The sequence below is a fragment of the Nicotiana tomentosiformis genome, chromosome 12 (assembly GCF_000390325.3).
Source record: "Nicotiana tomentosiformis chromosome 12, ASM39032v3, whole genome shotgun sequence".
Taxonomy (NCBI): Eukaryota; Viridiplantae; Streptophyta; class Magnoliopsida; order Solanales; family Solanaceae; genus Nicotiana; species Nicotiana tomentosiformis.
The window spans coordinates 110,853,829-110,925,917 of record NC_090823.1 but is presented as its reverse complement, the minus strand read 5'-3'; the positions used below and the strand labels follow the sequence as shown (position 1 = coordinate 110,925,917).

Below are 72,089 nucleotides of genomic sequence, written 5' to 3'. Positions count from 1 at the left end.
GAAGAAGACCCAGAAATGCCTTTGAGGATTTGGATTGTTGGCTACTCTTTGCTTTGCCTGCTTCATATTGTTTGTGTTTTTTTGGAGTATCGGAGAAGAGGATATGGTCAATCGGCGGAGGAGGCATTTGGGAGCTCTGCTGAGGGTTCGAGGGGGTCTAGTGGTTATGTTACTTTGGCTGAATTAACCCCCGAAAGATCAAGGTATATTCTCAAAGAATTTGGAACTTCTACTTGATTTTCTTAAATATCTTTGTACTGTATGGAATACCAAATACTCCCTCTGTATCAATTTGTGGGCGAAGATATTTGACTGAGCCCGAAGTTTAAGAAAGAACGGTACACTTTTGAAAGTTGTGGTCTAAAACATGATAGACATCCCTGTAGGACAATTTTGAACTGTTTAACGTTAAATAATTATAAAAAGATGTTAATTTTATTTTGGACGGGCTAAAAAGGAATGTGTGTCAATAGTTTGGGACAGAAGAAGTATTCTAAATTTCAGTTTAATTCGTAAATGATAGGTAAATTATGTTATTACCTGTGGGATTTATATATGAATTGTCCTTGGACTTTGGTTCAATGGCGAAGGTAGTACAGCGCATGATGTATGAGGCGGACGCAGGTTACGAGTTGAAATCCTAGCTGGTGAACTAAGCATGATATTTAAGTAGAATTAGTTCTGTTACAGTTGGAAGCTAAAGTCAATTTCTGTACAATGCAGTGTTGCTTCTTTTTTTTTTCCATTTCCCTTTTGTTCCCTCATAGATGGTAGGATTATTTTTCACTTAAGCAGAGACAGTGCAATGGCTCTTAAATATGCTATGCTGGTGTGTGTTACATGTTTTTGTTCGAAAGATTTTACAGTAACATGGCGAAGTATATGGATTCTGCAAATACAATGTTATCATTCCTCTGGTGGATCATTGGATTTTATTGGGTATGTATTGGTGGGCAGCGGATGGTACAAGAATCCCCTCAATTATACTGGTACGGGTGGAAAACTTTCTTCATTTGAGCAAAATGTATGACCTTTATTTTTAGTTTATTTTTCAAATTAAAGCTGTCATCATTTGGTAACTTTATCTGAATGCAGGCTTTGCATTGTTTTCTTGGCTTTTGATGTATTCTTTGTGGTCTTCTTAATTACGTTGGCTTGTGCTGTTGGTCTCGGAATCTGCTGTTGCCTTCCATGTATTATTGCTGTTCTATATGCTGTAGCTGATCAGGTAATTCTCTCATGATTTTTCTAGTTTCTTTAACTTTATTTACGTATCCTTTTTTCATAAGGAACTTTGTCTTTCTCGGGGAATCTATATTAGGAGCTGGTTCTCTGTCATAGAAGTATCATAAGATGAATGATACTTTTATAGCAAGAAAACTCATGTGAAATTGCTCTTCCTTTGCACCTAGATATCTTAGATGGATATCAATGGAATTTCGTGTTCGTTCATAGATTGATTGCATTTTATTATGCCCTTAATGCATTTAAGAGCTAGACGGATGAAACAGAAGACATAGTCTGGCAATAAAGTAAGATTTGCGAGAGTAACCTTTGTAAATAGACTGGGTTAATATCATGAAATGTAGATTTGAGTAGTTGCTGCTATTGATATTTGAGATGAGGCTTCGTTAAGTTGAGTTGAGCTGCTCAAGTTCTTAATTCAGCTGATTTCTGTGTTTAAACTATTAAGCTACCTTGGTGGACAGCAAAATTACAGAATGTAATATTTTCTTTAGGAGTATAGAGGTAGTGGCCGATACATACTTTCATTTCCCTGAAGATATATGCTTTCCCTTCTCTGAAAGAAGGATGCTTGGGTGCTCTTTCCACGAGAAAACGGCATGAATTTTTTGTTAACCAAGGTAATTGGTAATATCAATTAAGTGCTGGTCTTCATTCTTGGTGTCAATAGCGGCAATATATTGGGTAAATGAGTTGATATTGAATTTTGGAACAAGATCATTCTACTTCTATTCCAAGAACATGATTTTGCAAGAAAAACTATATGTACCCCATTGTTCCAATGTAGTAGGTATTGTAAACGTTTAAAATCAGCTCAGGGTTCTCTTATTGAGATTCTCTTCAAGGCATATGTTAATTGTGGAATAAGAAATTTCCAATTTACATACTAAAACTTCAGTGATGTTTGTGCGTCATGTTTATCATGTTTTTGCTATATAATTCTTTCAATACTTTCTACAGAAAGGAGCTAACAAAGAAGATATTGAACAACTGTCAAAGTACATTTTCCGACACAATGGCGTTAATGAGAATCGGACTGGTGAGATCCAAGGGACATTTGCTGGATTCATGACCCAGTGCGGGACAGATACACCCAAGGAGCACTCACTTTCCACAGATGATGCTGTACGTAACCTTGCTTTTCTATCATTTTACCTTGTTTTACTCTAGTGTGTTATCTGTTTCATGAAACGTGCTCATAGTATGTCCATATATTGTTAATAGGCATGTTCCATATGTCTCTCTACTTATGATGATGGAGAAGAACTCCGAGAACTTCCCTGTGGTCACCATTTTCACTGTGCTTGTATTGACAAATGGCTATATATGAGTGCAACCTGTCCCCTTTGCAAGCGCAGCATCGTTGGGACTAGCTGTTGCAGTGAAGAAGTTTAGAAGAGGGTCATTGACAAGAATGCAGGTGTTTGTTGCGAGTTTTTACACATGCTGCTATTTCAATACAGAGTCATAGCTATGTTTTTTCTGCCTGCTATTGTTTGTGCAGCTGTATTCTTCTCTTAGACCACCAACCTCGAGTATGTACATATAAACAGATAACTCTTTGCCACTATCTATATAAATATATACATATGCTAAATTGCTAATGCAGATAAATACACATACTTGCGCTGGAAACAGAAGCTCAGGACAGAGGATATTATTCGAGAACTCAGTTATCCAGTCAGATGCCTTTCCACACGTAAGCCAAAACCATCAATCTTTGAAGGGCATGATTCCCAGACTCCCAGCTGTGGTAAATGCTAAAATAAAGAAGAATTAAAAATTTGAGTTAATATACATTTAGGAAAATGCGACAAAACGTGAATGAAAAGCTACTTATGATGACAAAGAAAAAGTAGAAAATTCGACTAGTGCATGAATTCACTATATTTATAATTTTATATCTATCTATATTATATTAAAAGCAAAAGCCAAATATCGTTCGCGTTTTTTTACTCTTTAAAAATAGAGTTTACATTGGATAAAATAATAATTTAGTTATTTTCCTAATATATAGGAATACTCATTTAATTATTTTCCTAATATGTAGGAATATTCATTTAATTATTTTCCTAATATTTAGGACTATAAAATCAACTAAATTTTATATATTACATTCTTCCTTATTTGGATTACGTTAAAAAAAATTAATATTTAGAACTTCAAAAATATTAATATTTTATTTTATATAATGTTTTACACTTAAATTATATATGAATGGCAAGAAAAGCAAAGAATTAAAAAGACTAACCAAATCGGGCGTAACCACTTGGTATTTAGAAGTTTACTACCCAAAAGGATATGCCCTTCAAATTAATATAAAATACATGTGCTCAATTATTTTTTACGTGTGAACCAGTTTCTTCAAAAAATTATATGACGAACCTCTTTATTTCAAATCTCTAAAAAAATATAAATATTTTTATTGATGGCCTTTCGAAGAATCATAATAAAATATATAATAAATACCGAAATTTAATTACTAAAAACATATATATCAACCATTTTATATTCAATATCATGTTACAGATATTACTACAATTTTCGTAAGATTTTTTTAAAAGATATGCCCTTCAAATTAAGATTATATACGTGTTCTCCAATACGAAATGTGTATTGATCATTTTAACTTTTAAAAATAAATTTTAGAATTGTTATAAAACTACTTATTTTCAAATATAACGACAAATTGAGTTAATCAATATTAAAATTATTTAAATACTAATTCCACTTGAATAATGATATGTCGAAACTAAATATACTCTTCAAATATAATTTTGAGTCATTCTCCGGAGTAAATATGGGTGTGTTTGGTATGAAGGACAATATTTTTCGGAAAATATTTTTCAATTTTTTCATGTTTGGTTGGCTTAAATGTTTTGGAAAATATTTTTCTCATGAACTCATTTTTCTCAAATTGGTGGGAAATGTTTTCCCTTATTTTAGGGAAAACATTTTCAAAACTCTTTTTCAACCTTCTCCACCATATTCCCTATCCCCCACCAACCCACCCTACCCCAAACCACCCCTACCCCAGCACACTCACCTCACCCCCACCCACCCAACCTCGCCCACCACCCACCCTAAATACAACTATTATTAAGAGTACATTCTTTTCACGTTGTAGATAGAGTACTTTTTTCCTAACAAAATAAGTATATTCTTTTTATGTTTTAGTCAAAGTATTTTCTTACATTTCAACAAAACATGTACTTTTTTCATGATGTATAAAAAGTATTTTCTTTCATTTCAACAAAACGAGTACTTTCTTTTCATAATGTAGAAAAGGTATTTTCTTTTATTTCAACAAAATGAGTATTTTCTTTTCCTGAAATAGAAAAAAAAATTCAACTAACGAGTACTTTCTTTTCATGATGTATAAAAAATATTTTTTTTATTTCAACAAAACGAGTACTTTTTTCATGATATAGAAAAAGTATTTTATTTCATTTCAACAAACTAAGATCCCGTTTGGACATGAAAATATTCACTTTTTTCGAAAAAAAATCACTTTTTTCTGAAATCAGTGTTTGCTATAAAAATTTTAATTTTCATTTGAAGACAATTTTAAAAAATTTCAAAAATTTAAAAAACTCAAAAAAAAACTGTTTTTTAAAAATTTCAACTCATATCACTCACAAAAATTCAAATACCATTTTCACTTGAAATTATTTTTTACATTTTTCCAGAATTTTATAATTCTTATGTCCAAACGCCCACTAAGTATTTTCTTTTCCTGAAATAGAAAAATTATTTTTTACCAACAAAACGAGTACTTTCTTTTCATGATGTAAAAAAAATTTATTTTAACAAAACGAGTACTTTCTTTTTATGATGTAGAAAAAGTATTTTTTTTTATTTCAACAAACTGTGTATTTTCTTTTCATGATGTAGAAAAAGTATGTTCTTTCATTCAACAAAATGAGTAATTTCTTTCACGTTGTAGAAAAAATACTTTCTTTTTTAACAAATAAAGTATTTTCGTTTTAGTTATCGAGTTCAAATTTCAACATTATTCTTGTGTGAAAAAGTAAAGTAGCACATTAGTTCCTTTGGGTTTGTGTGAATTTTGAAAAGAATAATTAAATTCTTGAAGAAAATGGAGCCGGAAGGGGGAGGGGGGAGGAGTACATGAAACATGAGAATTTTGGGGAGGTGGGTTGGGGAGAGTAGCTGTAATGACCCAACCGGTCATTTTGACTTTTAGAACCACGTTCCCCTAAATAAAACTCTTTATATGTGCTTTTATTAATTTATGACTTGCGGGGATGGTTGGCTCGGGATTTAGAAGTGTTCGAGTTGAAATCGAAACACTCGGTTCCTTAAGTTGGCCTTAAAATGCTAAGTTTGACTTCAGTCAACATTTTGAGATGGCTTGAAATGGCTAAAACAAAAATTTAAGTTTGGAAGTTTGACCGGGGAGTTGACTTTTTGATATCGGGGTTGAAATCCAGTTCCGAAAATTTTTATAGCTCTGTTATGTCATTTATGACTTGTGTGCAAAATTTGAGATCAATCGGACTTGATTTGATAGGTTTTGGCATCGAATGTAGAAGTTAGAAATTTTAAGTTTCAATAAGCTTGAATTGAAGTATGATTCGTGGTTTTAGTGTTGTTGGATATGATTTGAAGGCTCGACTAAGTTCGTATGATGTTTTAGGACTTGTTGGTATATTTGGTTGAGGTTCCGAGGAGCTCGGGTGAGTTTCGGACGGCTAACGGATCATTTTTAGCCTTTGGGGGATTGCTGATAGCTGCTGGTATTTTTCTTCTGATTTCCTTATACGCGATCGCGTAAGTTCGTCTGCGATCGCGTAAAGTAATTTGGGCAGAGGTGACTTTGTTCTACGCGATCGCGTGAATGGGGTTGCGATTGCGTAGGCTTAATTTGGAAGCTGGAAAATTTGTTCTATACGATCGCGTGGGAACGTCCGCGATCACGTAGGTTTGAGCGAGCTGTGCTATTCGAACGCGTGACTAAGGACGCATTCGCGAAGGAACGGAGGGAGGAGCTAGGCCACGCGCGCTTAATGCTTCGCGATCGCGTGAGAAGGTTCGCGATCTCGTAGTTTTGCGGAGTCACTGCTTCGCGATCGCATGGGACTATCCGCGATCGCGTATAGTTAATCTTGGCAGTGTTGAAATTGTGCTTCGCGATCGCGTGAGGAAGTTCGTGATCGCGTAGAAGAAATCACTAGGCAGAGTTTCCATTTTTTACCGATTTGGAGCTCGGATTGAGACGATGTTTGGGAGATTTTGAGTTAAAACAACGGGGTAAGTGTTCTTAACTCAATATTGGTTAAATTACCCTAATCCATCACTGTTTTTATCATTTAATTGGTGAATTGTTGGAAACGTTTAAAAAAATCTTTGGATAGATTTGAGGATTTGAGGGCCGAATTATTATCAGAATTTAGTAATTTTGGTATGTGTAGACTCGTGGTTGAGTGAGCGTTCATATTTCGTAACTTTCACCAGATTCCGAGACGTTGGGCCCTACAGACGATTTTTGAGTTAATTTCGGATTTTTATTGAAAAATGCAGTATTTTCTTATGAAATTGATTCCTATAATTTTTAGTGATTGTATGAATTATTTTGGCTAGATTCAAGCCATACACGGTTGGATAATCGAGGAAAAGGCCTACTAGTAGATTAAATTGGAGCAAGTTGAGGTAAGTCTCTTGTCTAATCTTGTGAGGGGGAAATTATCCCATAAGTAATTAAATTAAAAATTATTGTTAATTGTGGGGGCTACGTATGCACGAGGTGACGAGAGTTCGTGCGCAGCTACTATTAATGATAAAGTCCAGGTAGTTTAGGACTCAAATCATGAATTACTTGTGTAAATTGTATCCTTTATTTAGTTAAATTATTTGATATATATATTATAAATTGTTAGGAAAAGATAGTAAAAGATGGAAATCTCATACGCCTAATTTTCTTTTTTTATTAATTAAGTATTAAAAAAAATTGTTCATACTCTCGAATTAATCTTATAACAAATATACTCTCATTCCGGAGGTACATAAGAAAATGTCCTCCTTACTTGTGGAGCGGGCCGAACGCCTCGGCAAGATAGATGCATCTATGGATCACGCCGCACATCCCTCGGCAGTGTACACGACACTCTGGAACGGGCCGTACGAACTCGGCAAAAATCGTGCCTAATAATAATAATAATTACACGATACCTTGATGTTTTAATTGCCGCTTGTGAATTTAATTAATAGATGGGAAATTATTGTATTTGAAGGAATTTAATTAACTATGTTGGTTAGATTAATTATTGTAAATTCTGTGAATCATGTTGATTTAAATATTCTATTTTGTTATTTCAATTATTACTATTGACCCTTAGTGAGTGTCAATGTCGACCTCTCGTCTCTACCTCTTCGAGATTAGGCTTGATACTTATTAGGTAAACGTTGTTTACGTACTCATGCTACACTTGCTGCACTTTTTATGAAGGATCTGAGACAGGCACTAGTGGAGGACCTATCATTGCATACTCATGTTATCCTTAGGCTTAGTGGTGAGCTGCTTTTCTGAGCCGTTCTGCAGCTACCAGTGCCTCTTCTTATATTTGTATTCTGTCTATTTTATTTCAGACATTATTTGAAGTTTTGAATAATCTACTAGATGCTCATACACTTGTGACACCGGGTCTTGGCACACACATTGGTAGAATTGGGAGTTGGTTATTTTTCTTGGATTTAAATTAATCAGTATCTTTTCTATTTTCTTTTATTAGAACATTATTTAAAATGATTGATGTATGTTTAATTTACTGGTTTGGCTGACCTAACCGTGACGTTGGGTGCCATCACGACTTTTAGGTGAAATTGGGTCGTGCCAACATGGTATCAGAGCACTAGGTTCGCGTAGGTCTCACAAGTTATGAGCAGGCCTAATAGAGTCTTGCGGATCGGTACGAAGACGTCTGTACTTATCTTCGAGAGGCTAGAGGGCGTTAGGAAACTACCTTTTTTCATCTTCCATCGTGCAATTGATGTAGTACTAAATATCATTTCTCTTACTCTCTCACAGATGGTGAGAACGCGCTCTAATGAGGATTCAGACTAGGGAAGAGCTACTCCCCCAGTTGCTAGCGGCCGGGGGAGGGCTCCATTCCGTGGTAGGGGACGAGGACTTCCAAGATTATTCCAATTATGTCGCCAATGGATCCAGCAGAGGATCTCGTTATTGAGGAACAAGGCGAGGTGCCTGTGGCAGAGCCAACTCCGGTGGATTTTACATCTGCACTGGGATTCGAGGATGTCATGGGTCGTATGTTGTGGTTCATGGACACTATGACCTAGGCCAGTTTATTTCCGGCAGACCCAGCCATATCTCAGGCCGGCGGGAGAGCACAGACCCTTACCGCACAGGCTCATGGGTAGGCAGCTGCTGTATATCAGACCCAGGGTGCACTACCCGTGGGTGGAGCCCAGCCAGTGGAAGCAGCTACACTTGAGTCCAAGCCAGCTGCAGCCGCTGATCCGCAGAAACTATTGAACTGCTGGACTAGACTACATCCTCCTGTCTTTGGGGGTGAGTGAAATGAGGATCGCCTAGACTTCATTGATCGGTACAGGGATAGACTGTACAACATGAGGATATTGGAGTCTCATGGGGTTGACTTTGCTACTTTTCAGCTAGAGGGAAGGGCCCATAGATGGTGGAAGTCTTATCTTCTTGGCAGACCAGCAGATTCTCCTCCCATGAGTTGGTACAGGTTCACCCGTATTTTTCTGGACAGGTATATTCCACCCTCTCATAGGGAAGAGTTGAGGTTTCAGTTTGAGCAGTTCCAACAGGGTCAGATGTCCGTGACCGATTATGAGGCGAGGTTTTCTGAGTTATCTCGCCATGCACTTATGATACTCCCTACTAAGGCGGAGAGAGTGCAGAGGTTTATTGCGGGTTTACATACTGGCATTCAGGCCACTATGGCCCGAGAGGTTGAGATAGGTACTTCTTATGAGCTAGTCGTAGAGATAGCCCGGAGGATTGAGGGTGTGTGTCAGCGGAGCCGAGAACAGGTTATGAAAGATAAGCGGTTTAGGCATTCTGGAGAGTTCAGGGGTGCTCCGTCTGGGGGCATAGGTCAGTTCGTGAGAGGGCAGGCTAGTAGGTCCCCATATCCAGCACCACCGCCTCCTCGGGGTCCTCCAGCGCGACCTTATTTCAGTACTATACCAGAGAGTTCTTACCGCCCACCGGCTATTCAGGGTTCTTCCAGTGGGTATTCAGGTCACCAGGGCCAGACTTCTAGTCAGCAGCTTATCGCACCAGTTGTTACGAGTGCGGGGATCCCAGTCACATACGGAGATTCTTCCCCAGGCTGCGGGGTAGACCAGTGAAGTAGGGTCAGTAGCCTATGATTACCGCACCAGTTGTCCGACCACCAAGAGGTGGAGGATAGGTGGGTAGAGGCCATCCTAGAGGTGGAGGTCAGCCAAGTGGAGGCTAGCCAGTTGGCGCTCCAGCTCGGTTCTATGTTTTTTCGGCCAGACCAGATGTAGAGGCCTCAGATGACATGATTACATGTATTATTTCTGTTTGCGGCAAATATGCCTCAGTATTATTTGATCCAGGATCTACATATTCATATGTGTCATCTATATTTGCTCATTTCCTGGGTGTTTCTCGTGAGTCCTTGAGTACTCCTATTTATGTGTCCACTCCTATGGGCGATTCTATTATTGTGAATCGGATATACCGGTCCTGTATTATTACATTCTGTGGTTATGAAACTAGAGCAGATCTTCTACTGTCACACCTTTTTTTTCCCGAGGGGATAGGGAAGTTTTTCCAATTAAAGTGACATTATTCGAAATGGGATTATTTAAATTAGAGTCGCCACTTGGAATATTTGTTACGGTGTCCCAAGTCACTGGTTTACTTTAAAATTCCAAATCGAGGAAATTGACTCTTATTTATGATCTACCAGGTAAGGAATTCTGTTAACCCGGGAGAAAGTGTTAGGCATTCCCGGATTCCGTGATTTTAATACGGTCGCTTCAATCATATCTGGCTTAATTGTTAATTACATGTTTAAGAACCTATGTGCGTTTGGTCTTTTACCGCTTTTAAATTATGGCGTTATGGATTTATCTTTGAAACGGATCATGTATGCGTGAATCCATTTTATTTAGGGCGCTAAAATCATGTCACGCGTACATGTACACGATTAATCACTCTTTATTATTCTTAAGGATTGTTTGGCCAAAATCGCGCGAACGTGTACCTTGATTTATTTTGGGAATCATAATTATGTCACGCGAACGTGTACACAATCACGATAGTAAATTAAAAGCCCGCCTAAGTATTCTACGAATGTTTCATGAGTTGATTATTTTCCTAAGATTTTAGATTATTGGGAAAGTCCAAGAATTATGGAATTATTGATGAAAAATGTAGTAAATTAGTTATAAAAAGGCGGGCTAGCTTATTCAATTATTTAAGGAAAAGGGCTATAATTGTTATACTGGGTCGGATGAAGTTCAGCTTATTGAGGCCCAAATTCTTCTCTTTCATTATAGTCTGAAACTAAACTATCATATGTCAATCAATCCCAACTAATCGCCAAATCTTCACGGTCCAAGACATATTTACAAACAAATCACATGGCCTAATTTATTAACTAATTAACCAAATATAAACTCTAAAATATAATCAGCAAAATAATCAAAACTCATTGCAAATCATGATATGAACCAATGAAAATTCTTCAACAAATACCACAAGCAAACACATAAACAGAGATTCATGAACAAACATAATGAAAAGATCGACTAAAAAAGATAAATCGAAAGAGGCTAGAACAGACGTCAGTCAACCGCAATTTTCATTTAAAATGTGAGCTCTCAAATCCAAGTACAATGAAGAGATTCGACTTAATACTTATGCTATAGATCTGAACCAAGATTGGAGGCTTCTAAAGGCGACATCGCCGGAACCTCGAGCCGGCAAACTCGAACATCACCTCACTTTAACAATGGTTTCAGAACTGATTTTGGACTGATTTTGAAGTTGTTTTTGAGCTATTTCGCAGCTGGTTTTGCTGCTCCTTTTTGGCTAGATTTTTCGAAAGAAAGAGGAAGATAGAGTGACACGAGTAGAAACTCCCTTAGCATAGAAGAAAAAAAAAATTCTCTCAATTCCCTCCTCTCTTTTTTTCTTCTCTTTCTCTCTCTTCACATATCTCTTCTATTTATAGAAAGAATTTCGGAATTTTTTCAGATTTTTTTATTTTTAGTTAAAAAATAAATCCCACTTCCCATTTTTCTTTTTCTTTTTAAAAATAAATTCCCCACTTTTCTTTACTTTTATTTTTTAATTTTCCACTTTTTTTACTTTTTTTTTTTTATTTTCCACTTTTTTTACTTGTCTTTTTTAAATTTTCACTTATTTTACTTTTCTATTTTTAAATTTTTACTTTTCTTTTTTAATTCCAACTTTCTTTTTCTTTTCATTTTTAAAATTTACACATTCTTTTACTTTCATTTTTAAAATATTTTACTTTCTTTTACTTTTTTATTAAATAATTTTCACCTACTTTTACTTTTACTTTTTTATTCTATACTTTTAATTTTCTATTATTTTATTCTCATCCGAAAAATTTAAAAAAAAATATTTAATTTTTTGACTTTTGTTTTAAATTTATTTTATGTTAAAATAAAGATAAAAAAATAAAAATAATACTAATAGTAATAATTTTACCTTTTAAATTATTTTTAATTTTTACCCTATATAAAATAATGTAACAAAGCTAAATAAATATATATATTAAATTTCTAAAAGTATTTACATAGTAGAATGTGGTAAAAATTTAAATATAGTAAAAAATTTGGTGTTCACATTTACTGCTTGAGATGACCTACTTTGAAATTATTCTGGGCTTGGACTGGTTATTTCCATATCATGTTATTCTAGATTGTCATGCCAAGACTGTTACCTTGGCTATTCCAGCATTGCCTAGGCTGGAGTGGAAGGGTTTGTCTGTTAGTGCATTTAATCGGGTTATTTCTTTTATGAAGGCTCAACACATGGTTGAGAAGGGTTGTTTCGCTTATCTAGCCTATGTTCGGGATACTACTATAGAGACTCCGGCTATTGATTTAGTGCTTGTAGTTCGGGAGTTCTCCGATGTATTTCCTTCAGATCATCCAAGTATGCCACCTGATCGTGATATTGATTTCTGTATTGACTTGGCTCCAGATACCCAGCATATATCTATCCCACTGTATCGTATGGCTCCGAAAGAATTGAAAGAATTGAAAGAACAGCTTGAGGAGTTACTAGCCAAAGGGTTCGTCAGACCGAGTGTATCGCCTTGGGGTGCACCGGTATTATTTGTGAAGAAGAACGATGGAACAATGCGAATGTGTATTGATTATCGTCAATTGAACAAAATCACTATTAAGAACAAGTACCTGTTGTCGCGTATTGATGATCTATTTGACCAGTTGCAGGGTGCTAGGGTGTTCTCTAAGATCGACTTGAGGTCGGGGTACCATCGGTTGAATATTCGGGATTCGGATGTTTCGAAGACTGCTTTTCGGACTAGATTTGGTCATTATGAGTTTCTAGTGATGTCCTTCGGTTTAACTAATGCCCCGACAGTGTTTATGGATTTGATGAACAGGGTATTCATGCCATATATTAATTTTTTTGTCATTGTCTTCATTGATGACATTTTAATTTACTCGCGCAGTAAGGAGGAGCACGAGCAACATACTAAGTTCTCCAAATGTGAGTTCTGGCTAGAGTCTGTAGCATTTTGGGGGGCATATTGCATCAGGCGAGGGCATTAAGGTTGATCCCAAAAAGATTGAGGCAGTTCAGAATTGGCATCGTCCCACTTCGGCGACTGAGATCAGGAGTTTCCTATGTTTAGCAGGTTATTATCGTCGGTTCGTGGAGGGTTTTTCATCTATTGCTGCACCTTTGACCAAATTAACACATAAGGGTGCTCCGTTCCGATGGTCCGATGATTGTGAGGTGAGCTTTCAGAAGCTCAAGGCAGCATTGACTACAACACCAGTATTAGTGTTGTCTTCCAGTTCGGGGATGTATATAGTGTATTGTGATGCTTCACGTGTTAGCTTGGGTTGTGTATTGATGCAGGAAGGTTGAGTTATTGCATATGCTTCACGTCAGCTGAAACCCGACGAGAAGAATTATCCGGTGCATGATTTGGAGTTAGTTGCGATTGTTCACGCTCTTAATATTTGGAGGCATTATACTTATGTGGTGTCTTGTGAGGCTTACACTGACCATCGCAATTTGCAGCATTTAATCAAGCAGATGGACCTAAATTTGAGACAACACAGATGGCTTGAGTTGCTAAAAGATTATAATATTACTATCCTGTATCATCTGGGCAAAGCAAATGTGGTTGCAGACGCCTTGAGTAGAAAGGCGGAGAGTATGGGTAGTTTTTCTTTCATTTCAGCAGAGGAGAGGCCATTAGCTTTGGATATTCAGTCCTTGGCTAACAGACTTGTGAGGTTGGATATTTCAGAGCTCGGCCGAATTCTTGCATGTGTTGTGGCCTAGTCTTCACTATTTGAGCAGATCAAGGCTCGCTAGTGTGATGATCCACACTTAATGGTTCTTCGAGAAGCGGTACTACGGGGTGGTGCCAAGGAAGTTACTATTGGCGCAGATGGTGTTCTGTGACTCCAGGATCATCTATGTGTTCCTAATGTGGATGAACTGAGGAAAAAGATCCTAGAAGAGGCACACAGTTCTCGGTATTCTATTCATCCAGGTGCTACAAAAATGTATCGTCACTTGAGGCAGCATTATTGGTGGCGGTGAATGAAAAATGATATAGTTGAGTATGTAGCTAGGTGTCTAAATTTCCAGCAAGTTAAATATGAGCACCAGAGGCCAGGTGGCCTACTTCAGCAGATGACGATACTAGAGTGAAAATGGGAACGCATTACTATGGACTTTGTAGTTGGTTTGCCGCAGACCTTGCGAAAGTTTGATGTAGTTTGGGTCATTATCGACAGGTTGACCAAGTCGGCACACTTTATTCCTGTTGTGACTACGTATACTTCAGAGAGGTTGGCCTAGATTTATATTCAAGAGATAGTTCGGTTGCACGGTGTGCCAATTTCGATCATATCAGACAGAGACCCTCAGTTTACTTCACATTTCTGGAGAGCAGTACATAGTGAATTGGGGACTCGTGTAGAGCTCAACACAACCTTTCATCCGCAGACCGACGGGGAGTCAGAGCGGACAATTCAGATTTTGGAGGATATGCTCAGGGCATGTGTGATTGACTTTGGAGGTCAGTGGGATCGTTTCTTGCCTTTGGCCGAGTTTGCTTATAATAACAATTACCAATCCAGCATCGATATGGCTCCATTTGAGGCTTTATATGGTCGGCGATGTCGTTCGCCCATCGGATGGTTTGAGCCCAGTGAGGCTAAGTTATATGGTACTGATTTGGTGAAAGATGTCTTGGAAAAGATAAAGTTGATTCAGGAGCGACTTCGTACAACACAATACAGACATAAGAGTTACGCAGATCAGAAAGCGCATGATTTATCATTTATGGTGGGTGAAAAAGTTCTCTTGAAAGTTTCGCCGATGAAGGGAATCAAGAGATTTGGGAAAAAAGGGAAATTGAGCCCAAGGTTTATAGGCCCATTTGAGGTGTTGAGACGAGTTGGGGAGGTTACTTATAAGCTTGCCTTGCCTCCCAGTCTATCGGGAGTTCATCTGGTTTTCCACGTATCTATGCTCCAGAAGTATCATGCCGACCTGTCACGTGTGCTAGACTTCAACACAATTCAGCTAGATAATAGCTTGGGTTATGAAGATGAGCCAGTTGCCATTGTTGATAAACATGATCGCCAGTTGAGGTCCAAGAGGATTTCTACAGTAAAAGTCCAGTGGAGGGGCCAACCAGTCGAGGAAGCGACTAGGAGGCCGAGGAAAACATGCGGAGCAGATATCCACACTTATTCAGCACTCCAGGTACAATTCTAACCCCGTTCTAGGCGAACGTTTATTTAAGAGGTGGAGAATGTAATGACCCAACCGGTCATTTTAACTTTTAGAACCCCGTTCTCCTAAATAAAACTCCATGTATGTGCTTTTATTAATTTATGACTTACGGGGATGGTTGGTTCCGGATTTGGAAGTGTTCGAGTTGAAATCGGAACACTTGGTTCCTTAAGTTGGCCTTAAAATGCTAAGTTTGATTTCGGTCAACATTTTGAGAAAACGACCCCGAAATCGGGATTTGACGGTTTTAATAGTTCCGTATGGTAATTTTGGACTTAGGAGTGTGTTCGGAATTTTATTTGGAAGTCTATAGTTAAATTAGGCTTGAAATGGCTAAAACAAGAATTTAAGTTTGGAAGTTTGACCGAGGAGTTGACTTTTTGATATCGGGTCGAATCCAATTCCGAAAGTTTTCATAGCTCTATTATGTCATTTATGACTTGTGTGAAAAATTTGAGATCAATCGAACTTGATTTAATGTAGAAGTTGGAAGCTTTAAGTTTCATTAAGCTTGAATTGAAGTATGATTCGTGGTTTTAGTGTTGTTGGATGTGATTTGAAGGCTCGACTAAGTTCGTATGATATTTTAAGACTTGTTGGTATATTTGGTTGAGGTCCCGAGGGGCTCGGGTGAGTTTCAGACGTCTAACGGATCATTTTTAGCCTTTGGGGGATTGCTGATAACTGCTAGTATTTTTCTTCTGATTTCCTTATACGCGATCGCGTAAGTTCATCTGCGATTGCGTAGGGTAATTTGGGCAGAGGTGACTTTGTTCTACGCGATCGCGTGAATGGGGTTGCGATCATGTAGGCTTAATTTGGCATCTGGAACGGGCAGTGTACACGACACTCTGGAACGGGCCGTACGATCTCGGCAAAAATCGTGCCTAATAATAATAATAATTACATGATACCTTGATGTTTTAATTGCCGCTTGTGAATTTAATTAATAGATAGGAAATTATTGTATTTGAAGGAATTTAATTAATTATGTTGGTTAGTTTAATTATTGTAAATTCTGTGAATCATGTTGATTTAAATATTCTATTTTGTTATTTCAATTATTACTATTGACCCTTAGTGAGTGTCAAAATCGACCTCTCGTCTCTACCTCTTCGAGATTAGGCTTGATACTTATTGGGTAAACGTTGTTTACGTACTCATGCTACACTTGCTGCACTTTTTGTGAAGGATCTGAGACAGGCACTAGTGGAGGACCTATCATTGCACACTCATGTTATCCTTAGGCTTAGTGGTGAGCTGCTTTTCTGAGCCGTTCTGCAGCTACCAGTGCCTCTTCTTGTATTTGTATTCTGTCTATTTTATTTCAGACATTATTTGGAGTTTTGAATAATCTACTAGATGCTCATACACTTGTGACACCGGGTCTTGGCACACACATTGGTAGAATTGGGAGTTGGTTATTTTTCTTGGATTTAAATTAATCAGTATCTTTTCTATTTTCTTTTATTAGAACATTATTAAAAATGATTGATGTATGTTTAATTTACTGGTTTGGCTGGCCTAACCGTGACGTTGGGCGCCATCACGACCTTTAGGTGAAATTGGGTCGTGACAGTAGCATAAAAAATTATTTTTCTAAAAGTATTTTATACTCTCTAACCAAATACTAGAAAATATTTTTCACTCACCAACCAAACAAGTAAAAATAAGTGATAAAATCACTCATTTTCATGGAAAATATTTTCCTTCATACCAAACACACCCTATATTTTGGATAAGTCATCTTTCAATTGTATTTTACTACCTTACTTTAGTATTCTTTTTGAATGTCTTTTCCCATTTTCAGGACACTTTGATTTTGGGTTAACTGAAATTCATGGCTTATTAACTGTTTGATATATGTGTGTGTGTGTGTGAAGTTCTATCTACTATTTATGTTTTCAATGACTATGTGTACTACAAAAACTAAAAAGGAGGCATGCTAACTTTATTTATTAAAAAAGTGGCATAAATTTTAAGTTGAATTATTAATTGATGATTGAGGATTTCTATGAGACGTTTTTTTTCTTAATTGAGTTAGTTATACGTACAATGTCAATATTAATGATTATTGTCAGGAACTTATACTTTTATTTCATAACTCAAACACTCATTGAGATAGGATACATGCGTGATGCACATATCCTAAACATTTTTTTCATTATATTGAACGTAAAATTCTTATTGGATAAAAATTATAATTACAATTAAATATTTAAAACTTGGGATGAGCTAATATTAGGATTTGAGTCACCAAAAAAAAATTCTCTTTAACGTTAAGACAATCCTAATTAACCAAAAAAAGTCTTTGATTTAACTAATTTGTGAAAAATCCAAGTCATTCTTTTCGAAATTTATAATAAAATAGATTATAATATAGTAGTAAGAGACATAATATTAAAAATGCAAACATTAAAAATAATAAGAATGAAAAATTAGAAGACAAAATATATTCTAAGTTAGTTGCCATTAATTAATTTTCTTTCTAGCATTCACTCAAATAAATAAGAACTCCCTATAACTATGTACAAGGTTACTTATTTTAAAATATTAACTGGATGTAAACATTTTAAAACTTAGCATTTGATAACTTGATTTACATGTTTTTCATATACACATATTTTGCTGATTGACGCTAACCATACGTACACTAAAGCTAGTTAACTTAAAATTAAGAAACCAGCACAAATATTTACTCTAACAGTCAATTACATAGCAAAATTCTTTGAATATTGTAAATACTATGTACCAATAATATAAACTTTTAAGATTTTGAATATGATTTCAGGATTGCTAATGATGTTATTAGATTAGGGATTGTAAAATGTTGAAGTGTTAGCTTACGTTGTTGTATAGTGATTACAAAAAGTAATTGATTAAAATAAAGTGAACATTTTTTTCCCGAAAAATAAAGAGAATAAAGAAAGGAAGATTTTTAATATAAAGTAGAAAAATGACTATGTATGATTCTACCATTTTTCACAAAGAAATTGTTTGAGTGGTGATTCTTTTTTCTTTTAAAAATGATTTTTAAGGAGACAACAACGTTTGGCTAATCACTAATACCTCCCGCCAAACAATCTCTTAGTGTATGTGGTAAATATTTTTTTCAATGAAATTTCAGTTAGGTGCTAAATGAATGTGTTAGAGCTTTCGCCAAAAGTATATCTACAATCTAAATTACATCCTTTAAGTAAAGAATCCTTGTTATTTGTCAAAGTTACAAATTATAAGGTTGAGGTTTGGAAGAGCGAAAGGTGTATTCAATTGGCTTGAATAAAAATCTTTTTACTGTTCGAATTGGGAACGTCCTGATGATTTATTTAGTTTAAATGGCTTATGTGCTTCTCCTGTCCCAATTTTGTCAAATATAGAGCCAGTTTGAACATAAAAAAATTTCCCCTTTTTTTAAAAACAAAATTATTTTTTTCGAAATCAGCGTTTATTCATAAAATTTTTAATTTTCACTTGAACATGCATTTTAAAAATTTTCGAAAATTTTAAAAATTTCAAAAAGCTATTTTTCAAAGTTTTCACTCAAATCACTCACAAAACTTCAAAAACAACCCAAAATTATATTCATGTCCAAACATAACTCTAACTTTCAAATACCATTTTCACTTGAAAAAAATTTTCCCCCTATTTTGGAATTTTACAATTCTTATGTCCAAACGCCCACATAATATTGCCGGGTGTTTTAATAAGAGAGACCAAAAGTGCTAAATTTTAGTAAACATAAGGGACTAAAACTACTCATGTATATAGTTAAAAGATCATTCTAGACAATCCTCAAAATAATGGACTATTTTGGGAGGGTTTTTTTCAAGTTGCAGAGCCGTCAATTGAATTCTTGTGGAATGGCATCATCTTCTTCATTGACATCAACTGGTCCAGATATCCCATGGGTAGAGAAGTACCGGCCGAACAAGGTAGCAGACATCGTAGGCAATGAAGATGCCGTTGCTAGGCTCCAAGTCATTGCACGCGACGGCAACATGCCCAATCTTATCTTAGCTGTAAGAAATTTCTATTTACTAACAGCTTTGAGCATCTTGTAAATTGTAATCTATCAGAGTATGTGTTTACTTCGATAACTCTGTTCAACAGATGTGGAGATACATTATACATACTGTTTTAAATGTAATTTATCTAATTTTAAGGGGTGCAGCTTATGTTATCAATTTGATTTCTTAAGATGGGTCCGCCACTGAGTATGATGGACCAATTGTACAAGGGTTCTTTGTTTGTATGGTCGAAAAGAAAAGAAGAATTGCTAATAAAACTTTTATGAGAGATCATTCAAAAGCAGTATGCCAAATTCCAATTTAGTGATAAAAAAATATCCAGAAGCTTATTGAATTTTGATCCCGATTTTATGTTTACTGAACTCTAATAAAAAGAATTTCTTTACTGAAATCTGACCGATCATCTTTATAGTGAAGATGACGATCCTCCTACCGCTTTCTTAATATTTCTCTAAACGCATTTAGAAGTACACGCTTTAGATGTAAGAGTGCATGAGTATTTTTTTTTAATTGTGAATTTAACTTTTAAAGGAGTGCAATTAGTTAAACTTAACACAACGTTATTTGCCGAATAATATGAATTCTCCCTTGATAGGAAAACATGCTCCACAAACATATAGTGAGTTTCTTCTCCATTTCTTTTCAGTAAGATCATGTGATTGATAGCGAACAATCTTAGTTGAAGATAAAAAATTTTCGTGCTACAAAGATAGGGAATCAGCTAACCTTCATTCATTGAAAATGAGTAATTCTGGATATGGAACAATTTCCTTCTGCTAATAATGTGATGCCTATACTATTAGATCATAGAGCTCTATTTGACCGAAAATTCAAACCCTTTCAAATGTAATAGTTCTATTGCTTCGCCTCATTTGATGTTTCCAATTCTAACGAGTTCTAATAGCTACTGAAAAATAGATTAAGAATCCGAATATTGTTAACTGTATTGACATCCTCTCCAACTTATTTAGTACAAAAATAATATTGATTTTAATTTCTTTTGTCAATTTTAAAGTTCTTTCTCTATCTATGCCAAATAAAATTGTGCATTGTTAAGTTTGGAGAGAATAGTTCTTTGAACTATATTCAGAACTCTCTACTTCGCATGGGGTAAATAGATCATTCCCTTTCATTCCAAGTGATAGAGGGAGTAACATAATTTTGGCTAGACTCATGTGTTGGTTCCACTAATAATTTTTGTTCTGTTTTAAATTGGTAAATTATAAACTGCCCATTTAAGTTGTCTTCAACGACAAGACAGACACCTCAACTGACCATTTATCATTTTGACACTTCAAATGGTTATCAAGTGTACCTCGTGAACACCTGAGTTCGGTAGTTCATATGTGTGAGTTACGCTCGCCTCCAGTCTTCTTCTCGCCCCCTTTTCCTTCTTCCAAACTCCTCTTCTCCACCTACCATATGTAACAAAATTCACAATCTCTTAGTCCAAAAGACAACTTAAATACATAATTATTTGGCTTGCTTGTGGGTTATTCTGCTACTGCTTCTTTATCATTGTGCTTCATTTCTTACTAAATCGCCACCAATGGAACCAAGCAGAACAAGTGTAGCTTCGCTACTAGCTGCTAAAAGACAACTTAATTGGACCATGGAAGATTTCAGATTTTTAACCTCAGAAGGAAATTGGTTTGGAGAAGGTCAATTGCTGGAAATGGGACCGAAATTTTATGGGTGGTTAATTGATATTATTATGGTGTGGTAGCTATTATTGATTGTTTTTATTTTAAGATTGAATGAGAGGAGGTGGATTCACGTTGGAAGGTGAATAAGCTACTAATGTTGCCATGTTTAGGTCAGGAAAGTTTGGTGGTGGAGATGAATTATTTTGGGAAGAAAGTGAAATTAATGTAGGAAAAATTAAAAATATAGTGGGACTCTCAGAAAAGTTATGGTTGATCCACATAAAGTAAGGTTAAATGTTTTTTTTTAAAGAAAAAAAAAATTAATTTTGAGAGTTTCTCTTGATCATATGTGAATATAAAACACACACTTTGTTATGTCAGCGTGAGGTTTCACGAGGACGTACTTCAATTGAAAAGAATTGTCTAATTGATAATGGTATCACTTGGGGTTATTGTAGACGACTTAAACATGTTGTTTATGTATTACACCATTTGAATTTAATTTAGTTTTTATAGCATAACAAACTGTGCATAAATATTTATCTGATTAGCTCTTTAGAATCTGATTGTTCCTATATTATTATCATTTAACATATGATTGGACTGCAAGTTCATTGTAGAAACACAATGTTGTTGTTATTATCTATTGATATTGTTGAACTGACTTTTAAATAGCTAAATATTAAATCAGCATATGTTTTTTTTTTCATTCTTTCTTATTGCTTTTCACTTAACATTTTTTTTATAAGATTGTGATGTTTTAACTTTAATACCACTACAAGAGGGGATGATTCGTGTGGTGTCCAATTTTTCACGTGCACAGATTATAGAAGGGCCTGGTTCTTCTATGTGTTTCTGATACTACTGTTGCGGAATAATAAATGCAGAAATTAAAGAACACAAAGATTTTTACGTGGAAAATACCCAGATCAAAAGGTGAAAAAATCACGACCTACTTCCCAGTAGGATTTTTCCAAAACTCTTCACTAAATCACTGAGCCAAAAAACTGCATTTACAAAATACTTTTGTAAACCTAGGATTAACTCTAATCTCGTTGTGGCACACAACCTCTAACTGTTGCGACAACTTCAAGTTAACTCTAACTTGAATACTCTGAATACCTATTACAATTGCCTCTAGATAAAACTGAAAGGTACAATATGCAAACACCTACTACAATTGAACTAGAATAAAAGACAAACACTTGGAGCTGGTTCTTCTATCTGGTTCACGTAGCTTCAGGTTTGCACACTTGAATCACACACGAATTTCTTGCAAAATGCCTTGCTATTTTGCTCTCAATTCACGTTTAACTTCTGCTTTTATGCATCCCCGTTGAATGAGAACATCTTGCGATTTATAGAGTTAGTAGAGTAGAAAATAACTAGAGTCTAATGTTACTCTTCCTTGGTGGAAGAGTTCTAGTTGATCTCAACCACTAACTCCTCCCTTATCTTGGATAATGTTCTCTTTGATTAAGGATTCCTTCTCCTTATCAATTATGCAACCTTTTTCGATCAAGAGATATTAATTAGACCAAGTTAAGCTTATCTCTTTCATGTGCATCCCACGTGCTCGAATCTGTCCGTGTCTATGCACACAAGGGATGGACCTGGTTCATGCCTGAGCTTCCTTTGTCAATCTTCAAAACTAACCTTCACTTAGGCCAACAAATTCTCCCTTTTTGATGATGACAAACTCTGTGCTTTTCATAAGCTTAGGCCCTGTTTCAACTTAGCCCAACATCAACAAAATGTTAGAATATTTTTCTTTTTTATCACTTATCATCAAGGACCAGGTTCATTAGGTTATAAACATCACTATTCAAAGTGCAAAGCACAACCTTTTCCCTCCTTTTGGAATCATCGAAAAGTTGCATAAAAATGTACGATACCCAAATTTTAAAACTTACTCATGGCCACTGGAGCTACTTCAAATGCAATCATGGATTAATCACCATAGATCAAGCTAAGAATTTTAACCATCAAAGAAATATAAACAAACAGTTAGAGCAAAAACAGTGAATTTCATTGATGATTGATACGATTCTTCCACAAAGCATAAAAAGAAATAAAAATACTGAAAATATGAGCAAACAAAAAATATCCCAAACTGGGTCACTGAAGGATCTACACTAGGCTAGGAGCTTAAGGCTGGGAAGGACTAGGTGCTTGATTTTTGGCTTGGAGAAGTTTCAGCATATCTTGAAAAATGCCATCATTCTTCTCCTTTTCTCTTGCCAGCTCAGTTCTGAGAGCATCTCTCTCAGTCTCCACCTCAACCAACCTTTTCTTCAGCCTCTCAATCTCAGCATCCTTAGCCCCACTTTCTTGCACCAAGGCTCTCACCTTGCTATTCACTGGTACCTTCTTAGATGAACCAGGTTCTTTAGGAGTGGCATGGACTTCATAGTCACAAGCAGGCAGCGTATTTGCCCCAAAATGGTCCTTGCTTGTACCAACCTCCCTTTCTTATTTGGATTATAACTTTCAGTCACTCTCTTCAGTAGGTATGCAAGGGTTTCCTGTTCAGATGAAACAAGTTCATCTATATTTTTCTCAAGTTGAACCAGCCCTTCAACGGCTTCGCCAGACCCACTTTCCCCTGTTTTCTTTACACTCTCCTCTACTCCAGCAGATTTTTCTCCCTAAACAACCATTGCACCTGTGTCTTTGGTTAAACTGACAGGAGTGGGTGAAGAATTAACCACTATTTTACCCTTTTCCCTCACAGCACTCCTAACTCCATTGCTCTCTTTTTCTTATCCCTTTTCATTTTTACCACCAACTTCTCCAGACTCTGTAGTTTCAACACCTACCAGCACAAACCTATTATCCAAATTTGTAGCAACTTCAAAAAAATTTCAGGAGTAACTATAGGGCTAGAAGATACCTGTTCAATTTCAGAAGAAACAGTTTCTTCCCCCTCAGTAGCATATTTGAATGATTCATCAGATTTCTAGGTTCTTCTTCCCCCTCAGGAAGTGATTTCTTGTGGTAGTGATGAAGGGTTTTCAGGAATGTTATCCATTTCTATGCTTGAGTATGGAAGAAAAGAGAGTTGGATTATGTTTGGAAGATGAGGGAAGATGGAGAGTATTTTGAAGGCTTGAAAGATATGAAGTGAAGAAAGCAATAATGCTGATCAATTTAAAGGAGAGGCAATTAATGGGTAACAGTAGCTTTTCAGACTTTTAGAAGTCTAATCAAACTGAATTTTAATTTTGAAAAGACGATGGAGTTTATCCCTAGTATCTAGGTACTTCAATTCAGTTGGGACTCTTTTGAACGGAACTGGTTCACTTGTAATGGATAAGTCCAAAAGGAGTTTGGAATTAGGTAGGACTCTGCTCATGATCCAAATATTATTATTTCAAATTATGCAGAGTGTAGAAAACATACCGAGTAATCTTGATGAACCAGGCTCTTCACTGAGAATTCTCTTGTGTAAGTCTAAATTTGCCAAAATAGAGAAAATATCATTAGAGATTAATTAGTTATTTTAATACATGGCACAAGAGTATACTATTGAAAGTATGAGACTGAGCAAAAACTAATCTAATTATATACACAATTTCCAGATTTTCTAACCAATTTTTTATTTATTTTTATTTCTCGTTGTGAATTCTGAACTGGTCCTTTTAGGTGATATTAATCATCCCTAATTCTAACCTGTTCCTTTCAAAGTGATCTCTACTAAGGGCTTTTGTGAAGATGTCAGCTATTTGCTTGTCAGTAGCACAAAATTTCACAGTGATCAACCCCCTTTCATAGTTATCTCTTAAAAAGTGATGCCTAACATCTATGTTCTTAGTTCTCTTGTGACGAACCGGGTTCTTGGTCATACTAATTGCACTAGTGTTATCACAAAAAATGGGCATACAACCAACATCAATTTCAAAGTCCATTAATTATTGTTTGATCCACAACAATTGAGCACAACATGAAGCAACATCAACATACTCAGCTTCAGCAGTAGATAAGGCCACTGAATTTTGCTTTTTGGTGGCCCAAGACACAAGATATGAGCCAAGAAAGTGTGCCATACCTGAGGTGCTTTTTAGGTTCATCTATATCCAACTTTGTAGCTGTTGCAATAAGAGTGTCAATTTCGTTGGAATCTTCCATTTTAAACCATTTAAACAACTCTTTTACATACTTCTGCTGATGGATCATAGTTCCATTTGAATTTTATTTAATTTGTAAGCCTAAAAAGAAATTAAGGTCACACATCATGCTCATTTCAAATTCACTCCCCATTAGTTTAGCGAATTCTTTACTTAGCATATCAGTAGTTGAAAAAAAAGATTATATCATCGACATATATCTGAACTACCAAGAGATCTTTACCTTTTTCTTTCAAGAATAAAGTATTGTCAACTTTATCTCTCTTGTAGTCATACTCAAGCAAAAACTTTAATAATTTTTCATACCAAGCTCTTGGAGCCTTCTTGAGCCCATAAAGTGCTTTGTCAAGTTTGTACACATGATCAGGTCTCTCCTTACTTTCAAACCCCGGAGGTTGCTTGACAAACACTTCTTACTTTAGATAGCCATTGAGGAAGGCACTCTTGACATCCATCTAGTGAAAGGTGAATTCCATGTAAGCAGCAAAGGCTATGAGGAGTCTTATTGCTTACAACCTTGCAACTGGAGCAAAGGTTTCATCATAGTCTATGCCCTCCTCCTAGCTATATCCTTGAACCACCAATCTTGCCTTGTTCCTTGTAACAGTTCCATCTTCATCAAGTTTGTTTCTGAAGACCCATTTTATGCCAATTACTGATCTGTCCTTGGGTCTTGATACCAGATACCAAACTTGACTCTTTTCAAATTGGTTGAGTTCATCTTGCATTGTATTTACCCAGTCTGCATCCTGCAAAGCCTCAACAATATTTTTTAGGTTCAATAAGAGATAAGAAAGTATAAAAAATACAAAGATTCTTTAATGAAGATCTGATTTTGATTCCAGAGGTTGGATCAGTAATTATGTTCTCAATGGGATGGGAACTTTGATACTTGTAAGATTTTACAACCAACTGGTTTCCCTTTGATGTTCCTTCAGTGTTTTGTTATTGTGGAACAGGTTCATGGACAGGTTCCCTTGAGGTTTGAGAATCATTTCCTCTTTGTTCTATTCCCCATGTCATGTTGCCCTGGGTGGAAGAACCTGTTCCATCACCTGTTCCTTCCTCTAGTGCAGCTTCAGTCTGGTCTGTCGTTTCATTTGAGTTTCTTACCAGCCCAATTGCTTCATCATCATGTTCCTGCCTCTCAGAAAGAATGTTACTTTCATCAAAAACTACATGTATCTACACACATAGTTCTTTTGTTATAAATCTTGTAAGCTTTACTATGTGAAGAATATCCCAAGAATACTCCCTCATCACTTCTGGGATCAAACTTACCTCGGGAGTCTTTACCATTATTGTGCACAAAGCACTTGCATCGAAATGCCCTAAGATGGGATATGTTTGGTTTTCTCCCTTTAAGTAACTCATAGGGAGTCTTTTTTTATAAGAGGTCTAGTCATGCACCTATTTATGATGTAGCATGCAGTATTTACAGCTTCTGCCCAGAAGCTTTGGGGCAGTTTACTAGAAAGAAGCATAGTCCTAGCCATATCTTCAAGTGTCTTATTCTTTCTTTCAACTACTCCATTATGTTGTGGAGTCCTAGGAGAAAAAAAATTATGATCTATTCCATGCTCATCATAAAATTCAGCAAATTTAGCATTTTTAAATTCAGTGCCATGATCAGACCTAATTGATGCAAGTTGATTACCTAGTTGTTTCTGAGTTTTTCTAACAAAAGAAGTGAATATGTCAAATGCTTCATCTTTAGATGTTAAAAATAATGTCCAAGTAAACCTAGAGTAATCATCAACAAACACCATCACATATCTTTTACCACCTCTGCTTAATGTTCTTATTGGACCACAGAGATCCATATGGACCAGTTCCATCGTCCTGGTGGTGCTTACCACTTTCTTGCATTTAAAAGATGATCTTACCTGATTCTTCCTTGCACAAGCCTCGCAAACTTTGTCTTCCTTGAACTTGATGTTAGGAAACCCTATCACCAGGTCCTTGGAAACTAATTTATTGAGTTGACTCAAACTTGCATGTCCAAGTCTCTTGTGCCAAAGGAGTGGATCATTTTCCAACACACTTAAGCAAGTGAGTTCATTTTCTGAAAGTATGGATAGATCTACAATTATATATTGTTCACTCTTTTTCCCTGCAAAACAATCTTGTCAATGGTAAGATTAATCACAAAATATTTGGTTGAGGTGAATGCTACCAAGTTACCTCTATCACACAGTTATGATACACTGATTAGACTGTATTTTAAGTCATCTATAAAGTAGACATTCTCAATAGAGTGAGAATTAGTCTTACCTACCTTTCCAACCCCAATGATCTCACATTTCTTCCCATTTCCAAAGGAGACATTACCTTCTTTGAGATCCTCAAGTGAAAGGAACTGGTTTTTGTTTCATATCATGTGCTTTGAGCAGCCACTATCCATGTGCCATATTTGGCTGGTCCTCTTCACTTGGACCTTCAAAAGGAAATTAGGGGTTAGTCTTAGGAACCCAAACTAGTTTGGGTCCCTTTCTATAGGCAAAAGGATGAATCAAATTCCTTTTAGCCCAACTTGGCAGCCTATTTTTCCCTAGAACAAATTTTTTGTTCTTTTGATCTGCCTTTTCTTTTGCAGTGCAATCACTCTTGTAGTGACCAGTATTTCCACAGTGTGTACACATTTTATTCTCAGGGAGTGTTAGGTACTTATTTTTGGGATCCCATTCAGGTGCAAAGTTCCCAAAACTAAGTCCTTTTTTGTTGCTACTATGGTGTTCTTGTAGCCATGAAAGTGCATTGGAGGACCTGTTCCATTTACATGTTCTATCAAGCTCATGTTTAACCTTTGTTAAGTCCTCTTTCAAAACTCTTACATTTTCTTCCTCTTGGTATAGCTCATCTTTAACCTTCTTTAAGTCATCCTCTAGGTTGAGTTGTATATCACTTGCTATCTCTTTTCATGTCCCTAACTTTAACCTTATATTTTCATATCTAAGTTCTAAGACAGCTGTATCAAGTGCATGAACCTTGTTCTTCAAAACAATATTTTCCTTTTCAGTTTTACAAACAATTATTTCCAGGTTTATGCATTCTGCTTTTAAAAAGTTACACTCTTTTGATAACTGTTCTTTTTCAGAACTTATATTCTTATATTCATCAATTAAAGTTAGCAACAATTCTAATAGTTTATCTTTATAAAGGAGTTTAATTTTATCCTTAAGGTCTAGAAAACTTATCTCAGATTCTTCATCAGGTTCATCTTCAGATTCTCGAATTGCTATGAGAGTTCGTTCAGCATTATCATCAGTGTCCTCATCTGAACTATCTTTCCAAGTAGCAACCATTGCTTTGGATGACCTTTTGTTGTAGTTCTTCTTGTCATGAACCTATTCCTTCTTTCTGTTCTTTCTTTCAGATTTCTCCTTTCTCCACTCGACTTCCCACATAGGACAATTCTTGATCATGTGGTTCTTTTTACCACATTTGAAGCACCCATCAGTCATCTGCAAGTGATCTCTTTTCCTCTCCTTTCATAAAGAATAGTAGTGATCATTGAATAGTGGTGGCCTAGTGGTGGATTGTTCTTTACAGTTTTCAGATAGTGCACTCATCTTGATCATTTCCTAAGGTGTTAGCCTCTTCAAGGATAATCCGCTCTGATACCAATTGATGTTTTAACTTCAATACCACACAAGGGGGGGAGGGGTGATTTGTGTGGTGTCTAATTTTTCGCGTGCACAGATTATAGAAGGACATGGTTCTTCTATGTGTTCCTTATACTACTGTTGCGGAATAATAAATACAGAAATTAAAGAACACAAGGTTTTTTACGTGGAAAATACCCGGCTCAAAAGGTAAAAAAATCACGACCTACTTCCTAGTTGGATTTTCCCAAAACTCTTCACTAAATCACTGGGCCAAAAAACTGCATTTACAAAATACTTTTGTAAACCTAGGATTAACTATAATCTCGTTGTGGCACACAACCTCTAACTGTTGTGACAACTTCAAGTTAACTCTAACTTGAATATTCTAAGTACTTATTACAATTGCCTCTAGATAAAGTTGAAAGGTACAATATGAAAACACCTACTACAATTGAACTAGAATAAAAGACAGACACTTAGAGCTGGTTCTTCTATCTGGTTCATGTAGCTTCAGGTTTGCACACTTGAATCACACACGAATTTCTTGCAAAATGCCTTGCTATTTTGCTCTCAATTCACATTTAACTTTTGCTTTTGTGCATCCCCGTTAAATGAGAACATCCTGCGATTTATAAAGTTAGTAGAGTAGAAAATAACAAGAGTTCTAATGCTACTCTTCCTTGGTGGAAGAGTTCTAGTTGATCTCAACCTCTAACTCCTCCCTTATCTTGGATAGTGTTCTCTTTGATTAAGGAGTCATTCTCTTTATCAATTATGCAACCCTTTTCGATCAGGAGATATTAAGTAGACCAAGTTAAGCTTATCTCATTCACGTGCATCCCACATACTCGAATCTGTCTGTGTCTATGCACACAAGGGATGGACTTAGTTCATGCCTGAGCTTCCTTTGTCAATCTTCAAAACTAACATTCACTTAGGCCAACCGATTGCTACATTGCTTCTTTGTTAGACTTCTTCCCTCATGTAAAAATTACAAATTAAATGATTGATAAAACTTCCAACTCCGCTTGTGAGTTGCTTTTAATACAGTTAATTACTTTTGCAGGAGACTTGTGGAGCTTTTAGATTTTCCGAAGTTATGATATTCTCACACTACTCGACCTTTTCAAGAAAGTAAATACACTTAATAAGATGAAGCACCAAGAAGCATAAAATGTGGACAAAGATGTATGATGGGGTTGATTTACCTATTTGTCTGGTCTTATATATGGTTACTCAGTTATGCTGTTAGAGTAGCTACTTATCTATTGTTATTACTCATTCATGATGGACGGTCATTTTGTAATTTCAAAGGAGCAAAATTCCATTTTTCCGAACAAATTCTGAATATGTATACTCTGAGTAATAGTCACCCTTCGATGTTATCACTTTTACCAAGAATGGAACTTTGTTTCTGTGTTTGTGAAATTGTAGTTATTTAAAGTATGTAGGGATTAAATGTAATTCCAAATGTTGGGCCCGTGCAAACCTCATCTAGTAATAATAATAATAATAATAATAATAATAATAATAATAATAAGATTAATCAGTTCTCATTATCATAAAATAATTAATTCACTAAGAAATTGCATCCTCTAAAGTTAAATTAGAAAAGGACAAATCGTTTACATTAGTTTGGTATTACAACAAGGACGAAAAGATCTCTCTAGGACATTAGATATACTAAACTTGAACCATGTGTTAGCACAATTAATTGATAAAAACTTGAATCTGCTTAATATCTATGCGAAAGACCACCACTGAATGCAGATCTGTCCAATCTAACAGAAGCTGGATAAGCTTTATTGGTGAAGTTGAGATGAAAGGCAGAAACCTTTCTTGACTCGCTGTATCCATTAACTGAGTACCTCTTCATTGTTCTTGATCTCTCATACTGAGGCCTCTGTTTTGGTTCACTCATTGACCGCAGCTTAGCCTTTGCTGATTCGATGTAAGACATGTAGTTGGGATGACCCTGGTAACCATTCAAGCAATTTGTTGAAGCATTACTCTTAGTTGTAGTAAATAGTCTTCTCCACATTTAGATGAAGCTGAGGAAAATTTTGGGTTATTATCAGCTGTGCAGAAAGAGGCTTCCTCATCAGCATCTTGATTCAATTTCAGGGGGCTCAGAGATTGACTGCCACATGAAGATTGAGTAGTAACTGTTTGACGGGCTGTTGTCGGTAAGTTGTAACCGTATTGCTCTGATTTCAAGCTAATATGAGAGGATTGGAAGAAATTCCTGGGGTTGGCATATGGTTTCTCAATATCTATTTTGACGATCTTGTCACTTTTATCGACATCTATTAATATAGTTTTTGCAGAAGATCCACTGTGTTTCCTAGATCTAGCATCTATCCTGCTGCAGTCTGTATGAATCATATATAGTTCTTCTGGATCAGTTGCCTTGAAATTCGATTTTGGTGCTTGCTTCTGCAGCATTAGGTACGAGTTAATATAAATATTTACTGCATTTTTTAAGCATAAAATATCCAGCCAATACCTTGAGCATGAACGTCTCGACAAGCTTCATGTTCCTGTGACGAACAGCATGCTCAAGTTTTTCTGGAGTTGCAGGATCCTGCACATTGAAATATATATTTGATCACTAGCCCTAGGTAAAGTTGTTGGACCTCTATAATGTGAAGAGGAAACTCAGATACAAACGCACCTAGCCAGGATAAGATCTTCACAGTATATTTTACTTCCATTATTACCAATTTCTATTACTCCCTCTATTTCATTTTATATGGCGGTGGCGATGTACTAGGCAGGGAGTTTGAGAAATAAAGAAAGAATTTTGGTGCATACTGAAAGTGAGAGGAATCCTCTTCAAAATTGACTAAAATGGAGGAAAAGTGAGATTTGCTTACAAGACTTACGAGTGCTTGCGTATGCCTTAGCGTATCCTCAGTTTGCTTCCTCACAATATGACCTCTTACCACTGCCTGAAGCTTCACCAGTCCCTTTAGTGCTCGTAAAGCTCTCTTTGCCTTCAAATTACCCACATGAAAAAAATTAGCAGTCATGGTATATTTCTTGCTATAATGAATAAGGTTATTTGTCACAGATAACAATGAAGTCACAAAACTATAATTCATAAAATATAATTTACTTTAATATGAAAAAATAATTTTAAAACTACATATAATGAATTAAGTTTAGTGATTATAAGTTGTTTTCATTGTATAGTTGACCTCAACTTGATTTGAACTTAGGTATAGTAGTTGTTGTCAGTGACTACTTGAGGGACTGAGGCATAATAGTAATTGTTGTCTTTGGTGATGATACGTGAAATATTTCTGAAGTATATTACTCTTTCCGTTTCAAATTAGATGGGTTATTTTCTTTTTTAGTTTATTTCAAAATAAATGATATACTTCTAAATTTAAAAATAATTTAATTTTAAACTATTCATTTTACCTATTTTATCCTGAGAAGTTTTTATAACCACACAAATGTCATGGCTCCACAAAACTTTTAATCCTTAAACTTTTAATACCACAAATTTCAAAAGTTTCTTTTTTTTTCTTTAATACCGTGCTGAGTCAATCTATTATATCTAAATTGAAACGGCGGGAATATACAACACTATATTAACCAGATAAGCTCGGAAGTGCGACTGTATTAATATAGCGGCCCACTCTTCACGATTCCTAGAAGCTGCACCGGTTCTGCTCACGCATGTAACAGAGGAGGTAGTGTTCATGAACCTCCCGCTACTTGTCAGCTTTGCAACTACTGCTGCCGCCTGAGCAGCAGCAATAGCAGCCTCTGCAGCGACAGCGGTAGCCTCTGCTATCGCAATTGCATGCTTGGTTGGGTCAAGACCAACATCGTTTCCACCGCGAAAAGGCGTTGACAGAGTACCGTGGTATGATATATGAGCAGCATTGAGAGGTTGGTGGTCATAATGGTGTTGGTAGTAGTCTTTTTCTGATCTGTAGGATTTGATGAAGCTCCATGTTATGATCCATTGCAAGGTATGGGACTTGAGTCCCACATCGGTATTGCAATGTGCTTATGTGAGTTTTATATAGCCTTGAACTCTCCCACATCGGTTATGGATTTGTGTTTCGGGATAACGGGGAAGAAGATGCAGAGTGATCAGGACGTTTCTTGAGCCCAAGGAGTCCTCTGACACAATTTAAAGCTTTGCCCATATATTTAGCCTAGCTACGCACTGTTATTGAGCCAACGAATCAGGTTGTTGGATTAGAAAGAGCATTATCTCCCAGTGAATTGTATAGAGGAAAAAGTGCGGATGAGATGAGGGCAGTGACTTAAAAGAGAAGGAAGATAGTCAGTGTGAAAGCAGTGAAGATGATAGGAAGACAAAGTAGAAGTGAGCATGATGGAAGATTCTTTAATTGCAAAGAATGTAGTGGGATTGATGAGATCTTATATAAGTAATCAGAGTTTTCGTGTTCGAATTCTGAAAAGTGAAAAATTTCGAATAAGAAGCGTTTTTCATTAATAGGTTCGACATGGAACGAATTTGGACTAATTCAGTCAGTTTGAATCCTAAAGAGTGAAATATCCCGGAAAAGAAGCGTTTTCCCTTGTTGGGAATACTGTACAAATTTGAATTAATTCAGTTAGTGAATTTCAGATATCAGAGAGTATGATGGAAGATTCCTGAACTGATGAAGTCAAAATGTGATGTGTTAGGATGCCAACACACGGGGCGGATCCAGCTTAGTAGCTGTGGGTCCCGTAAACCTAGTAACTCGGTATATGTATTAAAAAAGTAGGAATTGAATCTCTAGTTTATCAACGGAGTATTTATTTATTGCCAACAGCTAATGTATCTTTACGCCAATGCCGGAAAATGGACGAAGAAACAAAATATAATTTTTTTGCCACTATGATATATTAAATTTTCCCCGTCTTAATAAGCCAAAAGATAATGTTATTTTTTATTCTTCTGCCGTTTGAAGAAAACAAGATATTCACTGACAGATAAATAGTAAATAAATTTTATGTATATTTACTATTTGCTATCTAGATAAATCTGTCATCTTTATTTTTTTTGGTAAACAAGAAAATTATGGAACAGATATTTTGTTAGATCTTAGATTTCTGTTACAAATTAAAATGTGTTTAGTGTTATGACTAAAAGTGTACCATTTTGTTAAAGTAAATAGACTATTAGTGCTCAATGTGGAAGAATATGTATGATTTTGAGTCTAAAATCAAATATAATATATATTTTGGGGCTTTTTTCAGTGTTATGACTAAATGTGCATCACTTTGTTAAAGTAAATGGACTATTAGTGCTGTATGTGAAAGAATATTTATGACTTTGAGTCTAAAATTAAAGATAACGTCTGGTTTTGGGCTTTTCCTCTAACTTATCTCATCTAAGACTTTAGCAAACGTATGCAAATTTATTCTAGAGGATATTGCTGAGTTGTCAATTATACAAATTGAAATTGAGATTATGTTATCGTGAAAAGCATGTTTTCTGAATTATCTTACACACAAATTTCTCATCCTTTATGTATTTTAGTTTGGCAACTCCTGTCGATTGAGATGAGATTACATTATCATGAAAAAGCATGTTTTATGAATTAATTTACATACAAATTTCTAAACCTTCTTTAGATTCTAGTTTGGCAACTCATGTCGATGATTTGGATATAAGGGTAGGCATAATACCGGTCGAACCGTGAATTTCGGTATTTCGGTTTCGATTTAATCGATTATTCGGTCGGTGAGCGATTTTTAAATTATTAAATTTCGATTTTTCGGTGCGATTTATAATTTTGATGTTTCGGATTTCGGTTAAACCGAAAAACCCGAAATTTTGGATATGAGTCCAAAACTTATTACCCATATAAACTCTGAAGCCCAATACCCCTCTGAATTCTAAAGCCCACCAAAACCGTAACAATTGGTGTAAGCTCATCTGCTTTAAGCCTTTAACCTCAGTAAGCAGAATTAATTAAAGCAACCTGTGCTTGTTGTGGACCGGACGCCTGTCCGGTGAATTAATCGAGGTTGCTTAATCTGATACACACTCCGTATTATAAAAAATTTGAACCGTTAATAACCGAAAAACTAAACCGAATCTTGAAAAAATCGCACTGAACCGTAAATACTTTGGTTTGATTTGGTTATTAATATTACAAAACCGAAAACCGATAAACCGAACCGTATTTTCATAATAACCGACCGACGTCCACCCCTATTTGGATATGTATTTGAATATAATATTGGATAACAATTAAATTTGTACGCGGTTTTAAAGATATGTGGATTGATTCAACACAAATAATCAAGAATGTTAGATAAACGATTTAAAATGAAATGAATAACCAAACCAATCGTGATGTTACGGCCGAGCTCGGATTTAAGCTGAACAATAGCTTTGTCCTCGATCGGACCCTTAACTCGGAGCCAATTGTGTATGAAGAACAACAATAAGTAAGAACTTTGCAATAACTAGAAAGCAGAAAAATGAATTTGTATTGCCTTGGTTTTCGTGTTACAATGTGTTATTGTGATGACCCAAAAGGTCATCTTATATTTCAGAACTCGAATCTTTATTCTTAAGCCTTAAAAATCTTATTTTTACCCCCCTGAATTTGCGTGCGCAGTCTGGGCAGGTTTCCTGAAAGTTTTTATGTTGAAAATTGATGAAAATAAGAATTTATGCCTTAAAAGTTAATTTTAGTTGATTTCGGTCAACCTTTTTGGTAAACGGCCCCGGATCCGTATTTTGACGGTCCCAGTGGGTTCGTATTGATTTATGGGATCTAGGCGTATGCCCGGAATCGAATTCAGATATCTCTAGCTCAAGTTATGACTTTTTGATGAAAATTAAAAGTCTGAAAATTATTTATTTTAAAGAAATGATTGATGTTTGGCATTGTTAGTACCGGGTCCGTATTTTAGTTTCGGAGCCCGGTACAGGTTCATTATGATATTTAAGACTTGTTTGTGAAATTTGGTGAGAAACAGAGTTGATTTGACGTGATTCGAACGTCTAGTTGAGAAAATAAAAATTTTAAAGTGTTCTTGAGAATTTTATTTGATTTGGTGCTAAATTCGGAGTTCTAGATGTTATTTTGGCAATTTGATCGCGCGAGCAAGTCTGTATGACATTTTTAGACTTGTGTGCATATTTGGTTTGGAGCCCCGAGGGCTCGGGTGAGTTTCGAATAGGCCACATGATGTTTTGGACTTGGGAAATATCTGGTTTTCTGCAGATTTTGGTGTTTGGCATATCCTTCTTCGGGTTCGCGAAGGTCCTCTCGCGAACGCGAAGAGTAAACTAGTGAGGCTAAGACTTCTTCTTCGTGAACGCGAAGTGATGGGGGATTTACCCTTCGCGAACGCGACTGGCTCATTGCGAACGCAAGCACTTGGGGACCTGGGGGAGGATTGGTCGTTCCTTCATCGCGAACGCGAGCAATGTCTCACGAACACGAAGGCCAGGGGGGAGTAACCACCGCGAACACGAGCAGGGTTTCGCGAACGTGAAGACTTGGTAGCCAGTACCCTTCGCGAACACGACAGTGGCCTCGCGAACGCGATGCACACTGTCGCCCCGTGCATAAGACAGAATCAAACACGGGTTTAAGCCATTTCTTCAACATTTTTCAAGAACCAAATGGGCATAGGCGATTTTCAAGAGTCATTTTCTTCCCCAAAGTGTTGATAAGTGATTCTAAATTAATTTCTTTTAATTACCCATTACATTTCTTGAATTATCAAACTAAAATCTAGAGTTTTCATGGTAGAATTAGGGGTTAGGGTAGAAACTAGAAATTTCAGAAATTTGGGGATTTAGACCTCAATTTGAGGTCGGATTCTAAAACCAATTACATATTCGGGCTCGGGGGTGAATGGGTAAATGAATTTTGGTTTGAACCTCGAGTTTTGACTAAGCGAGCCCGGGGTCGATTTTTTGACTTTTTGGAGAAAAATTTGAGAAATTTAATTTATGCAATATAATTGATTCCTTTAGCAATATTTGATATTATTGAGTCATTTTTAATAGATACGAGTGGTTTGAAGGTGAATTCCAAAGAAAAAGCTGTGATTGAGAATTAAGTGACCTTCGGAGCAAGGTAAGTATTGTGTCTAACCCTGACTTGAGGGAATTAGGAATCTTAGATTACTTGCTAAGTGAAATTCATGTGAGCGGCGTATATGTGAGGTGACGAGTACTTATGCACCGCCAATTTACCTATTTTCCATATTTCTTTATTTTTCTTATATTGTCTCATTCCTATGCCTAATTGCTACGTGTTATACTAGTGTTGTTCAATTTATTGTTCTTATCATGTTTACGGATTTTCTGGTGATAATTGAGTTTTTATTTCAAAGTTGAGATTGATATTATGGAACCAAATATTGAAGTAAGGTTTGTACTTGTTATTCTATCTCCCTGTTGTTATTTATGCATTGCATTATGGTAAGGGAGAGTGTTAATGCACGAAGGGTGATGCCGTGCCATATTGTGAGTGTTAATGCACAAAGGGTGACGCCGTGCCATATTGTGAGTGTTTATGCACGAAGGGTGATGCCGTGCCATATTGAGAGTGTTAATGCACGAAGGATGATGCCGTGCCATATTGTGAGTGTTAATGCACGAAGGGTGATGCCGTGCCATGATATGAGAGTTAATGCACGAAGGGTGATGTCGTGTCGTTTCTATTAATTTTATGGTGAGATTGAGAGTAAAAGCAAGGAGGGTGATACCGTGCATTTTTCCTTACTGTATTCACTATTCCTGTTGATTCATGGTATATTGGCTGCTCCGGTGATCATTCTGTTGTAGTCCTTTATCTTGTATTCCCCTCAGTATGTTCCCCTCCCAACATTTCTTGTTTAGTTCTTCATTTATGTTATTTGTATATACACTGTTAAATTGTACAAGTTGATTTGTAGGTGTCTTGCCTTAGCCTCGTCACTACTTTGTCGAGGTTAGGCTCGACACTTACCAGAACATGGGGTCAGTTATACTGATACTGCACTTTGCACTTTCTGTGCAGATTTTGATATCGGCTCGGGTTGATCGAGATTTTGCTATTGGTCCGCTATCCGGAGACTCAAGGTAGAGCTGTCGGCATTCACAAACGTTGAAGTTCCTGTCTATATTTTGTGTTTTACTGTTTCTTTCATTCAGACAATTGTATTTCTTTCAGACTATTACTTGTAGTAAATTTTAGAATGCTCGTGAATTGTGACTCCAGATCCGAGTAGTAGTAATTAATACAGTTTTATGATATTCCACACTTATTATATTTTATCTTAGTTAATTATTGTTAATTATTGAATGGGAATAAGGAATTGGTTTAATGATTATCTAACGTTGGCTTGTCTAGCAAGTGAAATATTAGGTGCCATCACGGTCCCGTCGGTTGGAAATTTTGGGTCGTGACAAGTTGGAATCAGAGCACTAGGTTGCCTAGGTCTCACGATTCACGAGCAAGCTTAGTAGAGTTTGGAGGATCTGTACGGAGACGTCTGTGCTTATCTTTTAGAGGCTATGAAGTTTAGGAATAAGTTTCACTTATATTCTTCTCTGTCGTGCGATTTTGCTTTCTCAATGCTGATTGAACACTTCTACTCTTATTCTCTTGCAGATGGCGAGAACACGTACCGCTTTCTCAGCTGAGCAGCACGTAGAGCCTCCAGTGGCAGCTTCTATGCGGGGCAGAGGTCTAGGCCGAGGCTGTGCCAGAGGCCGAGGCAGGGGCAGGGCTCAACCTAGAGCCCGAGCAGCAGCCCCAGCAGTGGAGCCTCAGATAGAGCTTCACGAGGAGGTTCTAGCCCAGACTGTTCCTGTCGGACCAGTTCAGGTTCCGGAAGGGTTCATTGCTACCCCCAATACTTCAGGACGCTTTGGTCCGTTTGGTGGGCCTTATAGAGAGTGTGGCCCAGACTGGCGCATTTCCCATGGCACCAGCAGTCTCTCAGGATGGAGGAGGAGCCTAGACTCCCACCACTCCCACTCCGGAGCAGATAGCTCCCCAGTATCAGGCTCCAGCAGCTCAACCAGTCGGATTAGTTCAGCCGGTTATTGCGGCACAGGTTAGAGATTGAACAGGTTTACCAAGATCTTTCCTGTTCACTTCAGTGGTGCTCCTTCAGAGGACCCCCCAGGAGTATCTTGACAGTTGTCACGAGGTTCTACGAAACATGGGTATAGTGGAGACCAATATGGTCGATTTTGCTGCATTTCAGATGACTGGTTCCGCCAAGAAGTGGTGGAGAGATTACTTGTTGACCGGACCAGCTGGGTCGCCTGCTCTTACTTGGGACCAGTTCTCTCAGCTCTTCATAGAGAAGTTTCTGCCTATCACATTGAGAGAGTAGCGTCGCCTTTAGTTTTAACGTCTCCAGTAGGGCAGTATGACTGTTACTCAATATGAGACCCGTTTTGTGGATTTGGCCAGTCATGCTATTCTTCTGCTTCCCACCGAAAGAGAGAGGGTGAGGAGGTTTATTTATGGACTTGCTTAGCCTATCAGATTGCAGATGGCTAAGGAAACTGGGAGTGAGATTTCTTTTCAGGCGGCTGCTAATGTCGCCAGACGAGTCGAAACGGTTCTTACCCAGGGAGGTCAGAGGTCTGATAAGAGACCTCGTCATTCCGATGAGTTCAGCGGTGCCTCATCTAGAGGCAGGAGTACTTTTGTTAAAGGCTATCCTCCCAGGCCGTTTCATTCAGTGCTCCAGGCATCCCACGATGCCTCAGGTGGTCGTGGCCCTCAGATGCATTATTCCGACCAGCTAGCCTACAGTGCACCACCAGCTCCTATTAGTGCACCTCCACTCCAGAGTTATCAGAGTGGTTATTCAGGTCGACAGGGTTAGTTTTAGAGTCAGCAATCATAACAGCCGAGGTTATGTTATACTTGTGGTGATCCGAGGCACATTGCTAGATTTTGCACTCGAGCAACGGGCATCTCACAGCATCAGAGTTCTCGTGGCATGGTTCCGGCACCAGTTGCTGCACCACATGTTCAGCCAGCCAGAGGCAGGGGTCAGGCAGTCAGAGGTAGAGGCCAGACTGTTAGAGGTGGAGGTCAGGCCGTTAGAGGTGGAGACGAGCCAGTTAGAGGCCATCCCAGGGACGTAGTTCAGGGTGGTGTTGCCCAGCCTCGGTGTTATGCTTTCCCAGCCAGGCCTGAGGCTGAGTCATCTCACGCTGTTATCACAGGTACTGTTTCAGTTTGCAGTAGAGATGCTTCAGCTCTATTTGATCCGGGATCTACTTACTCCTATGTGTCATCCTATTTTGCTTCCTATTTGGTTGTGCCCCGTGATTCTTTGAGTGTTCCTGTGTATGTGTCCACACCAGTGAGAGATGCTATTGTTGTAGATCGTGTTTATCGTTCGTGTGTGGTCACCATTGGGAGTCTTGAGACTCGTGTAGATCTTCTACTTCTGGACATGGTTGATTTTGATGTTATACTGTGTAACACCCCAAATTTTTACTAATATTTCACTTTCGATTGAGCATCTTCTTCATATCTATTTTAGCTATTAGTATTTTCTTCATATCTTTTTTGTATAGAGCTCTGTTTTAGGTGATCTAAGACTTTCTGGAAATCTACTTCATATATATATAACTCTTATGAAGGAACCAAAACCTGGTTTTTCGTTTATTTACTCGAAAATAGGTGATGAAGTATAGGGAGGGTGCTGCCTAGATTTTCTATTTTACAAACCCTCCCTGTACTACTGTTAGTAAGTTTAGCATAACATTTTGTACGAAATTGATATGTGGGTGATTCAAAATGTTCTGAAACTCTAAGAAACATATCTACAACTGTAAAGAAGACCACACAGTCTAGTTTGTCCTTTTGTATCTTCAAATCTGAGTCACAACACGAGGCAGTGATACTGTCCAGAATTTCTGTTTCAAACATTTTGGGTAATTTTCACCAATATCATATTTAGTTTGACATGTTAAATCACTGAGCTTATATAGATATTTTATTATGTATTTAAGGTATATATATCCTTGTAAAAGCTAAGGGTAAGTGTTTGGGGAAGTGGGCGGATTTGGTTTGTTTAGGGCGTAGACGATTCAAACGTCCTCAAGTTGTGGTTGAGCTATTTTGTGGTAAAACACCAAGGTTTGTGTATAAACTTTGTACTCTTTTTACTTGCTGAAATATTTTAAAATAACCTGATATTTTATTTTTCTTCTCTTCAATTAATAGCATTGTATTCATGTTATATAAAGTATTGCAAGATATTTGCTAAATCGCCCGCTCGTACGGATTATTTGATCATTTTGCATTCTTGTTGGGACTTTGACCTTCTTGTGGCAGTGGCTTTGTCACTCATCTTGGCATGCCTCTTGATTTGGATCTTTTTCCAACTTGACTTTGGATTTGTAGTTCGTCTTAAATTAGGGAACTTGTCCGTGTTAAGTTCGAACTAGGAAGCCATTTTTAATATGGTTCTTGATTCTCTTGACTATTGGGTTTTGACCCTACTTGATTTTGGGTTTCAGTCCATCTTGATATCTGATTTTGCTTAGTGTGATGGCATGACGTACATGAAGTACAAACTTTCTTGGATTGATAGTATACGCTTTCTCAACTATTGAATCTTGAACATAGTTATTGATAATTGGAAACACTTCAAGAGTTGATATTTGATACTTTTGATATATTTGTTTACTTGTTTTAAATTATATTTCATTTGAAGTACCTATTACTAAAAATGAGAATTGGAGAATTTAATGGCTCCAAGCCCCCAAATTTTATACGCCACTAAGCTTTATATTTAGCGATAATTGTTTTCTATCGTAGGTAATGTACATGATGAAATTTGAAGACGATCTTATGAAGTAGTCTTTTTGGGAGCACTTATGGAGATCACATTTGCATATGCACCATGGTTTTGTATAGTTTTGGGACTTGTACATAATATATATGTCACACTTATGTATGTTATTTGGAGGCTTGGATATTAAGACCAAAATCTTGTAACTTGAATTTGGTAATTTATTTTGCTGTTTTAAGGTGTGTTAATAACTCAAGTCTTGTAATATGTTAAATTTACACTTTGTCTTATATATATGTACAAAGGAGAAAACTAATTTTTCTTTTTATACCCGATAGTTTGATATTTATGTACAATACAAACTTGCAGTGATGTCGAAAGAAAGTATAATTTTGTTAGGAAGTTGCTTTAACGTGTTGATTATTCAAGAAGGATTATATCACCTTATGATGAAATTTTGACATTGTATTTCATTTAAAAGAAATAAAATAAAAATTATGAAGAGTATTTCCGAAAATAAAAATATTGCGCTTTGGACCTCATCGCATGGGCCTATTTCCGCTACTAAATTATTCTGAATATTTATTTTAGTTAATATCTTCTTAATGTTGTAAGTAGTAAATTAGATTTATTTCGTAAGTAGCACCCTCCCAAAGGGGTTGCTACAAGTTTTGGTACCAGAGCCTAAGTTTATGATTCTAGAATTTTTGTTGTGATCGTACCTAATATTTTTGTTATTTTCTTTCTTAAAAATGACTTGGAGATTATAAATTTTTGCATACTTGTTTAATGTAATTTGATGTATTACTTGTGCATATGCATCGTGTACATGTCCCTAATGCAGTATGATCTTATCCTTTATAGGAATTTAATATGGCCTCTTCTTCGAATAGAGCTATTGAATTCGTTGATGAAAGTAAGGCCCATTATAATGCTCCACCTCACCTCCAAGAAGGAGATGAGGTACCCTTGCCTAACCTAAATCATTATCATGTTAGTGAAAATGTAGTGGACAATAATCCAAGAGCAATGGATCATAGTACTCATATTATGACTCCTCCATTTCAGCAAATGGCTGAGTTCTTTCGTCACTTGGCTGGGACAATGTCAGAACCTATTGAAATGAATTTTGAGAAGATGAGAAAAATGGGTGGAGTTGAATTTGAAGGCACTACTGATCCCACAGTAGCTGAACAATGGCTCGAGCACATGGAGAGAGTTTTTGAACAACTAGAGTGTACTAATGCTGCCATATTTAAGTATGCTATCTTTCTTTTACAAAAAGATGCCTATGACTGGTGGGTAAGTGTGCCAAATACAAAATCAAAACCTCCGGTGCTGACTTGGGATGACTTTGTGAAAGCATTTCGTGCAAAATATGTCCCTCCAGTCTACTGTGATGCAAAAAAAAAAGAGTTTCTGAATTTAAGACAAGGGAGTATGTCTATTGCAGAGTATCAACAAAATTTTCTCAGGCTTTATCGCTATACTGGAGGTATTATTGATGGTGAAAGAGACAAGTGCAGAAGATTTGAAGAAGATTTGAATGGTTACATTAGAAAATCTGTGGCAATCTTGCAACTTGAGGATTTTTCCAAGCTAATTTCAGGTGCTCTTACTTGGGAAAGAATTGACAAGGAAGAAGCTAATAGGAGAGAAAACAAGTATAGGAAGGGTAATTCAGATTATGGCGGTCCATCCAAGAAGGGAAAGTTTGACTATTCCAAGACTGAAAGTGCACAGAAGTCATCATATCATAAGCAAAATAAGCCAAATTTCTCTACTGCTAGTACTCCAAGTTATGGCCAAGGCAAAACTTATACACCTACTTGTGCACAGTGCGGAAAGAATCACTATGGTGTCTGTAGAAGAGCTTCTGGTGCTTGTTTTAATTGTGGAAGTATGGATCATAAAGTGAAGGATTGTCCTAATTCTAATCCTCTTTGTTATACGCATACAGAGGGCTCAATTCAAAAGCCTATCACTACTCATTCTCAAGCTAATAGCGGTGCAAAACCTAGAAATATACAAACGGAGGGTTCGGGTGGAGCTAATCAGGCTAGTGGGTCGAGATCTATTGCACGAGTCTATGCTATGAGACAGAAGAATGACCAAGATGGCTCGGACATGGTTGTTGGTAAATTTCACTTATTTGGAATATTTGTTGTTACATTACTTGATCCTGGATCTTTGCACTCTTATGTTTGCTCATCACTTGCATTTCCTGATACTGTTAAATCTGTAAGACCTGACTTTGATGTGTTGGTCACGAGTTCATTAGGTCATCATGCTGTTGTTAACAAGATTTACCGAGATTGTCCATTCATGATTCAAAATCTGGTCTTCCCTACAGACTTGCTTGAAATTCCCTTCCAAGACTATGATGTTATTATTGGTATGAATTGGCTCCATAGGTACCATGCATTGGTTGATTATAGGTTGAAGCAAGTGACTTTTAGAACTCCTACATACTCACACATAGTAGTTCAAGGAGAAAGATTATTGACAGCTAATATTATTTCTGCGGTCTTGGCAAGGAAGATGATTTGTCAAGGTTGTGATGCCTATCTTGCTCATATAGTCGATACACGATTGGGGAGTCCAAGTCTTAAGGACATACCAACCATATGCGACTTTCCTGCTATATTTCCTGATGATCTTCCTGGGTTGCCTCCAGAAAGGGAGATTGAATTTCCTATAGAGCTTGTCCATGGAACTAATCCTATTTCTATCGCTCCCTATAGAATGGCTCCAGCTGAATTAAAAGAGTTGAAGGATCAATTGCAAGAACTTCTTGAGAAAGGTTTTATCCATCCTAGTATTTCGCCTTGGGGAGCTCATGTTTTATTTGTGAAAAAGAAAGATGACACTCTTAGGCTTTGCATTGATTACCGGCAGCTGAACAAGGTAACAATCAAGAACAAATATCCACTGCCTAGAATAGATGACTTGTTTGACCAACTGAAGGGTGCCAGCTTGTTCTCAAAAATTGACTTGAGGTCTGGATATTATCAATTGCGCGTGAGGGAGCAAGATGTTCCTAAAACTGCTTTTAGGACCAGGTATGGACATTATGAATTTTTGGTAATGCCATTTGGTTTGACAAATGCTCCTGCTGCATTTATGGATCTAATGAACCGTGTATTCAAGCCTTATCTTGATCAATTTGTGGTGGTGTTTATTGATGACATTTTAGTCTATTCCAAGAATAGAGAAGATCATGATAAGCATCTCCGGATTGTCATGCAAATTCTAAAAGAGAGGCAACTCTACGCGAAGCTTTCCAAATGTGAATTTTGGTTGAGTGAAGTGGCATTTTTGTGGCATATTGTATCAGCTAAAGGTGTGAAGGTTGATCCTAGTAAGATTCAAGCTATTGCTGATTGGAAACCTCCTAAAACTCCAACTGAGATCAGAAGTTTCTTGGGTTTAGCAGGATATTATAGGAGGTTCGTGAAGGGCTTCTCTATTATAGCCTCTCCTTTGACCAAACTTTTGGGGGAAAACGCCAAATTTGTGTGGGATGACAAGTGTCAAGAGAGCTTTGAAAAGCTCAAATCCTTGTTCACACAGGCTCCAATACTTTCTTTGCCAGTTGAAGGGAAAGATTATGTGGTATACAGTGATGCATCTCACCATGGCTTGGGTTGTGTTTTGATACAAGAAGGGAAAGTAATTTCTTATGCCTCTCGAAAGTTGAAATCGCATGAGTTGAATTATCCTACTCACGATCTCGAACTTGCTGCCATTGTTTTTGCCTTAAAAATTTGGAGGCATTACTTGTACGAGGAGAAATGTCATATATTTATTGATCACCAGAGTTTGAAGTACTTGGGTATACAAAAAGAATTAAACTTGAGACAACGTAGATGGCTTGAACTCATCAAAGATTATGATTGCACGATTAATTATTATCCTGGTAAAGCTAATGTGGTTGCAGATGCATTGAGTCGCAATTTCCTTGCAAGTTTAACTCTAAGTCCTTTGCCCTTGCTTCTTGAATTAAGAGCCATGAATGTTTGTCTTTAATTTAATTCTAATAGCTCTATCATTGCTAATTTACAAGTCAAGCCAATCTTACTTGAGCAGGTCCAAGAAGCGTAGAAGTTAGATGAGAAGTTTGTGAAACGGGTTGAAGAAGTCCAGAATGGAAGAGAATCAGATTTTACATTGAAGAAAGATGATACCTTATTTTATAAAAATAGGTTGTGTGTTCCTAATGATGATGAATTAAGGAAGCATATCTTGATTAAAGCACATAATTTGCCTTATGCAATGCATCCTGGAGGTACTAAAATGTACCGTACCATCAATGAGCACTACTGGTGGAGCGGTATGAAGAAAGACATTACAAAGTTCATTTCTAAATGCTTTGTATGTCAACAAATAAAAGCTAAACATCAAGTCCCAGCTGGTCTACTGCAACCCTTGTCAATACCTGAGTGGAAATGGGAAAGTATAACGATGGACTTTGTTTCTGGACTTCCACACACTCAAAGGAATCATGATGCAATTTGGGTCATTGTAGATAGACTAACTAAAAGTGCTCATTTCTTGGCAATCAGAATGGACTACTCACTGGAATATTTGGTAGAATTATACATTAATGAGATTGTGAGGCTGCATGGAATCCCTGTTTCTATTGTGTCTGATAGAGATCCAAGGTTTACATCCAGATATTGGTCTAGCTTGCAAGAAGCTTTGGGTTCTAGGTTGAATTTTAGTACCGCCTTCCATCCACAAACAGACGGCCAGTCTGAGAGGGTAATACAAATCTTGGAGGATATGCTTCGAGCCCGCATTATTGAGTTTGAGGGTAGTTGGGACAAACACTTAGCCCTGATAGAATTTGCTTACAATAATAGCTACCAATCAAGTATAGGCATGCCTCCTTATGAAGCTTTGTATGGGAGAAAATGCAGAACGTCTCTTTGTTCGAACGAGGTTGGTGAAAGAAAATTGGTGGGTCCTGAGATTGTTCAACAAACTGAAGATAAGATAAAAATCATCATGGATCGCTTAAAAATTGCCTCAGACAGACAAAGTCTTATGCTGATCTTAAGAGGCGTGAAATTGAGTATAAAGCGGGTGATAAGGTATTTTTAAAGGTTTCTCCATGGAAGAAGATTATGAGATTTGGCCAAAAAGGTAAACTTAGTCCACGATTTATTGGACCTTATGAAATGCTTGAGAGAGTTGGCCCAGTTGCTTATAAACTAGCTCTTCCACCAGAGTTAGACAAGATCCACAACGTCTTCCATGTTTCTATGCTTAGAAGATACCGCTCAGATCTATCTCATGTTTTCCCTATTGAATCTATAGAGGTCAATCCTGATTTGACATATGGAGAAGAACAAATCTAAATCTTAGTGTGTGAGTTAAAGGAGCTTAGAAACAAGAGCATCCCCTTAGTGAAAGTTCTTTGGAAAAATCATTCTGGCGAAGAAGCTACCTAGGAGCGAGAAGCGGATATGCGAATTCAATATCCACATTTGTTTAGGGACTAGTACCAGGTAAATTTCGGGACAAAATTTATTTAAGGGGGAGAGAGATGTAACACCCCAAATATTTACTAATATTTGCATTTTCGATTGATCATCTTTATAATGAGGAAATATTTTTACTTCGCACTTCCTAAACGTAAAATTTACAATACATGAAAATTCCTTACTCTAGGTTGTGTTAATACTAACAAAGAAGTTCCATGGTGTTGCTATGAGTAACACTTAATATTTGTTTGATGAATTGTTGTTAAATACATTATAATTAAGTTTTTGGGATGTCACTCTTTTGTATTTATCTAAGGATATTTAGTAGTTGGGCATCCATTTTTATTTCATATTTATCCAAAATTCTTAAAGACAACTTTGATTGACTTAGTCTTCCATAAACTCTCCATTTTCATTCTTTCAAGAAAAAGAAAAACACCCCTACCCTCTCTCCTTCTTATTACCTGAAAACTTCATGAAAACCACCATAAATTTCCACTAAACCAACCAGCAAAATTCGTTCTTGGTGAAGCTCAAGTTGCTCCTCTCTTTTGTGGTAAGTTACTAAACCCGTTTTTGCACTAGACAGCTATTAGTATTTTCTTCATATCTTTTTGTATAGAGCTCAGTTATAACTGATCTAATACTTTATGAAAATCTATTTCATAGATCTATAACTCTTATGAAGGAACCAAAACCTAGTTTGTCTTTTATTTACCCGAAAATAGGTGATGAGGTATAGGACGGGTGCTGTCCAGATTTTCTGTTTTACAAACCCTCCCTGTACTACTGTTAGTAAGTTTAGCATAACATTTTGTACAAATTTGATATGGGGGTGATTCAAAATGTTCTTAAATTCTAAGACACATATCTACAACTGTAAAGAAGACCACACAGTCTAGTTTGTCCTTTTTCATCTTCAAATCTGAGTCACAACACGATGCAGTGATACTGTCCAGAATTTCTGTTTCAAACATTTTGGGTAATTTTTACCAATATCATGTTTAGTTTGACATGTTAAATCACTGAACTTATATAGATATTTTATTATCTATTTAAGGTATATATATCCTTGTAAAAGCTAAGGGGAAGTGTTTGAGGAAGTGGACGGATTTGGTTTGTTTAGGGCGTAGACGATTCGAACGTCCTCAAGTTGTGGTTGAACTATTTTGTGATAAAATACCAAGGTTTGTGTATAAACTTTGTGCTCTTTTTACTTGCTGGAATATTTTAAAATAACCTGATATTTTATTTTTTTTCTCTTCAATTAATAGCATTGTATTCATGTTATATCAAGTATTGCAAGATATTTGCTAAATCGCCCGCTCGTACGGATCGTTTGATCATTTTGCATTCTTGTTGGGACTTTGTCCTTCTTGTGGCAGTGACTTTGTCACTCATCTTGGCATGCCTCTTGATTTGGATCTTTTGCCATCTTGACTTTGGATTTGTAGTTCGTCTTAAATTAGGGAACTTGTCCGTGTTAAGTACGAACTAGGAAGCCATTTTTAATATGGTTCTTGATTCTCTTGACTATTGGGTTTTGACCCTACTTGATTTTGGGTTTCAGTCCATCTTGATATCTGATTTTGCTTAGTGTGATGGCATGACGTACATGACGTACAAACTTTCTTGGATTGATAGTATACGCTTTCTCAACTATTGAATCTTGAACATAGTTATTGATAATTGGAAACACTTCAAGAGTTGATATTTGATACTTTTGATATATTTGTTTACTTGTTTTAAATTATATTTCATTTGAAGTACCTATTACTAAAAATGAGAATTGGAGAATTTAATGGCTCCAAGCCCCCAAATTTTATACGCCACTAAGCTTTATATTTAGCGATAATTGTTTTCTATCGTAGGTAATATATATGATGAAATTTGAAGACGGTCTTATGAAGTAGTCTTTTTGGGAGCACTTATGGAGATCACATTTGCATATGCACCATGGTTTTGTATAGTTTTGGGACTTGTACATAATATATATGTCACACTTATGTATGTTATTTAGAGGCTTGGATATTAAGACCAAAATCTTGTAACTTGAATTTGGTAACTTATTTTGCTATTTTAAGGTGTGTTAATAACTCAAGTCTTGTAATGTGTTAAATTTACACTTTGTCTTATATATATGTACAAAGGAGAAAACTAATTTTCCTTTTTATACCCGATAGTTTGATATTTATGTACAATACAAACTTGCAGTGATGTGGAAAGAAAGTATAATTTTGTTAGGAAGTTGCTTTAACGTGTTGATTATTCAAGAAGGGTTATATCACCTTATGTTGAAATTTTGACATTGTATTTCATTTAAAAGAAATAAAATAAAAATTATTAAGAGTATTTCCGAAAATAAAAATATTGTACTTTGGACCTCATCGCATGGGCCTATTTCCGCTACTAAATTATTCTGAATATTTTTTGTAATTAATATCTTCTTAATGCTGTAAGTAGTAAATTAGATTTGTTTCGTAAGCAGCACCCTCCCAAAGGGGTTGCTACAAGTTTTGGTATCATAGCCTAGGTTTATGATTCTAGGGATTTTTGTTGTGATCGTACCTAATATTTTTGTTATTTTCTTTCTTAAAAATGACTTGGAGATTATAAATTTTTGCGTACTTGTTTAATGTAATTTGATGTATTACTTGTGCATATGCATCGTGTACATGTCCCTAATGCAGTGTGATCTTATCTTTTATAGGAGTTTAATATGGCCTCTTCTTCGAATAGAGCTATTGAATTCGTTGATGAAAGTCAAGCCCATTATAATGCTCCACCTCACCTCCAAGAAGGAGATGAGTTACCCTTGCCTAACCTAAATCATCATCGTGTTAGTGAAAATGAAGTGGACAATAATCCAAGAGCAATGGATCATAGTACTCCTATTATGACTCCTCCATTTCAGCAAATGGCTGAGTTCTTTCGTCACTTGGCTGGGACAATGTCAGAACCTAGTGAAATGAATTTTGAGAAGATGAGAAAAATGGGTGGAGTTGAATTTGAAGGCACTACTGATCCCACGGTAGCTGAATAATGGCTCGAGCGCATGGAGAGAGTCTTTGAACAACGCGAGTGCCATTCTGCCAGCATGGTTATCTCTTATGTGAAGGCTTGACATATGATCGTGAAGGGGTGTCTAGATTATTTGGCTTATGCCCGCGATTCTAGTGCGGAGGTTCCTTCCATGGATTCAGTGCCAGTTATACGTGGATTTTCATAGGTGTTTCCTGCAGACCTATCGGGGATGCCACTCGACAGGGATATTGATTTCTGCATTGATTTGGCTCCAAGCACTCAGCCTATTTCCATTCCGCCATACCGCATGGCCCCGCCAGAGTTGAAAGAATTAAAGGAGCAGTTGCAAGAATTGCTTGATAAGGGCTTCATTAGACCTAGTGTCTCGCCCTGGGGTGCACCTATGTTGTTTGTGAAAAGTAAAGATGGATCGATGAGGATGTGTATAGATTATCGGCAGTTGAACAAAGTCACTATAAAAAAACAAGTACCTATTGCCGAAGATTGATGATTTATTTGATTAGCTTCAGGGTGCCCAGGTGTTTTCGAAGATTGATTTGAGATCTGGCTACCATCAGTTGAGGATTAGGGCATCCGATGTCCCTAAGATAACTTTTTGGACTCGGTATGGGCATTATGACTTTCTTGTGATGTCATTTAGGCTGACAAATACCCCAGCAACATTCATGGATTTGATGAACCGGGTGTTCAATCCCTACTTGGATTCCTTTGTGGTTGTGTTTATTGATGATATCTTGATCTACTCTCACAATCGTGAGGAGCATGAGCAACACCTTCAGATCATTCTTCAGACTCTGAAAGACAGCCAATTATATGCTAAGTTCTTAAAATGTGAGTTTTGGTTGAGTTCAGTTGCTTTCTTGGGTCACGTTGTATCAGTAGAGGGTATTCAGGTGGATCCTAAGAAGATTGAGGCAGTTCAGAACTGGCCTAGACCCACATTAGCTACAGAGATCCATAGTTTCCTGGGTTTGGTGGGCTATTACCGTCGATTTGTGGAGGGGTTTTCATCCATATTAGCCTTATTGACCAGATTGACCCAGAAAGGTGCCCCGTTCAGGTGGTTAGACGAGTGTGAAGTGAGCTTTTAGAAGCTCAAGACAGCTTTGACTACGGCACCGGTATTGGTGTTACCCACAGGTTCAGGATCTTATATAGTATATTGTGACGCATATCGTATTGGTCTGGGTGCGGTATTGATGCAGGGTGGAAAGGTTATTGCATATGATTCGCGGCATCTGAAGGTTCACGAGAAGAATTACCATGTTCATGATCTAGAGATGGCAGCCACTGTTCACGCGCTGAAGATTTAGAGGCACTATATTTACGGCGTGCAATGTGAGGTATTCACCGATCATCGGAGCTTGCAGTATTTGTTCAAGCAGAAGGAACTCAATTTGAGGCAGAGAAGGTGGTTGGAGATATTGAAAGACTATGATATCACCATATTGTATCATCCCGGGAAGGTCAATATGGTGGCCGAAGCTTTGAGTATAAAGTCAGTCAATATGGGTAGCCTTACATATATTCCAGTTGGTGAGAGACCGCTTGCCTTGGATGTTCAGGCCTTGGCCAACCAGTTCGTGAGATTGGATGTTTCTAAGCCCAGGCGTGTTCTAGCTTGTACAATTGCTCGGTCTTCTTTGTTTAGTGCATCAGAGATCGGCAGGATGGCGATCCTCATTTACTTGTCCTTAGAGACACAGTGCGACATAGTGGTGCCTAGCAGGTTACTGTTGGAGAAGACGGAGTTTTGAGGATGCAGGGTCGTATTTGTGTGCCTAATGTGGATGGACTTTGTGTGTTGATCCTTGAGGAGTCCCACAGTTTTCGGTATTCTATTCATTCTGGCGCCGCCAAGATGTATCAGTACTTGAGACGACATTATTGGTGGAGGCGAATGAAGAAGGACATAGTTGCCTATGTAGCTCGGTGCCTAAATTGCCAACAGGTAAAGTTTGAGCATCAGAGACCTGGTGGTTTACTTCAGAAGTTAGATATTCCTGAGTAGAAGTGGGAGAGTATCACTATGAATTTTGTTATTGGACTCCCACATACTCAGAGGAAGTTCGATGCGGTTTGGGTGATTATGGACAGGCTGACTAAGCCAACACATTTCATTCCTGTGGCAGTTACCTATTTCTCGGAGCAGTTGGTAGAGATTTACATTCGTGAGATCGTCCGTCTTCATGGTATGACCGTATCTATCATTTTTGATCGAGGTACACAGTTTACCTCGCACTTTTGGAGGGCAGTTCAGTGTGAGTTGGGTACGCGGGTTGAGTTGAGCACAACATTTCTTCCTCAGACGGATGGGCAGTCCGAGCGTACTATTCAGATCTTGGAGGATATGCTCCGCATTTGTGTTATAGACTTCGGAGGATAGTGGGATCAGTTCTTTCCCCTTGCAGAGTTCGCCTACAACAACAACTACTATTCGAGCATTCAAATGGCTCCCTATGAGGCATTATATGGTAGGCGGTGCCGGTCGCCAGTTGGGTGGTTCGAGCCGGGAGAGGCTCAGTTGTTGGGCACAGACTTAGTACAGGATGCCTTGGATAAGGTCAAGATTATTCAGGATCGACTTCGCATAGCTCAGTCTAGGTAGAAGAGTTAACGTCCAATTCACGAAGAATTTTACAATCCTCAAACACGTAAGCCTAGTCCAGAACCATGAAATATTATTTTTCCTTTGCAAAATTTTACGGGGCCTTACATTTCTGATATTGAGTTATCTGCTTTCATTGCATTACATACTCAGTCATACGCATTCATATGCATATCATATCTCAGTCTCTTTTGTTATTTATGGATACATCATATCATTATTTTCGGGCTAGTTTCATGACATTGTGAGCCCGTGAGAGATAGACGAGAGAGATTGATGACTAAGTGAGGCCAATATCCTGATTGATTCTAATATTGATACTATGGCACGTGAGTTGTCTGTGTGGTTTATAGCACTTGGGTTGAAGGAGCCCCTCCGGAGTCTGCACACACCCCTAGTGAGCCCGGTTGTTATTATTGAGGGATGGATTTCCCTAGATATGGATCTTGTCCGAAGTATTATATACCTGGAGATGGATCTTCTCCACGAGCTCAATTGGCCCTACTCGGTACTGAGTGACTAATGATCAGTTGATGTGTATATTCCAGGATGGATCTTCCTTGGGCCGGATTGGCCATATATAGTACCGAGTGATTGAGCATGATGAGTGGAATGTGTGAGAAAGTGAGATTGAGTACTCTGAGAGTGTGAGTACATGAGTTTATCTCTAAGATACATTGCATTGACATGTACACATGACATACATGCATAAAGATATATTTTCCTCATACTGTACGGTATCACATCATTCATGATTTCTCACACATGTTGACAGATGAGCATAATGATGCATTTGTTTTACACTGGTTATCTGGAAAGAAAATGAAACATCTTATTTATTATTGAAAGGATTTTGGGAAAATTTTGGTTTTCAAACTTATTCATATTTTTCGCAACTTCGGTAAATGATTCGGGTTTTCATCGATGTAATTGAAAGGTAGAACTATTTTAAGAAATCATGTTTTTGTTGAGCATTTGATCATTGAGTTACGTCTGGTATTACTTATTTTATGTTATTATGAACTATTGTTGGTTATAGAAGTTGGACTCTATCCTTGGTACAAGCTCGTCACTACTTTCAACCTAAGGTTAGGTTTGTTACTTATTGAGTACATGGGGTCGGTTGTACTTATACTACATTTCTGCACCTTGCGTGCAGATGTTAGCTGCTGATGTTGCTGTGTTCGTTGGGAGCTGGATCTGAAGATGTACTTGCATTCCGGTTGTAGCTGCCTCTTGTTCATGGTAGCCTTAGATTCATAAAACTCTGTTTATGTATTTTTTAAACAGATAATGTATTTATTTCAAACGAGCTTTGTAAACTGTATTCTTAGAAGCTGATGATTTGTACTACCAGTTCTTAGGGAAATGTATTAGTTTTATCTATTTTATTCTAAATAATTGCCTTATTAATTTTATTGGAATTGGATAGTTGGTAATTGATTTACCTAGCGGGTTGGGTTAGGTTCCATCACGACTGATTGGATTTTGGGTGGTGACAAAATCCCTCTCTAAGAGCTCCAAATATTGCACAAGGAATGCAATAAATGAATCCAAAATGCTTAAGTCTCGACTTAAATGAAGTTTCTGCCCAGCGGTTTTTTAGCTTCTGCGTTCATTGGCCGCATCTGTGGAAGTTTCATCACTAATACGGTCCTCCTTTGGCTGGCCTAAATCTGCAATTGCAGAAAAATGGCTCGCTGCTGCGATGCCGCTCCTGCGGCAGACGAGCCTCACCTGCGCTTGCTCCCGCTTCTGCGGTCCTTTGACCGCTTTTGCGGTCGCGCATCTGCGCCCACCTTGTCTGCATCTGTGGGTTCTGGGCTGCCTACGCTGGGCCGCTTTTGCGGTTGCTGTCTCGCTTCTGCGAGCTCGCACCTGCGGCTAGCCCTCCGCAGGTGCAATTACACCAAAAGCCTGGTGCTTCAGCTGTTCTTCCAAGTCCAAATGAGTTATGTGCCTCGTCTGATTAACACCCGAGGCCACCAGGCCCCCGCCCAAATATACCAACAAGTTTGAAATCTTAAAACAAACTCGCTTGAACCCTCGGAACTCATAAATCAACACCAAAACTAAGAATCACACCCCAAACCGAATTGAATCAACTTATGAACCTTAAGATTTGCCCACTTACTCCGAATCCGCCAAAACATACTTAAACTACTCGGAATGACTCCAAATTTTGTGTGCAAGTCTTAAATCACTATACGGAACTATTCCCAAGCTCAGAATCCTAAACGGACCCCGATAACACCAAAATCTACTCCAAACCAAATTAAAAGAACTTTAAAACCTTCAAGGTGCCAACTATCAATATTAAGCGCCGAAACGCTCCCGGGTCATCCAGAACCCGATCCGAACATACTCACAAGTCCAAAATCATCATACAATCCTATTGGAACCCTCAAATCCTGATTCTGATGTCATTTACTCAAAACATTGACTCAAGTCAAACTTAGCCTTATTTAGCCAACATTAAGGAACCAAGTGTTCCGATTTCTACTCGAACCCTTCCAAATCCCGAACTAACCATCCCCGCAAGTCATAAAATAATTAAATCACATAGGGGAACAAGGATCTAGGAAGAAAAACGACTAGTCGGGTCGTTACACATGAACTTCCTTCATGAATAAATTTTGGATTTAAGGTAAGTATTTTACCTTATTTTTATCTTTTAAATTCTATAATTTGATTTTAAATACAAGCAAAGACAATAAATTTTGATTATAACTCTAATAGAGTTTGTGATAAATTATAACAACCCGAAGTGATAAAATTTTTATGTCTTGCAATGATCAAATTCATGTATGATTATTAGCATAAGAACTGGAAACCCATCCCATTGAATTTGCTTCATTCTCATTCCCTTAAGAGAATGTGGTACAAATATGTGATAAGTCTAAAAGAATACACATATTACCTTGGATGTATCAATGGATGTGGACGTGGTAATAGAAGAAATTATAATCGTCATCATTGTGGTAATGACAACAATAAGGACTCTCAATATAATCCTTCACTCTGTGAAAGTAATGTTTGTCATCGATTTGACATGAGATTTTATAAATCACATATAGATGATTATGGTCCATTCATGACGTGAATGTGACAACAAGTGATTTATGAATACATATTAATTCTTGAAAGAATATGAACGTGGTAGTGGTAGTGGATATACCACACTAACCTCTAGAAAGAGGTTTGAGATGAAATAAGAAAATAATTTTATTATTATGGCATGAATGGTCATTGATCATGTACTTATTGTGATTATGCCATAATATTATGACAATGTGATTATTACAGGAAAAAGTAATGGAAGCAACATATCATGCCTATAATGATTTTGACCATGACCATAATGGTATAACTTTCTCTTTGAAAGATATATTTACCATATGGGTGTTGATAAATATGAGGTAGTACCAAATTCTGGAAGAGCCAATTTGTCACGACCCAATTCTCCCTCCGTAATACGTCGTGACGACACCTAGTCTCTACGACTAGGTAAGCCTAACAAAGAGCGGAAATAACAAAAATGGAAGAAAAACTTAACAACTAACTACAATAGATAACTAAATAACTGGTAACAATGCCTCTCGGCATTTACAACAACCAACACTCTAGTAATACACAGTTTTCCCAAAACCCAGAACATCATAAGTCACAAGCTACAGAAGGAAACTAATATCTCTATACACCAGAGTCTAATAAAAGAAGTACGGAAGGTAAATGACATAAGAGAGAATAGAAAGGGATTTCGAGGTCTGCGGACACGGCAGATGTACCTTGAAGTCTCCGTACAGCAACAAGCACTCTCAGCTAGTAGTGGTGCTGATAAGACGCACCTGGATCTGCACACAAAACATGTGCAGAAGAGTAGCATAAGTACATCACAACGGTACCCAGTAAGTGCCAAGCCTAACCTCGGTAGAGTAGTGACAAGGTTAGGTCCGGGCCCTACTAGGATATAATAATAAGACAGATGATATAATAAAAACTTAAGTAAAACGGAGAATTTAGCAGAAAGAATCCACAGAGCAATAACAACATAGCACAATGAGATAACAACAAGGGCGCTCCCGAGATACCATCTCGTAGTCCCAAAAGTAAATACTCAACAGGGGATCTCCCGAGATACTGTCTCGTAGTCCCAAAAGTAAATATGCGAGGAGATCTCCTGAGGTACAGCCTCATAGTCTCAAAAGTAAATGAGCAGGGGGATCTCCCGAGGTACTGCTTCGTAGACCCAAAAGTAAATATGTAGAGAGAACTCCCGAAGTACCGTCTCGTAGTCTAAAAAGTAAACATACAACTCAATCGATATATACAACAGTCAACAACAAGAATTCTACAGTTTAGACTGATAAAGATCAAGGGAGAACAGGAAGTCAACTCGGAATGTTGCACAGAGTTCAAATAAGCAGTTAAAGCACGTAGACATGCGATATTAGACTACGCATGATAACTACACATGCTGGCATAACTCAATTAAGATGAAAATAGGTTGATACTCAGTAAAAGTCGGGTTTTACAACAAAAGGCCCGTGTATGCACTCGTCACCTCACGTACACGACGCTCATATATCACAACAGTACCAAATCCTAAAGGGATTTCCCCCACACAAGGTTAGGCAAGCCACTTACTTCGAACCAAACTCAATCAATCAGTAAGAATGCCCTTTCCTCGATTATCCGACTCCGAATGGCCCAAATCTAGCCAAAAATAATTACATATGATAAATACAACTATAATAGACTAATCTAATTAATGAAATCAAGACTTTAACAAAAATTTCAAAAATCGTCCTAAAAGGTCGAGCCGGGCTCACATCTTGGAATCGGATAAAAGTCACAAAATACGAACACCCATTCACTCACGAGTTCACTCGTACCAAAATTATCGAAATTTGATATCAAAATCCCAATCAAAACTCAGAAACTTAGTTGAAGAACTTCTCCCACTTTTCCCCAATTTCTCAACCAAATTCCTTAATTAAATGATGAAATCAACTATAGATTAGTAGAATATAATCATAAACGAGTTAAGAATCACTACCCCAAAGTTCTCTCTGAAAAATCCTTGAATTATCGCCTCAATCCGATCTCCCTATGACCCAAAATGAAAATGAGATCAAACATTGAAATTTCCCCTTTTCTGCCCAGCGATCTCGCACCTGGGGACCTCTAGTCGCACCTGCTATGCCGCACCTGTGTAAATTCCATTGTAGGTACAGAAATGACTTAAGAGGGCTGGGTTTGTGTCTGCGATAATGTGGCCGCACCTGCGCTCCCGCTTATGCGTTCCTTTCACCGCTCATGCGAGTCTGCTTCTGCATGACTATGACCGCTTCTGCGGTGCTGGCTGGGCAAACCCATAATGGCTTCTGCGACTCGATGGCCACTTCTGCGGTGCCGCATATGAGGCCCAAAATGAGCAGGTGGAATATAACCATAAACGATTTAAGAATCACTACCCCAAAGTTCTCTCTGAAAAATCCTTGAATTATCTCCTCAATCCGAGCTCTCAAATACCCAAAATAAAAATGAGATCAAACCCCTGAAATTTCCCCTTTTCTGCCCAGCGATCTCACACCTGCGGACCTCTAGTCGCACCTGCAATGCAGCACCTGCAGAAATTCCATCAAAGGTTCGGAAATTGCCTAAGAGGGCTAGGTCCTCTTCTGCGATGATGTGGCCGCACCAACGCTCCTGCTTCTATGTTCCTTTCACCGCTCCTGCGATTCCGTAACCGCTTCTGCGGTCCTGGCTGGGCAGGCCCATAATCGCTTCTGCAGCTCGATGGCGACTTCTGCGGTGTCGCACCTACTGCTTAAAATGCGCAGGTGTGATTACACCAGGGCAACAACTTTAGACAATCCAACACATATCCAAATGATCTATTAACCACGTGAAATCAACCCGAGGCCCCCGGGACCTCAACCAAACATACCAATAAGTCCTAAAACATCATACGAACTTTGTTGAGCCCTCAAATCACATCGAACAACAACAAAAACACGAATCACACTCCAAATCAAACTTAAGGAACTTGAAACTTCAAACTTTCATAACCGATGCCAAAACCTATCAAATCAAGTCCGATTGACCTCACATTTCGCACAGAAGTCATAATTGACATTTCAGACTTACTCCAACTTCTGGAATCGGAATCCAACCCCTATATCAAAAAGTCCACTACCGGTCAAACTTCCCAAAAATTTGACTTTCGACATTTCAAGCGTAAATCAGCTACTGACCTCCAATTCACATTCCGGACACTCTCATATGTCCAAAATCACCCAACGTAGCTAATGGAACCGACAAAACTCCATTTCGGAGTCATCTTGTTCCAACTACTGTCAAAATCCTAAGACTTAAGCTTCTGTTTTAGGGACTAAGTGTTCCAAAATACTCCGAAACCATGAACAAAACCTCCTGACAAGTCACATAAGTAGAAAAAGATACGGGGAAGAAGTAAACAGAGGATCGGGGCTATTACTCTCAAAATGAACAGTTGGGTCGTTACATCCTCCCACTCTTAAACTAATTGTTCATCCTCGAACGGGCATAGAGACATACCTGAAGTGGTGAAAAGATGGGGATAGCAGCTGCGCGTATCATGTTGGGTCTGTCAAGTCGCCTCCTCGACTAGATGACCCCTCCACTGAACTTTCACTGAAGCAAAGTTCTTTGAACTCAACCTTCAAACCTTCCTATCCAAAATAGCCACCGGCTCCTCAACATAAGATAAATCCTTGTCCAACTGGACTGAGCGAAAATTCAACACATGAGACAGATCGTCGTGATACTTCCGGAGCATCGAAATATGGAATACTGGATGAACTCCTTCTAGACTAGGAGGCAAGGCAAGCTCATAAGCAACCTCCCCAACACGTCGCAACACCTCAAATAGGCCGATATACCTTGGGCTCAGCTTGCCCTTCTTTTCGAACCTCATAACACCCTTCATGGGTGACACTCGGAGCAGGGCCCGCTCTTCAACCATGAATGCAACATCGCGAACCTTCCGATCAGCATAACTCTTCTGTCTGGACTGGGATGTGCGAAGTCGATCCTGAATCACCTTAATCTTCTCCAAAGCATCTGGAATCAAGCCTGTGCCCAATAACCTAGCCTCGCCCGGCTCAAACCAACCCACTGGAGACCGACACTGCCTACCATACAGAGCCTCATATGGTGCCATCTAGATGTTCGACTGATAAATGTTGCTGGTCGAAAACACCACAAGTGGCAAGAACTAATCCCACAAACCTCCAAACTCTATCACACACGCACGAAGCATATCCTCTAATATCTGAATAGTGCGCTCGGACTGTCCGTCCATCTGAAGGTGAAATGTTGTGCTCAACTCTACTTGAGTACCCAGCTCATGATGTAAACTATGTACCTAAGTCAGATATGATAGATACTGGTACGCCATGAAGCCTAACAATCTTGAGAATGTAAACTTGAGCCAGCTACTCCGAAGAGTAAGTAGTAAGCACAGGAATGAAATGAGCTCACTTGGTCAGCCTATCCATAATCACCCAAACTGCATCGAACTTCCGCTGAGTCCATGGAAGCCCAACAATGAAATCCTTAGTGATCCGCTCCCATTTCCACTTTGGAATCTCTAACTACTAAAGCAATCTGCCTGGCTGCTGATGCTCATACTTTACCTCCTGGCAATTCAGACACCGAGGTACATATTCCACTATGTCCTTCTTCATTCTTCTCCACCAGTAATTCTATCTCAAGTCCTGATACATCTTCGCGGCACCCGGATGAATGGAATACCACGAACTGTGAGCCTCCTGGAGAATCAACTCACACAAACCATCTACATTTGGCACACATAGCTTGCCCTACATCCTCAATGCACCATCATCCCCAATGGTGACCTCCTTAGCGTCACCGTATTAGACCATGTCCTTAAGGACAAGCAGATGGGGTCATCATACTGACGCTCCATGATACAATTATAAAGAAATGACCGAGAGACCATACAAGCCAATACTTGACTCGGCTCAGAAATATCCAATCTCACAAACTAGCTGGCTAAGGCCTGAACATCCAATGCCATGGCCCTCTCTATTACTGATAGATATGCTAAGCTCCCCAAACTCTCCACCCGGCGACTCAAAGCATCTGCCGCCACATTGGCCTTCCCGGGATGGTACAAAATGGTAATATCATAATCCTTAAGCAGCTCCAACCACCTCCACTGATGCAAGTTAAGATCCTTATGTATGAACAGATGTTGTAAACTCCGGTGATCGGTGTAAATCTCACAAGGGACACCGTACAAAAAGTGCTGCCAAATCTTCAAGGCATGAACAATAGCGGCTAACTCAAGGTCATGGACAAGATAGTTCTTCTCTTTCACCTTCAGCTGTCTGGACGCGTAGGCAATCACCCTACCATCCTGCATCAATACCGGGCCAAGACCAATCCGCAAACCATCACAATATAGAGTATAAGACCCCGAACCTGTAGGCAATACCAATACTGGGGGTGTAGTCAAAGTTATCTTGAGCTTCCGAAAGCTCTCCTCACACTCCTCTGTCCACCTGAACGGAGCACCCTTCTGGGTCAAGCCTGGTCATAGGTGCTGCAATAGATGAGAAACCCTCTACAAATCGACGGTAATACCCCGCCAAACAAAGAAAACTCCGGATCTCCGTAGCTGAAGACGGTTTGGGCCAACTCTGCACTGCTTCAACCTTCTTCGGGTCCACCTGGATCCCATCACTCGATATTACATGACCCAAAAGTGCCACTGAGTCTAGCCAAAACTCGCAATTTGAAAATTTTGCATATAACTTCTCTTCTCTCAAGGTCTGAAGCACAGTCATCAGGTATTGCTCATGATCCTCCCAAGTCCAGGAGTACACCAAAATGTCGTCAATAAACACAATGACGAATGAGTCAAGATAGGTTCAGAACACACTGTGCATCAAGTGCATAAAGGTTGTTAGGGCATTGGTCAGCCTAAATGATATCACAAGAAACTCGTAGTGACCATACCGAGTCCTGAAAGCAGTCTTCGGGATATCTGGCTCCCGAATCTTCAACTGATGATAGCCTGAACGTAAGTCAATCTTAAAAAACATTCTGGCACCCTGTAACTGATCAAATAGGTCATCAATGGCAATGGATATTTGTTTTTCACTGCGACTTTGTTCAACTGGCGGTAATCAATGCATATCTGCATAGAACCATCCTTATTCTTCATAAATAAGACAGGAGCACCCCAAGGTGACACATTGGGTCGAATGAAGCCCTTATCAAGCAACTCCTGTAACTGCTCTATCAACTCAGGAAGAGCCATACGATATGGAGGAATAGAGATGGGTTGAGTGCCCGGCTACAAATCAATGCCAAAATCAATATCTCTGACGGGCAGCATGCCCGGAAGATCAACTAGAAATACATCTGGAAAATCCCTCACTACTGGGACTGACTCAACTGTAGGGGTATCAATACTAACATCTCTCACATAAGCTAGATACACATCACACCCTTTCTCAATCATTCGTTGAGCTTTAAGAAATGAAGTAACTCTGGTGGGAGTATACTCTAAGGCACCTCTCCACTCTAATCGCAGCAATCCTGGCATAGCAAGCATCAAGGTCTTAGCGTGACAATCAAGAATAGCATAATGGGGCGACAACCAGTCCATGCCCAAAATCACATCAAAGTCTACCATACTGAGCAATAATAAATCGTCTCTGGTCTTAAAACCACTAAGAACAACCAAACATGACTGATACACATGGTCCACAACAAGAGAATCTCCCACATGGGTAGACACATAAACAAGAGAACTCAAAGATTCATGAGATACGCCCAAATAGGGGGCAAAATAAGAGGACACATAGGAATAAGTGGAGCCTGGATCAAATAAAACTGATGCATCTCTATGACATATCAGAATAATACCTGTAATGATAGAGTCGGAAGCAACTGCCTCTGTACGAGCGGGAACAGCATAATATCTGGCCTGGCCTCCCCCTCTAGGGTGACCTCGACCTCCCCGACCTCCACCTCGAGCTGGCTGAGAAGGTGGAGTAGTAGCTGGTGCTGTAATCATAGCCTGAGGACCCGGTGGAGTACGTTGTGCCTGAGAAGTCTGCGGAGGTGCACCCCTCCTAAGTTTGGGGCAATCTCTCACCATATGGCGAGTGTCGCCACACTCAAAACAAGCTCTTGGAGGGCGTGGCTGTTGTGACTGGCTCGGGCCGGGTATGCTGGACTGACCGCTAAGAGCACACTGTGCAGGAGGTGCACTAGGTACTAGTTGTCATAATAAGGCTCCTGGGCCTAGAAGGGGCTGGAATACTGGAATACCACTAGCGGTTGGAAGAGCTGAGTGAACGGGGTGACTCACATAGCCCCTTCCATGACGAACTGCAGTTGGGGAACGAGTACTACTGTAAGTGTCAGACTCTCGAGACCTCTTGGCCTCCCTCTCATCTCTCTCTCGAGCAAGCATACCCTCTAGCCTCCTAGCAATACACACAACCTGCTGGTAAGAAATATCCATCTCCAACTCCCGGGCCATGCTAAGCCTGATACTGGGGTGGAGTCCCTCAATATACCGTCGAACCCTCTCTCGAACTGTGGAAATCAAGGCTGGTGCATGTCGGGCCAAATCACTGAAGTGAACTGCATACTCTGACACAGTCATAGTACCCTAGTGCAACTACTCAAACTCTGCACGCCACGTGTCTCTGAGATTCTGAGGAACATACTCCCTCAAGAACATGTCCGAGAACTGAGTCCATGTAAGTGAAGTTGCCTCAGCCGTACTACCCAACTCATAAGCACGCCACCACTGATCGGCTGCTCCTCTAAGTTGGAATGTAGTAAAAGAAACCCCACTCGACTCCGCTACGCCCATAGTACGGAGAATTTGGTAACACTCCTCCAGAAAACCCTGGGTATCCTTTGATGCTAATCCATTAAAGGTAGGGGGTGGTACTTGTTGTACCTCTCAAGTCTGAGCTGCTCCGCCTCAAAAACTGCTGCCCTAACCTCGGGCTGAGCTGGAGCTACCGGCTGTATCGGTATAATCTCTGGAACCTGATCAACATGTACCCGTTGCTCTGGTGTACCAGCGACGGGAGTCTGTGCTCCTCCCCCGGCCTGAGATGTGGCAGGAGCAAGTGGAATCAATCCAGCCTGAGTTAAGGTATTGAACATGCTCAGAAACTGGGCTAGAATCTCCTGGAGGGCGGGTGCAGCAACAGGGATCTCAGGAGTCCTCCCTCCATTTGGATCTACTGGGGACTCCTCTGTAGCAGCTCGTGCAGGTGCTCTGGCTGCACTGGGTGGACGTCCTCGGCCTCTACCCCGGCCCCGACCTCTCGCGGCTCTAGTAGGTGGCACGGGTGCCTGGTCATCAGATCCGCCTGTACGTGTCCTCACCATCTATGAGATAATAAAATACAAAAGTTTAGAATTTTGAAGTCAATAATTTTCGCACGACAAAGAATCAAAGAAGTGTACTTTTTCCTAACAGTTCCATAGCCTCCCAAAGATAAGTACAGACGTCTCCGTACCGATCCGCGAGACTCTAATAAACCGTCTTATGACTCACAACACCTATGAACCTATAGCTTTGATACCTACTTGTCACGACACAATTCTCCCTCCGTAAGACGTCGCGATGGCACCTAGTCTCTACGACTAGGTAAGCCTAACAAAAAGCGAAAATAACAAAAATAGAAGAAAAACTTAACAACTAACTGCAACAGATAACTAAATAACTGGTAACAATGCCGCTCGGCATTTACAATAACCAACACTCTAGTAATACACAGTATTCCCAAAACCCGAAACATCATAAGTCACAAGCTACAAAAGGAAACTAGTATCTCTATACACCAGAGTCTAATAAAAGAAGTACGAAAGGTAAATGACATAAGAGAGAATAGAGGGGGACTCTAAGGTCTGCGGACGCGGCAAATGTACCTTGAAGTCTCCGTACAACAACAAGCACTCTCAGCTAGTAGCGGGGCTGATAAGAAGCACCTGGACCTGCACACAAAACATGTGCAGAAGAGTATCATGAGTACACCACAACGGTACCTAGTAAGTGTCAAGCCTAACCTCGGTAGAGTAGTGACGAGGTCAGGTCCAGGCCCGATTGGGATATAATAATAAGACAGATGATATAATAAAAAATAAAGTAAAACGGAGAATTTAACAAAAAGAATCAACACAGCAATAACAACACAGCACAATGAGATAACAACAAGGGCGCTCCCGAGATACCGTCTCGTAGTCCCAAAATTAAATACTCAACTGGGGATCTCCCGATATACCATCTTGTAGTCCCAAAAGTAAATATGCGTGGAGATCTCCCGAGGTACTGCCTCGTAGTCTCAAAAGTAAATGTGCAGGGGGGATCTCCCGAGATACCGTCTCGTAGTACCAAAAGTAAATATACAGGGAGAACTCCTGAGGTACCGCCTCGTAGTCTCAAAAGTATATATGCAGGGAGAACTCCCGAGGTAGCGCCTCGTAGTCTCAAAAGTAAACACACAACTCAATCGATAAATTCAACAGTCAATAGCAAGAATTCTACAGTTTAGACTGATAAAGATAAAAAAAAAGAACAGGAAGTCAACTAGGCATGTTGCACAGAGTTCAAATAAGCAGTTAAAGCATGTAGACATGCGATATTAGACTACACAGGATAACTACACATGCTGGCATAACTCAATTAAGATGAAAATAGGTTGCTACTCAGTAAAAGTCAGGTTTTACAACAAAAGGCCCGTGTACGCACTCGTCACCTCACGTACACGACGCTCACTTATCACAACAGTACCAAATCCTAAAGAGATTTTCCCCACACAAGGCTAGGCAAGCCACTTACTTCGAACCAAACTCAATCAATCAGTAAGAATGCTCTTTCCTAACAATTACATATGATAAATACAACTATAATAGACTAATCTAATTAATGAAATCAAGACTTTAACAAAATTTTTGAAAATCGTCCTAAAAGGTCTACCCGGGCCCACATCTCAGAATCGGATAAATATCACAAAATACGAACACCCATTCACTCACGAGTTCACCCGTACCAAAATTATTGAAATCCGATATCAAAATCCCAATCAAAACTCATAAACTTAGTTGAAAAACTTCTCCCATTTTTCCCAAATTTCTCAACCAAATTCCTTAATTAAATGATGAAATCAACTATAGATAAGTGGAATATAACCATAAACGAGTTAAGAATCATTACCCCTAAGCCTCAATCTAAGCTCTCAAAGACCCAAAATGAAAATGAGATCAAACCCTCGAAATTTCCCCTTTTCTGACAAGTGATCTTGCACCTGTGGACCTCTAGTCGCTCCTGCGGAAATTCCATCGCAGGTGCGGAAATGACTTAAGAGGGCTGGGTCCGCTTCTGCGATGAGGTGGCCACACCAGCGCTCCTGCTTCTGCGTTCCTTTCACCGCTCCTGCGAGTTCGTGACCGCTTCTGCGATCCTGGCTGGGCAGGCCTATAATCGCGTCTGCAGCTCGATGGTCGCTTCTGTGCTGCCGCACCTGCGGCCCAAAATGTGCAGGTGCGATTACACCAGGTGCAACAACTTTAGCCAATCCAACACATATCCAAATGATCCGTTAACCACCTTAAATCAACCCGAGGCCCTCGGGACCTCAACCAAACATACCAACAAGTCCTAAAACATCATACGAACTTAGTCGAGCCCTCAAATCATATCGAACAATAACAAAAACACGAATCACACACCAAATCAAACTTAATGAACTACAAACTTCAAACTTCCACAACCGATGCCAAAATATATCAAATCACGTCCGATTGACCTCAAATTTCGCACCCAAGTCATAATTGACATTTCGAACTTACTCCAACTTTCGGAATCGGAATCCGACCCCGATATAAAAAATTTCACTACGATCAAACTTTCCAAAAACTCGACTTTCGCCATTTCAAGCCTAAATGAGCTACAGACCTCAAATTCACATTCCTGACACGCTCCTAAGTCCTAAATCACCCAACGGAGCTAACGGAACCGACGAAATTCCATTCCGGAGTTGTTTTCTCACAGTTCCAACTATGGTAAAAATCCTAAGACTTAAGCTTCCATTTTAGGGGCTAAGTGTCCCAAAATACTCCGAAACCACGAACAAAACCTCCCAACAAGTCACATAAGCAGAAAAAGATACGAAGGAAGCAGTAAACAGGGGATCAGGGCTATTACTCTCAAAATGACCGGTCGGGTCGTTACACAATTATACTATTTTGGAGAAATAAAATTGATTATCAATAAGGTATTGTGTCGTAGTAAGTCTCAAAGAAACTTATTTAGTTTCTAAAGTATTATTCGCGAAAGCAGTTGGTTATATTGAGACTATAAATAAAGGAAAGATTTAATATCTTCTATTACTACAACTTGTAGCGGGATAATATGTATGTGAAAAGTTACGTTCTTTATTCACTAGTTTGTACTACACAAATAAAAGAATGTCACAATAAAGTAGAAGTTTATTGATATCAAAACTCATATCATAATAAACTTGGAGTTTATTGATAATTGCAGACGTCATGGTGTAAACCTGAAGTTTATCAATATTGATAATTTATCCAGTTGGCATAACTAGTTTAGCCATATCAATTTAAGTATGATGTGCAAAAATAAAATAAAATTAACATGGGTAAATATTAAAGAACTAGAAAGTTCTTTACGAATTCTCTTATGTTACTTGTTCTCATTACTTAATAGACCAACTAAATTGAAATTGAATCCCATGAATGCTAGAAATATCAAAGATGAATATGGAATCATTCACCTGCCATATATATCACATGAGATGTATCTATGACATGGTTACATGTGCGATTATTATTAACTCGCAACATGGTGTTTGCGAGATAACTTGCTCAATAACTTACTTGAGAGCATATTCCAAACTTCTTATTCAAGATAGTTCATCTTGATAAGTGGGTTTACATCACAATTGGTGTAGCAAAATAATTTATTGAGTACCTCCACTTAATAGCTAAATTATTAATTATGAGAACAAATTTATCTAGATCAGTTTGATATAGGTTATATACGAAAGTGTATTACATTCTATCCTTACAAGTGGTTCAGGATCAGGAACGATGTGTGGTGTATATTTTGATTAATACCATAACACACAAAAGTGGATTTTCAAAGTTGAGGAAGCAAGTTAGTTTTCTAACATGAGGAAGAGACATAATAAACAGTTGAGAAAACGTTACGTGGAATGAATTATCATTTGTAGTTCATAAAAGATAATTCATCTGCAATATATTACAAAGCATGCGATACACATTTGCTGACCTAAACAAAGTAACTATATTCTCACTGCAAATGCTCCTATTAGATTAAGTCCTAGAAGGACAAAGTCTATGGTACGCTTAACACGTATAGACAAATCGGTTTTAAATAAAATTCTTGATAAAAAATATGAGTAAATGATCATAATAAGGAGGCAAGTGATCTAGAAGATCACATGACATAACACTTCATAAATCTCAAGATTGGTTTAGGTACCTAAACATATGAATGAAGAGATCTTTATGTTATGTCTTTATGAAGAAAAAAAAGGAGGTTGGAACCAATATAAAATATTCGCTAACTACATCTATGATAACACTAAATATATATGAGGATTTTAAGTCTGGAGAAACAATTCAAGTAGAATTGGTTTCATATAAAAGACATGTAGTTTTGGACCTGCAATTTAAATACTTGAAAGTATAACGTCAATGGTGTGTGCAATCACTTTTATCTATCTTATATGTCTAGCACAGGGGCGGATCTACTAAGGAGGAAGGGGGTGGTACGCCCCCGCATACCTCGGTCGAAACGTTGTATGTATATATAGAAAATTGGGTAAATTAATAAAGTGGCACCCATAGTAACGAATGACGTCTTGGTGCCACGCGCAGGCCTTAAAGTTTCTCCCTCAAGGCATGGGATCGACCCCGGGCTTCTGCATTTTTTATAACTAATTCTAAGCTTGCTGCTTATAGGAGATTCGCTCCTTTCTTCTTTTTACCTTTTTGCTTCTTCTTTTCTTTCTTTTCCTTGTTTCTTCTTTTCTTTCCTTGATGACTCGTCTTTTCTTATGAGTCTATTGAGTTTCTTAATTTTATATATTTTTGCTTCTATTTCAGAGTTTACAGTGTTCTACCCAAAAACAAAAAATACTTTCTAGTGTTTAGTAAGTATTTTTTTGTTTTGAGTATCTAAATATGTATCTATGGGGTATTTTAGTCCTATTTGCCCATCTTTTAGTCAAACCATAACTCCAGAGTATGAAAATTCATGAATTTTTTGTTGATATTATTAGTTATATTAATGAAGATTTATGGTTTGCTCGCTATAATGGTATAACTTTCTCTTTAAAATAGATATTAAACATATGGATGGTGATGAATATGTAGCAGTATAAAATTAATTGAGAGCTCTGGAAAAGCCAATTGTTACTATTTTGGAGGAATAAATAAGGCATTATGTTGTAGTAGGAGTCAAAATCGGCATTGATAATTTCCTGTCAACATGTAATGCTAAGAAATTAAAGAAGGGGGCGGGATTCCATCTGCAGCAGTTAATAGAATGTTAAATAAACATTTAGAGAATAGACACCTCAAAAGGCATCCTCTGCCCCACTTCATGCAAAACAAACTTGAGAGGAAGACTGAACTGAAGCTTCTCTATTTGGTAACACAAGCTTAGCAATATTCAGGATGAGAAGCAACCGGATTTAACCCAAACAATTTAGGTCAAATTATATATATAAATCACTTTCTTCATTTTATGATTCAACATCGGAATTTAAACTTATTCTTTAAAAGAGTTTGTACTCTGTGTTTAGCTGCCTAGGACTTGACCACATATTAGTAGATCTCATATTATGCTTTGTCAACAAAGACATAGCAGACCAGACATAAGTGCAACAAATACAAGACCTCGACTAAAATTCCACATAGCACGAGTAAAGCAAAAACTAACGGCCCTTATTATATTAATGCAGAAGTCAAACAAGAAGTAACTATGACCTAGTGAGATGGAAAGAATGCCACGCATTTGATATTGGGTTGTATAAAGGTAATCCAGCATATCTTTCTCTTGTTCTTCAGATAAGTCCTCCTTCCCTTTGATTAAACACACGTGTTCAACTACTTTTCTGCAAACAACAAGCAGGGTTTTTTTTTGTCAAGATAAAATTTGATAAAACAGAATACAGAAAGAAACTGATACTTTATGCATTTGGTGAGCTAGTTTTGAGAGAACATACCATGCATCATGAACAAGATATAAACTACATTCAGGACTGGGGTATACGGGTGAAGAAAATGCTATATTTCCAATAAGCTACCAGAAAATGTGCCCAAGTAAAAATTCTATTGGCAGATTAGTTGGTTAAGTAATAAGCAGTTTTACAAGAATTTCTGGAGCTTCCACCCTAATGAAAATTCTCTTATAATTATCCTCATCTTTCTTTGAAAGTATTACTAAATGTGCAACTCGGAGCCAAAAATGAACAAAATGCAAAGCAAAACGAATTCTAGACTACATATGGAGAGAGGAATATCACAATCAAGAATTGCCAAGCTGAGATAAGCGAAGCAAGACTTTTTTATAACCGAGAAACCCGAGGGCCAATGGCGCTCGGTTAGCAACACGGTATACAATTGCTCCGTCTTTATACCCTTCTCCACTCAGCGGCATGGTTCTAGCCCATGACATGCACGTAACTCACACGTCCCACACTGCGCCCTTACCACTAGGCCAAAGCTTTGGGGGCACCGAAGCAAGACTTGTTAAGGTCTAAATAATCAAGATAAGTATAAAACAGTGCAAGTTGTAAGCCAAAACGAAACGTAGAATCTTTCCAGTTGTTATCAAATTAAAAGTCGGATAATATTTAATGTCCTTTTTCCCTTTTATATTTTACATAAGTACACCAGAAAGACCATTATACATAAGGCAACTTATCCTTGATTAGAAAAAATATTTAAATTTGTTTACCCTTAAATATTGAATAACAATTAAACTTATAAGTGATTTTAAAGATATGTGATTTCACCTAGCACAAATTGACAAATATGATAATTAATGCTATAAATTAACTGTAAAATAAAACAAACAAGTATAGAAATGCAATTTGGCCCTCGAGCTAGATCACCCTCGAACCGGCTGAGAATATAGTTAAGAAATACGAACTGAACTGAAGAACAAGAGAATTTAAGAGAGAAAAGCGTTGTATTGCTTTGATATTCGAGATTAGATGATTACAAATGATCAGAGCGCCCCCCCCCCCCCCCTATATAGTAGAGGAATTCTACTTATGACACAATTTTAAATACAAAAGAAAATCCAATGATTGACTAAATAACCGTTCTTGATTTGATCCGCTCCGAGATTTCCTCCACGATTCTCGACCGGTCACGGATATCTCGGCTTCCGGTTAGTGAGCTATCTTCGATCTTGCTCGATGTCCATCTTGTTTGGTCTCGATCATTACTGGTCTTGATCGCGATTGGTACTTCGAACCCCGAGCTCGGTACCTCACCTTCATGTCTCGGTCTAATATAACACGGGGGTGATCCTCGGCCCACCATCCTGGTTAATCAACAAAATCGGGTGAGCCCGATTTTAACCGTATACAGATAGTTCCCTTATTTTTTGGAGTGTAATGACAAGAAACGATTTGAGTCTTCGATATTTACCCCGATTTTTCATGATGTCATCACCATAACGTAAGCGACAGAAGTGACCGAAATGACCCGTCGGTACAGTTCCCCAGGTATTTAATGTGCATCAGTTGATGGTCAGCCACTACCAGCTTTGAACCGTCGCCGTGAAACCCATAAATAGGCCCCTTTTCCATTCTTTCAAACTTTACTTTCAATCTTTTCTGCTCCAATATTCAAAGCTCTCTACATTCCATGATTTTCATCATCAAATCTTTAAGTTCCATTGCTGATTGTTGATTCCTTCCAAAACACCAAGTATTATCATCTCCATTCTTCTTTGCCCTCAAAACCTAATGGCGAAAATGTCTAAAATTGTTCCACAAAAAGAAACCGCCTCCTCATCTCGGTCGACCGGCGAGAAAATAATGATGGAGCCACGCCCTGAGGAGTGTGTTCCTGGGGGGTGTGTTATTAGATCTGACTTTCAAATTGAGAAAACCTCATCGGTCCTTAGTCAATGCGAGCCGATATCGAGATACATATGCTCGATATCCGAGAATTTCCTCAAATAAGTGAAGAGAGACTGTAACTGGGAGAACAAAGAAGTAGTGATACCGGCCCCTGAAGAAGATATCATTACCCACGTGGAAGGTCTTTTGAGTGTTTACACTTACCCTTTCACGCTGGGTCCCATCGATCCAGTCATCGTGGACTTCTGCACAAAGTACCAAGTAACCCTCAGACAAATCCACCCCTCTTTCTGGAGGATTGTA

The 72,089-nt window shown here is 38.1% G+C and overlaps 2 protein-coding genes, 2 long non-coding RNA genes and 1 pseudogene across 6 annotated transcripts in view; 4 read left to right on the top strand and 1 right to left on the bottom strand.

The window, feature by feature from the left end:
• The window catches only part of LOC104108059 (E3 ubiquitin-protein ligase At1g12760-like), a 3,275-nt gene extending 433 nt beyond the window's left edge, over positions 1-2,842 (top strand). The window contains exons 1-5 of one of the 3 annotated variants that reach the window (XM_009617024.4): positions 1-203; positions 867-989; positions 1,096-1,228; positions 2,206-2,370; positions 2,470-2,842. The exon at positions 1-203 is cut by the window's left edge and continues 431 nt beyond it. In XM_009617024.4, coding sequence (XP_009615319.1) covers positions 1-203; positions 867-989; positions 1,096-1,228; positions 2,206-2,370; positions 2,470-2,640 — 795 coding nt within the window. In that variant the 3' untranslated portion in view covers positions 2,641-2,842. Of the gene's footprint in view, positions 204-857; positions 990-1,095; positions 1,229-2,205; positions 2,371-2,469 lie in introns of all 3 variants that reach the window. The other 2 variants (XM_009617023.4, XM_070191542.1) reach the window with 2 other exon arrangements.
• A 16,290-nt stretch (positions 2,843-19,132) lies between these two features.
• LOC138903501 (uncharacterized) lies at positions 19,133-30,069 on the top strand. Its single transcript, XR_011412677.1, has 2 exons — positions 19,133-19,296; positions 29,753-30,069. It is a non-coding gene; the product is annotated as an uncharacterized lncRNA (long non-coding RNA).
• Positions 30,070-30,421: 352 nt separating this feature from the next.
• On the bottom strand, positions 30,422-32,852 carry LOC104099522 (protein IQ-DOMAIN 22-like; annotated as a pseudogene).
• Positions 32,853-42,321: 9,469 nt separating this feature from the next.
• LOC138903218 (uncharacterized) lies at positions 42,322-46,811 on the top strand. The gene is made up of 4 exons (XM_070191150.1): positions 42,322-44,251; positions 44,483-45,367; positions 46,145-46,392; positions 46,488-46,811. The coding sequence occupies exons 1-4, from the start codon at positions 42,322-42,324 to the stop codon at positions 46,809-46,811; spliced, it is 3,387 nt and encodes a 1,128-aa protein (XP_070047251.1).
• Positions 46,812-47,399: 588 nt separating this feature from the next.
• LOC108948453 (uncharacterized) lies at positions 47,400-50,009 on the top strand. The gene is made up of 3 exons (XR_001973181.3): positions 47,400-47,493; positions 47,998-48,128; positions 49,651-50,009. It is a non-coding gene; the product is annotated as an uncharacterized lncRNA (long non-coding RNA).
• Positions 50,010-72,089: the final 22,080 nt, after the last annotated feature.

Coding starts and splice junctions, on each gene's coding strand:
- LOC138903218 (XM_070191150.1), top strand. CDS start 42,322: ATGGCCTCTTCTTCGAATAGAGCTATTGAATTCGTTGATGAAAGTAAG. Junction 45,368..46,144: donor CACGATTAATTATTATCCTG/GTAAAGCTAATG, acceptor CTAGCTTGCAAG/AAGCTTTGGGTTCTAGGTTG. Junction 46,393..46,487: donor CGTCTCTTTGTTCGAACGAG/GTTGGTGAAAGA, acceptor TGCCTCAGACAG/ACAAAGTCTTATGCTGATCT.